The 72089-nt window shown below is 37.0% G+C and overlaps 2 protein-coding genes and 1 long non-coding RNA gene across 8 annotated transcripts; all 3 read left to right on the forward strand.

Moving 5' to 3' along the window:
- The first annotated feature begins 4727 nt into the window (after window positions 1–4727).
- LOC129536341 (NKG2-A/NKG2-B type II integral membrane protein-like) lies at window positions 4728–13040 on the forward strand. 6 transcript variants are annotated; one of them, XR_016037676.1, is made up of 7 exons: window positions 4728–5400; window positions 5924–6022; window positions 6510–6563; window positions 7223–7395; window positions 9019–9088; window positions 9396–9516; window positions 10542–13040. XR_016037676.1 is itself a non-coding variant. In XM_088837334.1 (7 exons), the coding sequence occupies exons 1-6, from the start codon at window positions 5193–5195 to the stop codon at window positions 9511–9513; spliced, it is 732 nt and encodes a 243-aa protein (XP_088693460.1). In that variant the 5' UTR covers window positions 4731–5192; the 3' UTR covers window positions 9514–9516; window positions 10542–13040. The 6 variants fall into 6 exon arrangements, 4 of the variants coding, with proteins under 4 accessions (XP_088693461.1, XP_088693462.1, XP_088693460.1 ...); XR_008681800.2 differs by having other exon boundaries at window positions 4731–5400; window positions 9019–9079; XM_088837334.1 differs by having other exon boundaries at window positions 4731–5400; window positions 7244–7395; window positions 8979–9079.
- Window positions 13041–19606: 6566 nt separating this feature from the next.
- LOC129536342 (NKG2-A/NKG2-B type II integral membrane protein-like) lies at window positions 19607–25019 on the forward strand. Its single transcript, XM_055395188.2, has 6 exons — window positions 19607–19717; window positions 20225–20323; window positions 20848–20901; window positions 21428–21579; window positions 23731–23831; window positions 24153–25019. Exons 1-6 carry the CDS (start codon window positions 19648–19650, stop codon window positions 24268–24270), a joined length of 594 nt encoding a protein of 197 aa, XP_055251163.2. The 5' UTR covers window positions 19607–19647; the 3' UTR covers window positions 24271–25019.
- Window positions 25020–38183: 13164 nt separating this feature from the next.
- Window positions 38184–41490, forward strand: LOC148777705 (uncharacterized). Its single transcript, XR_016037528.1, has 3 exons — window positions 38184–38418; window positions 40488–40605; window positions 41253–41490. It is a non-coding gene; the product is annotated as an uncharacterized LOC148777705 (long non-coding RNA).
- The last annotated feature ends 30599 nt before the right edge of the window (window positions 41491–72089 follow it).

The following is a 72089-nucleotide window of genomic DNA, read 5'->3' on the forward strand; positions in this document are numbered from 1 at the left end:
TGATGTCCATTGACTTTGGAATAAAATAGATTTAAGTTCATGTTGTGAAAAAAAAAAAAAAATTCAAGCTCTCTTTTCTTCTTGATGAGCTTGGCTTGATTTTCTTTACAATCTCAAAAAATTTTTTTTTCTTTATTTCCTCTATTGTTTTTAATCTCTTATTTATTTCCTCTCTGATCTTTGTTATTTCCTTCCTTCTGATGACTTATGGGTTTATTTGTTCCTCTTTTTCTAATTTTTTTAAGTGGTAGGTTAGGTTGTATATTTGAGATTTTCTTCTTTGAGAAAGCCCTGTATCCTTCTGACCTTCCATTTTAGAACTGCTTTTGCTCAGTCCCATAGGTTTTATAAGGTTGTCTTTTCATCATCATTTGTCTCTAGGTAGTTTCTGATTTTTCTCTTTCATTTCATTGCTGACCCATTGGGTTTTAGTATTGTGTTTTTAGTTTCCATGTAATCACTCTTTGCTAATTTTATTTTATTTCTTATTTTATTTCTATTTACATAGAGTTGTGGTCAGAAAAGATGTGTGAAATAATTTCTACCTCTTACAATTCATAAGGCATATTTTGTGTTCTAGTATGTGGTCTATCCTTGAGAATGTTCCATGTTCACTTAAAAGGATATTCTGGGGGTTTTATATGTAATGTCCTATAGATACCAATTAAATTCATCAGTTCTATTGTGTCACTTAGATTCTCTGCTGCCTTATTGATTTTATGTACAGAAGATCTGTCCAGTGATGTCAGTTCAGTTCAATCGCTCAGTTGTGTCCAACTCTTTGCGACCCCATGAATCACAGCACGCCAGGCCCCCCTGTCCATCACCAACTCCTTGAGTTCACTCAGACTCATGTCCATCGAGTCAGTGATGCCATCCAGCCATCTCATTCTCTGTCATCCCCTTCTCCTCCTGCCCCCAATCTCTCCCAGCATCAGAGTCTTTTCCAGTGAGTCAACTCGTCGCATGAGGTGGCCAAAGTATTGGAGTTTCAGCTTTAGCATCAGTCCTTCCAATGAACATCCAGGACTGATCTCCTTTGGGATGGACTGGTTGGATCTCCTTGCAGTCCAAGGGACTCTCAAGAGTCTTCTCCAGCACCACAGTTCAAAAGCATCAATTCTTCGGCGATCAGCTTTCTTCACAGTCCAACTCTCACATCCATACATGACTACGGGAAAAACCATAGCCTTGACTAGACGGACCTTGGTTGGCAAAGTAATGTCTCTGCTTTTTAATATGCTATCAAGGTTGGTCATAACTTTCCTTCCAAGCAGTAAGCGTCTTTTAATTTCCTGGCTGCAATCAGCATCTGCAGTGATTTTGGAGCCCCCAAAAATAAAGTCTGACACTATTTCCACTGTTTCTCCATCTATTTGCCATGAAGTGATGGGACCAGATGCCATGATCTTAGTTTTCTGCATGTTGAGCTTCAAGCCAACTTTTTCACTCTCCTCTTTCACTTTCATCAAGAGGCTTTTGAGTTCCTCTTCACTTTCTGCCATAATTGTTTTGTTAAATATGTTTAAAAATTACCTTTTCTTGAACTGCAAAGTTTGACTTGGGTTTATATTGTGATATAAGTATTCCTAGTAAAATATATCTTTCCTTTTCTCCTTTGCTTTTCACTTCTCTTCTTTTCACAGCTATTTGTAAGGCCTCCTCAGACAGCCATTTTGCTTTTTTGCATTTCTTTTCCATGGGGATGGTCTTGGTCCCTGTCTCCTGTACAATGTCACGAACCTCCATCCATAGTTCATCAGGCACTCTATCTATCAGTAAAATATAGGCAACTAGGCGTGATTGAGGATTGGAGGATGAATCCATGACTGATTTGATGTGTGTGTTAGTTGCTCAGTTGTGTCTGACTCTGTGACCCTGTGGACTGTAGCCCACCAGGCTCCTTTGTCCATGGAATTCTCCAGGCAAGGGAGTGAGTTTCCATTTCCTACTCTGACAGCATATTGGACATCTCTTGACATTGCCAGTAGTATTCTTCCAATCTTAGTCACATCACAAACCTCTATGACCCTGCCTCAATTTCATCCTAGGTTTTTGGTTTGAGCACTCAGGAAAATGCTGGATTGCAAGTAGTCTGAAAACGGTTCAGTTTGGGGGTAAGAACTGACACTTTTCATGTTGTGAAGGACTAACAAAGTGAATCCTAAGGAGAAAACAGAAGTGGGAAGAAACTAGGAAAGTAAAACAAACTGATGGTGATCAACAGTGGACAGGCCTGTGCTGACTCATTTGATCTCGAAAGGTAGGAATGGGTGGACAGAAATTAAAAATACTAATACTTCTTTCATTATAACAAAAAGCGAAGGGAAGAAAGAATGTAAAGTTTAAAGGTGGGTAGCTGGGAAGTGATGAGTTATCTGATATGATGAGTAGTTATTTAATATCTCAACCTATGTCATTTAATATTGTTTATATTTATCCTTTCAAGGGGCTTACCTGGGCTCAGAGCGTAAAGCGTCTGCCTGCAATGCGGGAGACCTGAGTTTGATCCCTGGGTTGGGAAGATCCCCTGGAGAAGGAAATGGCAACCCACTCCAGTATTCTTGCCTGGAAAATCCCATGGACGGAAAAGCCTGGTAGGCTACAGTCCATGGGGTCTCAAAGAGTCGGACACAACTGAGCGACTTCACTTTCACTTTTCAAGGGGACTTTATTTTTATCAGAGGAAATTTATATGTTAAAATATTTATTTCATAAGATTAAAGATGAATGTAAGAACTAAGGCAGAGAAAGAGAGATGGTATTTAGAAAGTGATGGACTCTGTGGCAGGTACATTATGGTTGGCAATGCAGTAATTTCTCAGGATACTTAGGGACAAATATCTTTAAATATTTATTGAAAATGGGATTATGATTCATAGAACTTTTTTAATGACAATGGAAATGAAGTAATGGATGTGAGGAAAAGGCATATGTACTGCCAAGATTTAGCAATCTAGTTTAAAAGAAAAACTTGAAGTATTCTAAGTTTGCACTATACATGATTGAGATGGAAGCAAGATAGCTGCATGGGTGGTTAAACCTCAGTCTCCTCAGATCTTGTAGAATATGGAAATAATCTCTCAGAGGCATTTGAAAATTGAAAATATAAATAGAACACTTAGAGGTCCATCTGTCCTTTCAACTGGAGTCCAAAGTTTCCTATTTTCTGGAGGTGTGTGATGAGCTACACTCTCTTCAAATAGCCCAAATGTGAGAATTTCCTGTTCAAACCTGAAGTGACACATTGATGACAAATCAACTTTTTCCACTCTCACTTCACTCTGAGCCTTCACAGGGCAGTATGTGAAGGTCACAGACATGGTTTATTCTTGTCCTGGATTTATGTTTTTAAATTTCTCCTTTTATTACCCAGCTATATCAGGCCTCTTATGAGAGTAATCTGACCTCCCCACTAAAGGATGCACGACTTTCTGGCCAACAGAAGGTATGTGTCCTTTCTCGCCTGTCTCTCTACTAGACCATCTCACTTAGTGGGAACTGGAAAATGTTAGATGTGAAGCAACTGAGGTATAGTTAATATACAACAAAATCAAAGTATAATATTAGTTTTTTTTAAAAAAATAACTCAGGGTAAAAAACAACCATAAAATATCAAATATGATGGAAGATTTCTCCAGCTATTCAAATTAATGTCTGTAGAATGCTAGTCAAGTGCATACTTGGATTTGTATATAATCTTGAGTGAAATCTGCAGGCATCTTGACAGAGAACAACTAGTTTGGGATTTTATAATCAGTAGTAGGTAGGTTTCCTGTATAATGTGTTAATATATATTTCTCTCAACTTCTATAAATAGATTCTTGGAAAAGAATTCATTGCATAAAAAGGCCAAACATAATTCTTTATATATGCACTTAGATTGAATAAAATCAATTTTATTTTTAATAAAAATCAAGATGAAGTAGCTCCCAAATGCTAATATAACCTTAACTGTAAGTAATGAAAAGATTTTTTAAAATATTGAACAAACATTTCAAAAAAGATGTACTCTACTAATTAAAGACACTCTTGTTTAATAAATTGCTTTCCAGGCGCTAACTGATATGAATCAGAAGTAGTAACACAGAAATTGCAACTTAAGCAGTAGTTTTAAAAACTAACATTTATAGAACATATAGGCACCAGATTGAGTGCTCAGTGTAACATGCATTATATATTACATATTATTTCCATGTTAGATCAATAATACAGGTTCCTAGACACTAAATAACTTTTAAAGAACACAGTTCTTTAAGTTTCAAATCCATAATTAATTTGCAGATCTTTCTGACTAATGCATCCATTGACTGAATTATTAAGCTATGTTTTCTGGATTTTATAAGCAATTATCGTCACTTAGACAAATAAAATGACCTTTACTAACTTTGACATCTATAAGATCCTTCTGGAAGTTTGAACCAACAGTGTTCCTACATGAATGACCTATATTTGTTTATCATTTTGTGGATTCAGACCTCAGCCACTAAATCAATTATCAGTTATGTTTGTAAAATAAATATTTTTAAGTCTTTTTCTATTGCTTTACTTTTAATATTGTTTAGGTTATATTTAGTTTGTCACATAATATTTTTCAATATATGAAGTAGTACCTCAATTTTTAAAGTTTTCTCAGAATTCCTCAACCATTCAAAATAAAGAGCATTTGGTACCCTTTTTAATAAATAAATGTAAGTCACCATATACTGTAATTTAGTGCAGGAAATGCCAACTTTATCCTCATCTTTAAAGTACTTAGTCTATAACCAGTGTTGGATTTCAAAATAATCAAAATTATAGTTGAATCTCTCTGTTGTAATACACAATATTTTCATTTTAATACAAGCACTGTAATGCTGTTAAAATATTTCTGTGGAATCTGACTTTAACTTAATGAGGATATTATTAGTCATGAACTTCTTTATTATTCCCTGATTTATTGCTTTTCATTGTTTAACCAATAATATATTGTCAAACATAAAATATCTTTTTTTAAAGAAAGTGTTCTATCATGAAATCCTTGTTTGAAGTTTCAAGGAATTTAGAACCAGGCTTTAAGTTTGTTCAGCTGCAAAGTGAACAGCAAGCTCTTTGCCCCGCCCGTGTTACTGCAGTAGGATTCTTGTCTCACATACACCACGCATTCCTCAGTTCACTTAGAGCACAGTCCTTGACATCACTCAACTTCAGAGATGAATAACCAAGGATTAATCTATGCAGAACTGAAGGGAGTCAAGAACTCAAAGAGACAGAGAATAAAACCCAAGGGCTCTAAAGGTCTCATTTCAATAGCTCAGCAGGAATTAACGTATGCAGAATTAAATCTTCAAAGTGCTTCTCAGAATCTCCGGAAGACTTCTCAGAATCTCCAAGAGAATGAGGAGAACTACCACTCCAAAGGTAAAACATTACCAGTCACTAGGTGGAACTGTTCTAGGATGTGCAGGTGGGGTGCAAAGGTGTAGAGGAGTAGGGGATAAGCTCACATATTTTTCATTTTGAGGAAGACAGCTTAAAACTGGGTATCGTATCTAATGTGAAATCAGAGAACTACTTTCATTCTGGCATTGCTGACATTTGTAGGCTTTATACTAATGCAGCATTAAATTTGTTGAAAATGCAATGGTATATTCTGAGAGAAAGACTACAGTGGGAGAAATTGAGTTTGGGGTCCAAGTTTATATACACAGCTCCCTGTTTACATGGGTTCTAGTGTATGCCTCGGAGAACGCAGTGGCAACCCACTCCAGTACTCTTACCTGGAGAATCCCAGGGATGGGGGAGCCTGGTGGGCTGCAGTCTATGGGGTCACACAAAGTCAGACACGACTGACGTGACTTAGCAGCAGTAGCAGTGTATGTCTACTCTCTAAACAATTGCCCCCATTACTCCTTTCTCAGTAGTTCCTTTTCTCTCCCTGCAGGTTCACCGTCACCTCCAGAGAAGCTCATTGCTGGGATCCTCGGAATCATCTGCCTTGTCCTGATGTCCACTGTGGTAACAATGATCATTATTACTCCCTGTAAGTACATTTTTTAAAACCTGTAAGGGAACTTTTCACTTTAATGATGGTCAGTCCTCTAAACATTTCACAATATTATAGAATGTGCCTATCATTAAAATATATGCATTTAGGCTAAATGTGTAATGGTAATTCTGAATATGTCAAAAATGTACAACACAGAATATTTACAGAGGGTATGTATTTGTATATTCTGATTTCATAACTCAAAAACATGTGTTAGGAGATTAAAAGAACTTATTGATAAACACAAATTAATTCTTAATATTGGTTAAAACAAATACTGTAAGAGGTGGTGGCATCTGTTCCTTTTGGTTTTCGAAATATTTTTTCTACCAAATCATCAATGCTTAATTAATTTGTCTTGGTAAAATCAGTTTTATTTTAGATTAATCCTAAACAATAAACCAAATTTTTTAACTCAGCTACTAAAATCATTATGATTTATTTAGAGCAATATTAACTTTTATAATGATTAATTTTGTAGCTACTCTAATACAGGAACAGAAAAACTCCTCTCGGATAACAAGGCTCCAGAAAGGTACATAATCATTTTAAAGCTCTGGCATATATACAGTTGGCATTTTGTCTCTATCTTAGGCTAATGAAAATAAGAATAGTTTATGGGGTAGAACATTAATTGCAAAATAGAGCAACAAATATTTATAACTAATGATTATAGGAGAATGCTTCCGCCTATACAACAATATGATCAACATGAACAATACAACAATTGTTGAAAATTAGTTCTAATTTCCTTCTGCTATAATATGATAAGAGACAACTAAGTTTATTATTCTAAAGCAGAGGTTTCATTTCTTGATTTTCAGGATGTATAAAGAGTGGGTATTTCTGTGTGCTTGCTTTATATGGAGACATAACTTGGGTTATGAGAGACTAACCCTTTCTGTGAATGTATGCGTTGGTTTGTTTAATATGTACCGGCCTTGAGGATGCATAGATACGTTGTATAAACATGTATATACATAAATATGTCTATATCTATGCATATATGTTGGAGAAAGCAATGGTAACCCACTCCAGTATTCTTGCCTGGAGAATCCCAAGGACGGGGAAGCCTGGTGGGCTGCCGTCTATGCGGTTGTACAGAGTCGGACACGACTGAAGCGACTTAGCAGCAGCAGCATGCATATATGTAAATTGACTTTTATTTTCTAAAATTCAATATTTTTTGGCTAGAAATTCACAATCTTTCTTCAGAATACCATTGTGGTCGCTGTCCAAAAGACTGGTTTACATATTCCAACAACTGCTATTATACTACTTTTGAAAAAAAAACGTGGAATGTGAGTTTGACAGCCTGTGCTTCTAGGAACTCTACTCTGCTTTATATAGATAATGAAGAGGAACTGGTAAGATATCAAATATTTCCAACACTTTGTTAAAGGCTTGATTCAGTCAATATTATATTTGTTAGAATTCACTTGTGTTTTTGTATGTATTTGTAGTTTGTTTAAGGCCTGTTATGTTATTAAATAATGGAATACAACTTTATATTTTATTAATATTTTATCCTATGAATGCATGCTTGATTATTTCCGTTCTTGCTTTTCACTGAAAACCATGCTTTTCCAAGTGCTATTATATTCTAAGATAAACTGTGCTATTTGATTTTAATATATATCAAGGAAAGTATACATATCACACATTTTCACATAGATCACAAAATAAATAGAACCATGTAATTACACATCAGATTGTGGATTAGAAGTTTCAACTTTCCAGCACCTCATCCTCTGTAACTTCTCATCACCTATGTGTCCTCCTTACTTACCCACCGTCATGGCGTTTGATGTTATAGAATCTCTTTGCATGCTTTTGCTCTTCATGTACATAGACTCAAACTGTATGCATTCTTTCAGTCTCTGCACACTCCTATGTACTAGTTTTGCAATTCATCCATATTCTTGCATTTACATGGGGTTTGTTAATGTCTGTTGCTCATTATGTAAATATAGCATTTAAAATCTATTCTATCCAATGTCTCTGAGTGGAGATGGAGTCTCATGCCTTCAGGGAAAAAAGGCTTCCTGGGTTCAGTACTTTTAGACATGAGATCCTCTTTGCTGGTCCCACCTGCATCTTGGCCTCGCAATTCTAGTTCTCTTTGTGAGGCAGGGGAACGTCCTCTAACTGCTCCTTGTTAGCAGGTGTCCTGATGGACACTTTGTAAGGCTCACGTGGTATTGTCAACAGGATTCCCCTCAACACACAGGAAGAATGGAATGGCTTATCTGTGCCCCCTCCTACAGCTTGCTGTTAAGTCTCCAACCACATCGCCCTTCTCTTTCCACCTTTCAGAGTCCTCTGTTCTTGTGTCTTTCATTAGTTATCATGTTTACAGTTGTACTTAGCACTGAGGAGCAGAGAGAAATGAGTCTCTGACCCTTTGTCTTGTCCACTGGATTCCAGCAATACAGAAAAAAGATTGATTTGGGGTTTATCTAGGCAAAGAATGATGTGCGTCCCAGAAAATCAAAGATTTGTCTTTCGTGTCACTTATTTTCTCAATTTCAATCCCTTAATTTCTTTCTAAAGCTGAAACTCTGAGAAAAATAGTAGCGCAATCCAGTGATATAATCACAGTATCTGGAAAAATGAAAGTCACAGAATCTCAAAACATTTAAAACCTTGCTATGTTTAATTTGACAACATGGGTAGCAATTAAATTGCATGAATCAGACTTCTTATTAACATAAGAAGAGCAATGACACTGATAAACATAAATGTTTGAGTTTATTTTTAATCAAAACTACAGACATTGGTTAATGCTTTGACAAATATTAAAACTTTCAACTTTGTATTTTTAGTGCTAGATTGGTTCGAACACTCATCTTGTTCAGAAAAGTCAGGATCCTATGAAAGAGCACACTATTTGCATTTTAAGACTTAATGAATTTTTTCATAGTGATTAAACAAAAATACTTCTGTGTAGAAATTTCTGAAGTCCCTATCAATTATGTCATGGATTTCAGTCTTTCGTGAAGGCCGTGATCACCCGTGGATATGGCAAAATGGCTCAACTTTCAAACAACAGTAAGTACAGTAAGTACAATACTATATAGAGAAGGAACATATTTAAAAAATATATTTTAAGAATATTATTAAAACATTTGCTTTGTTTGAATTATACAATGATGAAAAAAGATGTTGAAAGTTAATAAAATGTTGATAGAAATATTAAAAAATGGGATACTCAGTATTCCATTTTCCTAATAACAAACTCTGCCTGAAATTATGTTAAAAACACCACTTTCAAAATATCTTTTTATTACTGTTATACAGAAATGTTATAACTTCATGAGCTGTCCTCATATATCATAACAGAATTATGCAATGCTTTCCATTACAGGATATCAGACTCATCACCTGAGAAAAGAAACTGTGCAGTGTTATCCACAGGGGTCATAAAGTCAGATGATTGTGAATTCCCAAATATGTATACTTGCAAGCACAAGCTTGAGAATTAAAAAGTAAGTTTGGCTGCTGTTGGGTAACTTCATCTCTTATGAAATGGAAATAATAGTATGATTGCATAATTTCAAAATGCATTATATTCTTTTTTTGAATAATGGATTTTTTTTTCCAAAAACTATTGAAATTTAATATGCACACCAGAAAGTACAGATATCATTCCTTCGGTGTCTGAATTTTTTTGCTCAATAATATATTTATGGCAATCAAACTTTCTAAAGGATCGCATGGTATATAGGACCATTTGCAAGAAATATAAAAAATAAGAAAAGAGAGATCAGAAGCAGATTAGTGATGACCAAGAGCTGTGGGGAGGTGGGGATAGAAAATGACTGCTAACTGAACAGTGATGAATACTTTCTAGATTTTGATAGTGGTGATGGTTGCAAATTACAAATATATATAAAATAACTGATTATACACTGTAAATGTATGAATTTTATGCTATGTAAATCACACCTCAACAAAGCTGTTTTAAAAAACTGCTTGGGACTGCATTTAATCTTTAAAGTAAATTGTAAAGTCATCTTTGCAATATTGACTCTCCCAATAAGTACCATGCTTTATCTTTCCAATAATTTAGGTTTTCTCTTAATTTCTTTCTATTTTATTTATTTAATTATTTTTGGCCACTCCAGATGGCATGTGGGATCTTAGTTTCCCAGCCAGGAATCCAACTTGCACCCCCCCCATGCTGGGGAGCACAGAGTCCCATCCACTGACTGTCAAGGAAATTCACTTATCATCTTTTACATTTTTCAGCATTGAAATCTTAGAGAAATATGGGTATTTCATAGCTATTCTTTTGTAAATGTCATCTTTACTTTTTAAATTTTCAGTAATTTTTGCTGCTGCAGCAGAAATAAACAAACAAAAACAGGGGTTTACAGGCTGATCTTATGTTCAATGACCTCTCTGATTTTATGTATTAATTCTATTGTTTCAAATTTACATTCCTCTGGATTTTTAAAATAAAAACAGATATTGCAACTATAAATAATCACATTTTATTTCTTCTTTCCAGGTGCAATTGCCTTGTTTTTTTTTCTTGACTTATTTTTACACTGCAAGCTTTTATCTTCAGTGTCAAATAGAAGGTATTGTAAAGGTCCTACATGTATCATTCCCATATTATGGGAATATATTCCACTACTTTATCTTCAAGTATGAAGTTTAAGGATTTTTTGATCATACTTGTTTACTATGAAATCAATTCCATATTATTTATTTTTTCTTATAAATTTTGTAACCAATCAGTAGTGTTTCATTTTTATTTTTTATTCAATAGAATGAGAAATGCTTTTTTAAATAATGCTTATGTATGGCAAAAACTACCACAAAATTGTTATTAGCCTCCAATTAAAATAAATAAATTTAAAAATAAAATTTATAAAGTTTTTTCCTCCAAATATTCCTATTTACTTCAAATATTAACCAGTCAAGCATTCCTGAAATGAAACCACAGTGATCATTCTGTATTTTCTTTCTCTTAAAATCAGTGCATATATCATACTTAGGTTGAAATATTTTCTTCATCCATTTTCACAAAGAGACAGGACTGAATTCCTTAATATTATGTAAGCTGGCAAGTTTTGTTCTCAAGGCTCTATTGGAAAGCATTCCTTTTTTTTTAATATTACCTGGAGACTTTGTGAAAGACCTAGTATAATTTTAAGTGTTATTATTCATTACTGTTACCGTTAGAGTTTATAGAACTTTTTTTGTAGGAAGTTTATACAATGAAAGCCATATCTTTAACAGATGTTAAGCTTATTCAATAACCTCAGATATGCAGATGACACCACCCTTATATCAGAAAGTGAAGAGGAACTCAAAGGCCTCTTGATGAAAGTGAAAGAGGAGAGTGAAAAGTTTGGCTTGAAACTCAACATTCAGAAAACGAAAATCGTGGCATCTGGTCCCATCACTTCATGGGAAATAGATGGGGAAACAGTGGAAACAGTGTCAGACTTTATTTTTGGGGACTCCAAAATCACTGCAGATGCTGATTGCAGCCAGGAAATTAAAAGATGTTTACTCCTTGGAAGGAAAGTTATGACCAACCTAGATAGCATATTAAAAAGCAGAGACATTGCTTTGCCAACCAAGGTCTGTCTAGTCAAGGCTGTGGTTTTTCCCGTGGTCATGTATGGATGTGAGAGTTGGACTGTGAAGAAAGCTGATCACCGAAGAATTGATGCCTTTGAACTGTGGTGCTGGAGAAGACTCTTGAGAGTCCCTTGGACTGCAAGGAGATCCAACCAGTCCATTCTAAAGGAGATCAATCCTGGGTGTTCATTGGAGGGACTGATGCTAAAGCTGAAACTCCAATGCTTTGGCCACCTCATGCGATGAGTTGACTCACTGGAAAAGAGTCTGATGCTAGGAGGGATTGGGAGCGGGAGGAGAAGGGGACGACAGAGAAAGAGATGGCTGGATGGCATCACCGACTCGATGGATGTGAGTTTGAGTGAACTCCAGGAGTTGGTGATGGACAGGGAGGCCTGGTGTGCTGTGATTCTTGGGGTTGTAAAGAGTCGGACACGACTGAGCGACTGAACTAAACTGAACTGATGCATTTAAGGTAATCAATATTTCACAAGGCAGATTTTACTATTGCATTTTCCTTTTAAATCATATAAAAATTGAGACCTTTGTGGATTTTTCTTTAGTTCATATGTTATTTATAAATGTGTAACTGAACTTAAAACTAGATAAAGTTTTTCACATTTTTGGTTATTACCTTTTAGCTTAAATTGTAAAGAATTTCTATGAATCTGGAAGCAATCTATATCTCTATTATATGTGGCTGGTGTGAATGAGGAGGAAATCTTAAATTTTTATTTTTTAATAATTAATTAAAAATTAAATTTGAATACTCACATTTCAAGTGTCATCTGCCAAATTTGACTTAAGGCTGCTATAGTGACACTATAGTTCTATATATTTCATGTTAATGTAATCAGGATTATAAATATATAGTGAATTTTTGGACTATTTAGTGTAATTTAAAATGTGAGTATTCTATATGAGTATATAAGTGTGTGTGTGAACAAATGTGTTGGCTAATTGTCTAGTTTAGATCTGTCTGTAGCCTTACTGGTATATCTGCTTGCCCGATGAGCAGTGAGAGGTAATTGTTTAAATTTCCATTAATGATTATTTAATCTACATACTTTTCTCAAATCTTTGTTGAACTTGTACTATTAAGTACATGCAGTTTTTTTGTAATTGCTAATGGTTTGGATCCTCAGTATATTGTTATGAAACATGCTTCATCTTTTCAACAAGGTTATTCCCTTCTTTGTGACAGTATATTAACTTTAGTTCTATCATCTTGTGTTGCATCATACCATTTTTTCCTCTTTTTAAATTTCCTCTTTATTTTTTCATTAAAAAATTCTAACTAGAACAGCAGTTATTAAAATAACTCTTCTATATATATGGCTGTATTAAACAAAATGTTTTAAATTATGAACATTCTTAGAAGTGGGAGGTTATTTCATATATATTTAACCTAATTTTAAAATTATTGTAAACTTTATATATTTTATTTGTATGTAAGTATATATAATTAATTTTTAAGTATAATGTATTGTTTCTTTGAATTCTACTTTATCTTTTTCTTATTTTTCAAAATAAATATATTTTACACTCATCTGTAAGAATTTATTCATTTAATATGCCTTAGTTTAATTAGTGCCTTACATTTTGCAGATTGTATTCTTTACTCAATAAAGTCCAAATTAGTACTTTCAGCCACTTCTCAAACAATGAAAGGATATATTTATTCTTTACTTTTATTTACTACTCATGTTGTGTTTGCTCCCTTGAATTCTAATACAAATATATATTTACAATTTGAAATTTTATCATTAATATTTTACCTCTCAATATCTATTTGCATATAGTCACACAAGTTCTTTTCTTCAAATCTTTTCTTAGAAAATTTTACCAAGATTAAGAGTTTCTTCTTTAGAAGACCCTGAATATTTCCTTTATTTAGAGTCAGTTGGTAATTTCCCTCCATTTAAAAAACTTCTTTGAAAATGAATTGATCTTGTTATTAGGTTAAAAGCACATTTTCACTTGTTATTGAGTTCCAATTTATCTATCTCTCTTAGGTCATTAAGTATGGCCATTAATAGAAATAGACATAATTACAAATCAATATATTCATATCATAAAAAGTAAATTCAAACCACTTTTAGTGTTTTGAGTAATTTTATCTTTGCTGTATGTTGTCTGAACATAGATATTAAAGTTAAATGACAGAGAAAGTGAAAATGAAAATGTACTCACTCAGTTCTATCTGACTCTACAACCCCATTAACTGTAGCCTGTCAAACTCCTCTGTCCATGGAATTCTCCAGGCAAGATTAATGGAGTGGGTAGTCATTCCCTTCTCTAGGGGATCTTCCCAACTCAAGGATCGAACCCATGTCTCCTGCATGGAAGGCAGTTTCTTCAGATTAAACTCATATTTTGACATGTAACAAAGAACCTGACTTGTATAACAGTATTTAATTGAAAACAGCAAAGTGTATGACAGCAGTAGATACAACTACTTCAAATTTTAAAAGTAAACATTAGTATATTTTACATTGTGTGACATCTCTAATGAATGTTTCAATTGCTATAATTCTAGGATGTAATAGAGAAAATTATCAATTTAGTTTATGAAAATAAAATATGATTGATAGATGCAACCATATAGGTAGCCATTAGTCACTGTTTTAGAAGACTCAAGTATTAGCCTTCATTAGAAGGACATAACTGAGTTTACATTATATTTTTCTAGATTTCAGAAAGCTAAAAATAGTGTTTCCCTAAATTCAATGTTCTAGAAGTGATGCTGAAAGTGAATATCCTTAGTAATGGTAGATAAACATTTATCCTTTTCTTGATACAAGTGACAATTGATGAAAAAATGCATTTGAGGCAAATTTGATAGTTTATTTAATGTTTTACATTTTTGGATGTTCATGTGTGTTTTGCAAAAAGGTCAACATTTTCTGTCTTCTCCATTTTTTTGTGAAGTGAAAATTTAAAAGCTTATGTTTCCCCCCTATGGAAACTTGGGCTTTTGCTATTTACAACAAATATTCCAATTAAAAATATAGATAACAAGTTATGATTTAAGGATCATCAATGAATGATATAGTGAGTATTCAATATTTCAATCTCTGCCATGGTGATATAGCTTGATATTGTTTTATGCTTTGCCCTTCCCGAAAATATTTATTTTATCAGAGGAAACCTGAATAACTTGTTTAGGAATAATATAATTAGATGCAGCTATTTTAAGAACTAAGGCAGAAAAATAAAAAAGTAAGTTTAGACATTCATCCTTTTGTAACAGCTATTTTAATGCAGACAAGTAACACCCAAAAGAGATGTCCTTTTCATTACAGGGAACTGGAATTCAAAAGGAGAATGTCAAGAGATACCTAGAGTAATAGGCAGGTTTGGCCTTGGAGTACAAAATGAAGCATGGCAAAAGCTAACAGAGTTTTGTCAAGAGAACTCACTGGTCATAGCAAACACCCTCTTCCAACAACACAAGAGACAACTCTACACAGGGACATCACCAGATGCTCAATACCGAAATCAGATTGATTATATTCTTTGCAGCCAAAGATGGAGAAGCAAAACCATCATACAGAGGAAGTTGCAAATGGATCCAAGGCATTAAATCTGATAGCCACAGTGCTCGAAGAACTATGGACAGAGGTTCATGAAATGGTAGAGGAGGCAGTGATCAAGAACATTCCCAAGGGAAAAAAAAAATGCAAAATGGTTATCTGAGAAGGCTTTACAAATAGCTGAGAAAAGAAGAGAAGCTAAAGACAAAAGAGAAAACCATATACCCATTTGAAAACAAAGAATAGCAGGGAGAGAGAAGAAAGCCTTCCTCAGTGATCAATGCAAAGAAATAGGGAAAAACAATAGAATGGGAAAGACAAGAGATCTTTTCAAGAGAACTAGAGATACCAGCAGAGAAGGCAATGGCAACCCACTCCAGTACTCTTGCCTAGAAAATCCCATGGACAGAGGAGCGTGGTAGGCTGCAGTCCATGGGGTTGCTAAGAGTTGGGTATGACTGAGCGGCTTCACTTTCACTTTTCAGTTTCATGCATTGGAGAAGGAAATGGCAATCTACTCCATTGTTCTTGCCTGGAGAATCCCAGGGACAGGGGAGCCTGGTGGGCTGCCGTCTATGGGGTCACACAGAGTTGGACACGACTAAAGCGACTTAGCAGCAGCAGCAGAGATACCAAGGGAACATTTCATTCAAAGGTGGGCACAATAAACAACAGAAATGGTATGGACCTAACAGAAGCAGAAGATATTAAGAAGAGGTGGCCAAATACACAAAACAACTATACAGAAAAGATCTTCATGACCCAGATAACCACGATGGTTGATCACTCACCTAGAGCCAGACATCCTGGAATGCGAAGTCAAGTGGGCCTTAGGAAGCATCATTACAAACAAAGCTAGTGGAGGTGATGGAATTCCAGTTGAGCTATTTCAAATCCTGAACGATGATGCTGTGAAAGTACTGCACTCAAAATGCCAACAAATTTAGAAAACTCAGCAGTGGCCACAAGACTGGAAAATGTCAGGTTTCATTCCAATCCCAAAGAAAGGCAATGCCAAAGAATGTTCAAACAACTGCACAGTTGCACTCATCTCACATGCTAGCAAAGTAATAGTCAAAATTCTCCAAGCCAGGCTTCAACAGTACATGAACCATGAACTTCTAGATGTTCAAGCTGGATTTAGAAAAGGCAGAGGAACCAGAGGCCAAATTGCCAATTTCTGCTGTATCATCGAAAAGCAAGAGAGTTCCGTAAAACCATCTACTTCTGCTTTATTGACTATGCCAAAGCCTTTGACTGTGTGGATCACAGCAAATTGTGGAAACAGAGCATGAGATGGTTGGATGGCATCATTGACTCAGTGGGCATGAGTTTGAGCAAAGGTTGATAGTTAAGAACAGAGAAGCCTGGAATGCTGCAGTTCATGGGCAGGGGGGTGAATTATCGAACACGACTTAGCATCTGAGAAAACAACAATCATTAAATAACTACTGTTAATGTATTATGATTGCTTTCATTATAACCAAAAAGACATAATGCCAATATAAGGAAAAGAAATATGTAATGCCATGCATAAATCTTCTGAATTAGTGACGTGCTGTATGTGTGAAGTCGGTTTAGTCATGTCTGACTCTTTGCAACACTATAGGCTGTAGCCACCAGGTTCCTCTCTCCATAGGGATTCTCAGGCAAGAATAGTGAAGTGGATTGCCATGACCTGCTCCAGGGGATCTTCCCAGGGATTGAACCCACATCTCTTTTGTCTGCTGCATTGGCAGGAGGGTTCTTTACCACTAGCTTCACCTGGGAAGCCCTAGTGACAAATATTGTTAATAGAATTATGACTTATTCCACAACAGGAATAAAAACATGAGAGTATAAGAAAATGAAAACGTAATGCCAAGATTTAGCAACTTTACATAACAGTAGAACTTTGAAGACACCCTTAGCAAAGCCTAAGTTTGTAGTATGTGTGATTGAGATAAAAACAAGTTAACAGTATTGTAGTCATCTTTTCCCCAGTATATTTTAGAAAAAAAAAAAAACTTCTCAGAGGCACTTGCCAAAGGGCAAACTAAATGACACACTACATACCCAGAGTCTCCTATATTCTGGAGTTGCATCATGAGATAAACTGTATTCAAAATACTTAAGTGTAAGAATTTCCTGTTTAAACTTTGTGACATGTTGATGAGAAATCTACCTTTTCCACTATTGCTTCACTGTGGGCCTTCACAGGGCAGTCTGTGAAGACCACAGACACTGTTTACTATAGTAACTTGGTCACCCACAAGAGGAGGCAGGACTCTGGCCAGCAGAAGGTATGTGTCTCTCTCCTTTGTAATTCCACATCTCATTTGGTAGGAGGTTACCCGTGCCTAGATATGGTTCAATTTAGGGACAATTGATATGTAGCCAAATCAAGGATATAGTGGTAGATTTATTTGAATAATTCTGAGTCCCTTGGACTGCAAGGAGATCCAGCCAGTCCATTCTAAAGGAGATCAATCCTGGGTGTTCATTGGAAGGACTGATGCTAAAGCTGAAACTCCAATACTTTGGCCACCTCATGTGACGAGTTGACTCACTGGAAAAGACTCTGATGCTGGGAAAGGTTGGGGGCGGGAGGAGAAGGGGACGACCGAGAATGAGATGGCTGGATGGCATCACCGACTCTGTGGACATGAGTTTGAGTGAACTCCGGGATTTGGTGATAGACAGGGAGGCCTGGCGTGCTGTGATTCATGGGGTCGCAAAGAGTCGGACACGACTGAGCGACTGAACTGAACTGAAGAATTATGTAAGCATAAAATATGAAATATTATGGAAGATTTTGCAAAATATTCAAATTCTTGCCTGTTTATTAATCAAGTGCATATAAACACGTGTAAATAAGTTTCTAAATCAATGCAATTTAAAGTGAAATCTCATAAGCACCATGACAAGGAACAGTTACTGCTGTATTTTGTCATCAACAGAGATATATTTATATATGTCATTAAACATTTCACTCAGCTTTTAAGAATAGATTCTTAAAGGGGATTCATGAAATTGTGAAGGGCCAGTGTAATTCTTCATAGATCTAGATAGAATAAAAGCAGTTGAGTTTTAATAAAAATAAGACAGATGCAGCTTCAGTAAAATCCTAATTTAAATCCAATTATAAACAACCAAATGCTTTTTAAAACCTTGAACAGAACATTGAATAAAAAAGATAAATGAAAAAAAAAAAAGATAAATGACACAGATACAGAGATCTAACATAGGAAATTGTATTACATTTTTCTGACTGATATGAATGGCATTATGCCAATTATATTAAAATAATAAATGCAAAGTTTAATATGACTGTTATGTGATCTATATAACACATATTTTGTTAAAATTTTGGATTTGCAAACTAGTTTCTATATACTAAATAATTTTTAAAGGTCACACATTGTACATTTCAAAGCCAGAAATAATTCTAGTTCTCACTAACTACTGACTCCAGTGACAGAATTATTAATGTGCATTATCTGACATTTAATTGCTGATAGGCAACCCACTCCAGTATTCTTGCCTGGAGAATTCTGTGCACAGAGGAGCCTGGTAGGCTACAGTCCATGGGGTCACAAAGAGTAGGACACGACTGAGCAACTTCACTTCACTTCACAACTAAATCTACCCTCACTGATTTGACACCTATAGGATTTTTCTGGAAGTTTGTGTCAGTATCGCACTTCTATAAATGATCTACACTTTTATTTATCATTTTATGATTTCATATCTCAGTCATTATCAATTGCTAATTACTTTTGTAAAGTAAGTATTTATTTTAAAATCTTTTTAATATTATTTTCTTTTTATTGTTTACTAAAGCTTCGAATAGTTTAATATGCCATGTAACATTTTTAACATGCAAAATATTTCTCTAAATTTCTAATGATTTCGAAGAATTTGCAGGCAATCAAAATAAAATAAAAAAATATTTGATAGCAGTTCATTTTCTTTTAATAAATGATACCACTAATTAAAGTATTTTAGTGCAGGAAATATTTCATATGCCAATACTATTATTCTCTCTTCTTTAGAAGGCGCAATCCTCAAACATTAATGGGTTTTTAAGTTATCATAAAAACTGGTATATTGGTACATCTGTTTTTTCCAGTATGGCATTTTAATTTCAACACAGTTACTGTAACAGTTTTACAATGTTTCTTTGCAAATTAACTGTAAATTGATAAGGATATTATTTTTATGAGCTTTGTTTTTTACCAGTTTATTAATTTCATTGTTCCAATGATGAATAGCATTATTTCAAACATAGAATATTAATTTTAAAACTTAGTCTATCATGAAACACTTACTAACACACTGTGGAAATGAGAACCAAACATATAACTTGCTTAACTGCAAAATGAGTGCTGTCACTCATCTCACACACCACCCACTCTAGGCTTCTTGTGATTTTATACACCATTTATTAACTACATAGGTACAGTTTTCATAGAGCGCCATCCTTGACATTACACAGCTGCGGAGATGAACAATCTAATGAAAAACTACCCAGAACCAAATCTGGCTAAGGGCTCCAGGAAACAGCAAATTAGAGGTAAGAGCACGCAAAGGTCCATTTTAGTCACTGAGCCGGAGAAAACCTACATGGAATTAAAATTTAAAAATATTTCTCACTATCTTCAATGGAATGACAGGAGCTTCCAATGCAAGTGTGAGAATCTAATAGCTCATATACTTTTTATTTATGAGGATCAGAGCTTGAATTTGAAATACAGTACTCTAATATGAGCTTCCTGGTGGCTTCGTGATAAAGAACCCACCTGCCAATGCAGTAAACGTGGCTTGGATCCCTGGCAAATCCCATGGACAGAGGAGCCTATCTATTCCAGCATTGCTGTAATTTGCAGTCTTTGATCTACAACTTGTGAAGTGTTATATTTGCTGAAAATTTATATATTCTGAGAGGAGGATTACAGTGTTTCATATGGATTTGGGGCCCAAGTTGATGTCTATGAATTCTCACGGATGTGGGATCTTTTGTTCTTCTAAAACAACTGTCTCCATCGCTCCTTTCTCAGTGTTTCCTTTTCTCCCCCTGCAGGTTTACCGTCATTTCGAGAGAAGTTTGTTGCTGTGATCCTGGGAATCATCTGTTTTGTCTTGATGTATACTGTAGTGAGAGTGATAACTTTTATTCCATGTAAGTGTATTTTTGAAATTGTGATTGAACTTTTCACTTTAATGATCATCAGTGCCTCTCAAAAATCATATGATGAAATAAAACTCTTATTTTAATACATGCATTCAGCCTAAATGTGGAATAGCTATTCTCAGGTTGTCCAAAATACAAATAACACAATGATTCTATAGATTATTATATATATATGTATATATTTGTGTATAGGTTTACATGTATATATGTGTTTTCTGATTTCATAACTCAACAGAGGCTTTAGGAAGCTGAAAGACCTTATTGAGAAACAAAAATTGATTCTTGAGATTGGTTAAACCAAATACTGTAAGAGGTGGTGGCATCTGTTCCTCTTGTTTTTTGAAATTTTTTTTCCTTCTAATCTTCATTGTCTAATTGAATTTTCTTGGTAAAGTCAGTTTTAGTTTAGATTATTCTAATCTTAAACAATTAACCAAATTTTAGACTCAGAAACTAAAATCATTATGATTTATTTAGAGCAATATTAACTTTTATAATGATTAATTTTGTAGCTACTCTAATACAGGAACAGAATAACTCCTCTCGGATAACAAGGCTCCAGAAAGGTACATAATGATTTTAAAGCTCTGGCATATTTACAGTTGGTATTTTGTCTCTATCTTAGGCTAATGAAAATAAGAATAGACTATGAGGTAGAATATAAATTGTAAAATGGAGCAACAAATATTTATAAGTAATGATTACAGGAGAGTGCTTCTGTCTGTGCCACAATATGATCACCATATGCATTCTTGAAAATTGGTTCTAATTTCCTTCTGCTATAATATGATAAAAGACAAATAAGTTTGCTATTCTAAAACAGAGGTTTCATTTATTGATCCTCAGGATGTGTAAAGAGTGGCTATTTCTGTATGTTTGCTTTATATGGAGACATAAATAGGCTTATGAGAGATTGACCCTTTATGTGAATGTATGTGTTGGTTTGTTTAATATATACCAGCCTTGAGGGTGCATAGATATGTTGTATAAACATGTATATACATAGATATGTTTATATCCATGCATATATGTAGTTTCTTTTATTTTATAAAAGTCAATTTTTTTGGCGAGTAATTCACAATCTTTCCTCAGAAAGTCATTGTGGTCATTGTCCAAAAGACTGGTTTACATATTCCAACAACTGCTATTATATTACTTTTGAAGAAAAAACATGGAATGGGAGTTTGACAGCCTGTGCTTCTAGGAACTCTACTCTGCTTTATTTAGATGATGAAGAGGAACTGGTAAGATATCAAATGTTTCCAACACGTTGTTAAAGGCTTGATTCAGTCAATATTATATTTGTTACAATTCACTTGTGTTTTTGTTTGTATTTGCAGTTTGTTTAAGGCCTATTATTTCATAAACAATGGAATACACATTTATGATTTTTATTTATATTTTTGTCCTATTAATGCACGCGTAATTATTTCCATTTGCTTTTCACTGAAAACCATGCTTCTCCAAGTGCTATTATATTCTAAGATAAGCTGTGTTATTTAATTTTACCATATATCAAGGAAAGTATACATATCATACATTTTAATATAGATCACAAAATAAATAGAACCATGTAATTATACATCAGATCATGGATTAGAAGTTTTCACTTTCCAGCAGCCTATTCTCTGTAATTTCTCATCATTCTGTGTCCTCCTTATTTACCCACTGTCATGAATTTTTATGTTATAGAATCTCTTTGCATGTTTTGCTTTTCATGTACATAGAATCAAACTATATGCATTCTTCGTTCAGTCTGTGCACCCTCCATGTACTAGTTTTGTAATCCATCCATGTTCTTGCACTTTATTATTTTTTATTTTTATTGGAGGCTAATTATTTTACAACATTATATTGGTTGGTTTTGCCATACATTGACATGAATCCGCCCTGGGTGTACATGAGTTCCCCCTCCCAAACCCCCCTACCACCTCCCTCCTCATCTTATCCTCCCCCTGGGTCATCCCCGCATACCAGCCCCGAGCATCCTGTAACATGTATCGACCCTGAACTGGCGATTCTTTTCACATATGATAATATACATGTTTCAATGCCATTCTCCCCAACCATCCCACCCTCACCCTCTCCCACGAGTCCCAAAGGCTGTTCTATACATCTGTTTCTCTTTTGGTGTCTCGTATACAGGGTTATCATTTGCATCTTTCTAAATTCCATATATATGTGTTAGTATATTGTATTGGTGTTTTTCTTTCTGGCTTACTTCACTCTGTATAATAGGCTCCAGTTTCATCCACCTCATTAGAACTGGTTCAAATGCATTCTAAAATCCATTCTATCCAATGTCTCTGAGTGGAGATGGAGTCTTATGCCTTCAGGGAAAAGAGGCTTCCTAGGTTCAGAACTTTTAGTCATGGGATCCTCTTTGCTGGTCCCACCTCCATCCCTGCCTCCCAACTCTAGTTCTCTTGGTAGAGGCAGGAGAAGAACTTCCTCCAACTGCTCCTTGTTAGCAGGTGTCCTGATGGACACTTTGTAAGGCTCATGTGGTATTGCCGACAGGATTCCCCTCAACACACAGGAAGAATGGAATGGCTTAGCTGTGCTCCCTCCTACAGCTAGGCTGGGTGAGTCATTTAGGTCTAGGTCATTTTCTTCTTTGGGGGAAGATATAAGACGCCCTTAATTGTTGTTCCCTAACCTCTCGCCTTGTTCTCTCATCCTGGAGAAATGATGCGAGATTACAGAAGAGTCAAGCTGCTGTTAAGTCTCCAACCACATCACCCTTCTCTTTCCACCTTTCAGAGTTCTCTGTTCTTGTGGCTCTCATTAGTTCCTATATTTACAGTTCTGCTTAGCAGGGAGGAGCAGAGAGAAATGAGTCTCTGACACTCTATCTTATCTGCTGGATTCCAGCAATACAGAATAAGATTGATTTGGGGTTTATCTAGGCAAAGAATGGTGTGGGTCCCAGAAAATCAAACTTTGTCTTTCGTGTTACTTATGTTCTCAATTTCAATCCCTTAATTTCTTTCTAAAACTGAAACTCTGAGAAACATAGTAGTGAAATCCAGTGATATAATCACAGTATCTGGAAAAATGAAAGTCACAGAATCTGAAAACTTTTAAAAAATGTTCAATTTGGCAACATGGGTAGCAATTAAACTGCATGAATCAGACTTTTCCTTGTTAACATAAGAAAAGTAATGAAACTGATAAACATAAATGTTTGAGTTTATTCTTAATCAAAACTACAGACATTGGTTAATGCTTTGACAAATATTAAAACTTTCACCTTTATACTTTTAGTGTTAGATTAGATTCTAACAGTCTCATCTTGTTCAGAAAACTCAGGATCCTATGAAAGAGCACACTATTTGCATTTTAAGAATTAATAAATTCTTTCATAGTGATTAAATAAAAATACTTTTGTGTAGAAATTTCTGAAGTCCCTATCAGTTATGTCATGGATTCCAGTCTTTCGTGAAGACCGTGATCATCCGTGGATGTGGCAAAATGGCTCAACTTTCAAACTACAGTAAGTTTTTAAAAACACTACTATATAGAGGAGGAACATATTAAAAATAAATATTTTAAGAATATTATTAAAACATTTGTTTTGGTTGAATTAGACAATGATGAAGGAAGATGCTGAAAGTTAATAAAATGTTGATAGAAAATATTAAAAAATGGCCTCTCAGTAGCCCATTTTTCTAATAACAAACTCTTATAGCAATTATATTAAAACACCATTACCCACTTTCAAAATATCTTTCTATTACAGTTATACAGAAATGCTATAACTTCATGAGCTCTCCTTGTAAGTCATAACAGAATTACATAATGCTTTCCATTACAGGATATCAGACTCATCACCGGAGAAAAGAAACTGTGCAGTGTTATTACTGGAGGTCATAAAGTCAGATGATTGTGAATTCCCAAATCTGTATACTTGCAAGCACAAGCTTGAGAATTAAAAAGTAAGTTTGGCTGCTGTTGGGTAACTTCATCTCCTATTTAATGGAAATAATAGTATAATTGCATAAACTTCAAAATGAATTATATTCTTTTTCCTAAAAATGGAAGTTTTTTCAAAAATTATTGAAATTTAATATGCACACCAGAAAGTATAGATATCATTCCTTTGGTGTCTGGTTTTTTTAACTCAACTATATATTTACAGCAATCAAACTTTCTAAAGGATCACATGGTACATCATTTACATGAAATATCAGAAATAAGAAAACTAAGAAAAGAGAGACCATAGCAGATTAGTGAGGACCAAGAGCTGTGGAGAGGTGGGGATAGGAAATTATTGCTAACTGAACAGTGATGAATACTTTCTAGATTTTGATAGTGGTGATCATTGCAAATTAAAAATGTATCTAAAATCACTGATTATACACTTTAAATGGATGGATTTTAGGCTGTATAAGTTATACCTCAATAAAGCCGTTTTAAAAAACTGCTTGGGACTGCATTTAATCTTTAAAATAAATTGCAAAGAGAGTCATCTTTGCAATATTGACTCTTCCAATCAGTACTATGCTTTATCCTTCCAATAATTTAGGTTTTCTCTTCATTTCTTTCTATTTTTTTAAAAATTTGTTTAATTTTGGCCCTGCCAGGTGGCATGTGGAATCTTAGTTTCCCAACCAGGAATCCAACCTGCACCCTTCACACTGGGGAGCAGAGTCCCAACCACTGAACTGCCAAGGAAATCCACTTAGCATGCTTTACATTTTTCAATATTGAAATCTTAGAGAAACATGGGTATTTCATAGCCATGCTTTTGTAAATGTCATCTTCGTTTTTTAAATTTTTAGTAATTTTTGCTCTGCAGAAGAAATAAACAAAATAAAACTTCTCTCCAGGTGCAATTGCATTTTTTTTCATGACTTATTTTTACACTGCAGGCTTTTACTTTCAATGTTGAATCGAATATACAGTAAAGGTCTTATATGAATCATTTCTATATTATGGGAATATATATGAATACTTTTATCTTCAGTATGAGGTTTCAGGATTTTTTTCATCATACATTTTTACTATGAAAACAATTCCATATTATTCATATTTTTCTCATAGAGTTTGTAAGCAATCAGTAGTGTTGCATTTTTATTTTTTCTCCCAAAGAATGAGAAATATTTTTTAAAATAATGTTTCTGTATGGCAAAAACTACCACAATATTGTAAAGCAATTAACCTCCAATTAAAATAAACAAATTAATTAAAAATTATAAAGTTTTTCTTTCAAATGTTCCTATTTCCTTCAAATACTAACCAGTCAAGAATTCCTGAAATGAAACCACAATGATCCTTCTGTATTTTCTTTCTCTTAAAAATCACTGCATATATCATATTTAGATTAAAATATTTTCTTCATCCATTTTCACAAAGAGATAGGACAGAGTTCGTTAACATTATGTAAACTGACAAATTTTGTTATCAAGGCTCTATTGGGAAGCATTCATTTTTTTCATCTTACCTGGAGACTTTGTGAAAGACCTTGTGTATTTTTAAATGTTATTATTCACTAAGGAGCCTCTTGACAAAAGTGAAAGAGGAGAGTGAAAAAGTTGGCTTAAAACTCAACATTCAGAAAACTAAGATCATGGCATCTGGTCCCATCACTTCATGGCAAATGGATGGGGTAATAGTGGAAACAGTGACAAACTTCATTTTTGGGGGCTCCAAAATCACTGCAGATGGTGACTGTGGCCATGAAATTAAAAGACACTTGCTCATTGGAAGAAACGTTATGACAACCTAGACAGCACATTAAAAAGCAGAAAAATTACTTTGCCAACAAAAGTCCATCCAGTCAAAGCTATAGTTTTTCCAGTAGTTATGTATGGATGTGAGAGTTGGACTCTAGAGAAAGTTTAGTGCTGAAGAATCAATGCTTTTGAACTGTGGTTCTGGAGAAGACTCTTGAGAGTCCCTTGGACTGCAAGGAGATCCAACCAGTCCATCCCAAAGGAGATGAGTACTGAATATTCATTGGAAGGACAGATGCTGAAGCTGAAACACCAATACTCTGGCCACCTCATGCGAAGAACTGACTCATTTGAAAAGACCCTGATGCTGGAAAGATTGAAAGCGGGAGGAGAAGGGGACGACAGAGGATGAGATGGCTGGATGGCATCACCAACTCAATGGACATGAGTTTGAGTGAACTCCGGGAGTTGGTGATGGACAGGGAGGCCTGGCGGGCTACATTCCAAGGAGTCGGACACGACTGAGCAACTGAACTGAACTGAAGTGGTTCATTACTGCTACCATCAGAGCTTCTAGAACTCTTTCTGCAGGAAGTTTATACAATGAACTCCGTATCTTTAACACACGTTAAGTTTATTCAGGTTCCTAGTTATACTACATTGGGTAATTTGCACTTTCAGGCATTCTCTATTTCATATAGATAGTAAAATATATTCATAGTATGGCTTTATTTTCTGTTTAACAGCTATAAAAACCATAATGTTGTTGTCCCATTTAATATAGATGTAAAAGATTTATGTCTTCTCATTTTTTTCTTCAAATGTTTTTTATCAATTATATTGCCTTTCAAGTTAAAATGACATTCACCATTTTACTCTTTTCTAATGTAGTTGCTTTTTTTTGTCAAGGTCTTGCATCATTTATTTACCTTTTACTTCTTTATTTGGACTACTTAAATTTAATTTCATTTAAACCACTTTTTAATTTTTAGTTTCTTGTGACACCTCCTCAAATCTATTCTTTCTTATTTTTGGTTTTTGATGTATGCAATTAGGGCAATAAATATTTCACAAGACAGACTTTTGTTATTGCATTTTCCTTTTAAATCATATAAAAACTGAGAATTTTCACTGCGGATTTTTCTTGGGTTCGTATGTTATTTAGAAATGTGTAATTTAACTTAAAACCAGACAAAGGTTTTCACATTTTTGCTTATTGCCTTCTAGCTTAAATTGTAGAGATTTTCTATGAATCTGAAAGCAATCTATATCTCTATTATATGTGATATAATATATATATTGTCTGGTGTGAATGAGGAGGAAATCTTAAATTTTTATTTCTTTATAATTAATTAAACATTAAATTTGAATGATAATATCTCAAGTGTCCATCTGCCAAACTTGACTGAAGGCTACTATAGTAACACTACAGTTCTATATATTTCATATTAATATAATCAGGATTATGAATATATAGTGAATTTTTGGAAAATTTAAGTGCAATTAAATATATGAGTATTCTATGTGAGTATATAAGTGTGTGTGTTCATCTACGTGTTGGTTAATTGTCTAGTTTAGAAATGTTTATAGCCTTACTGGAATATCTGCTTCCCAGATAAGCAATGAGAGGTAATTGTTTAAATCACCAATATGATTGTTTAACCTACATACTTTTCTCAAATCTTTGTTGAACTTTTACTATTAAGTACATACAGTTTTTTTTTTTTTTGTAATTGTTAATGGTTTGGATGCTCAGTACATAGTTATAAAACATGCTTCATCTTTTCTAACATGGTTCTTGCCTTGTATTGTGATAGTATATTAACTTTCTCAGTTTTATCATCTTGTGTTGCATGATATCATTTTTCATCTTTTTAAGCTTCCTCTTTATTCATTTAAAAAAGTCCCACTAAGACAGCAGTTATTAAAATAACTCATATATATATAGCTGTATTAAACAAACTATTTTAAATTATAAATATTTTTAGAATTTAAGGGGAAGACTATTCCATACATATATATATATATACATACATATAACCTAATTTTAAAATTATTGTAAACTTTATATATCTTATTTGTATATCCAGTTCAGTTCAGTTACTCAATCATGTCCAACTCCTTGCGATCCCATGGACACAGCATGCCAGGCCTCCCTGTCCACCACCAACTCCCTGAGTTTACCCAAACTCATGTCTATTTAGTCAGTGATGCCATCCAACCATCTCATCAACCGTCATCTCCTTCTTCTCCCACCTTCAATCTTTCCCAGCATCAGGGTATTTTCAAATGAGTCAGTTCTTCGCATCAGATGGCCAAAGTATTGGAGTTTTAGCTTCAACATCAGTCCTTCCAATGAACACCCAAGACTGACCTCCTTTAGGATGGACTGGTTGAATCTCCTTGCAGTCCAAGGGACTCTCAAGAGTCTTCTCCGATACCACAGTTCAAAAGCATCAATTCTTCAGTGCTCAGCTTTCTTTATAGTCCAACTCTCACATTCATAAATGACTCCTGGAAAAACCATACCATGACTAGATGGACCTTTGTTGGCAAAGTAATGTTTCTGCTTTTTAATATGCAGTCTAGGTTGGTCATAGCTTTACTTCCAAGGAATAAACATCTTTTAATTTCATGGCTGCAGTCACCATCTGCAGTAATTCTGGAGCCCCCAAAAATGAAGTTTGTCACTGTTTCCACTGTTTCCCCATCTATTTTCCATGAAGTGATGGGACCAGATGCCATGATCTTAGTTTTCTGAATGTTGAGTTTTAAGCCAACTTTTTCACTCTCCTCTTTCACTTTTGTTAGGCTCTTTAGTTTTTCTTCACTTTCTGCAATAAGAGTGGTGTCATCTGCATATCCGAGGTCACTGATACATCTCCCAGCAATCTTGACTCCAGGTTGTATTTCATCCAGCCCAGTGTTTCACATGATGTAATCTGTACACAAGTTAAATAAGCAGGGTGACAATATACAGCCTTGACATACTCCTTTCCCGGTTTGGAAGCAGTCTGTTGTTCCATGACCGGCTGTAACTGTTGCTTTCTGACCTGAATACAGTTTACTCAGGAGGCAGGTCAGGTGGTGTGGCATTCCCATGTGTTGAAGAATTTCCCACAGTTTGTTGTGATCCACACAGTCAAAGGCTTTGGCATAGTCAATAAAGCAGAAGTAGATATTTTTCTGGAACTCTTGTTTTTTCTATGATCCAGCTGCTGCTAAATCGCTTCAGTCGTGTCCGACTCCGTGTGACCCCCTAGACGGCAGCCTACCAGGCTCCCCCGTCCCTGGGATTCTCCAGGCAAGAACACTGGAGTGGGTTGCCATTTCCTTCTCCAATGCATGAAAGGAAAAGTGAAAGTGAAGTCGCTCAGTCATGTCCGACTCTTAGCGAACCCATGGACTGCAGCCTACCAGGCTCCTCCATCCATGGGATTTTCCAGGCAAGAGTACTAGAGTGGGTTGCCATTGCCTTCTGCGCTATGATCCAGCAGACGTTGGCAATTTGATCTCTGGTTCCTTTGCCATTTCTAAAACCAGCTTGAACATCTGGAAGGTCACAGTTCACATATTGTTCAAGCCTGGTTTGGAGAATTTTGAGCATTACTTTGCTAGGGTGTGAGATGAGAGTAACTATGCAGTAGTTTGAGCATTCCTTAGCATTGCCTTTCTTTGGGACTGGAATGAGAACTGACCTTTTCCAGTACCGTGGCCACTGCTGAGATTTCCAAATTTGCTGGCATACTGAGTGCAGCACTTTCACAGCATCATCATTTAGGATTTGAAAGAGCTCAACTGGAATTCCATCACCTCCACTAGCTTTGTTCTTAATGATGTTTCCCTGTAGTCATGTATAGATGTGCGAGTTGGACTATGAAGAAAGCTGAGCACCAAAGAATTGATGCTTTTGAACTGTGGTGTTGGAGAAGACTTGAGAGTCCTTTGGACTACAAGGAGATCCAACCAGTCCATTCTAAAGGAGATCAGTCCTGGGTGTTCATTGGAAGGATGGATGCTAAAGCTGAAACTCCAATACTTTGGCCATCTCATGCGAAGAGCTGAATCATTGAAAAAGACTCTCATGCTGGGAGGGATTGGGGGCAGGAGAAGAAGGGGATAACAGTGGATGAGATGGCTGGATGGCATCACTGACTCGATGGACTTGAGTTTGAGTGAACTCCAGGAGTTGGTGATGGACAGGGAGGCCTGGCTTGCTGCGATTCATAGGGTTGCAAAGAGTCGGACATGACTGAGCAACTGAACTGAACTGAAGGCCCATTTGACTTCACATTCCAAGATCTCTGGTCTAGGTGCGTGATCACACCATCATGATTATCTTGGTCATGAAGATCTTTTTTGTACGGTTCTTCTGTGTATTCTTGCCACCTCCTCTTAATATCTTCTGCTTCTGTTAGTTCCATACAATTTCTGTCCTTTATGGAGCCCATCTTTGCATGAAATATTCCCTTGGTATCTCTAATTTTCTTGAAGAGATCTCTAGTCTTTCCTATTCTGTTGTTTCCCTCTATTTCTTTGCACTGATCACTGATGAGGGCTTTCTTATTTCTCCTAACTATTCTTTGGAACTCTGCATTCAAATGAGTATATCTTTCTATTTCTCCTTTGCTTTTCACTTATCTTCTTTTCACAGCTATTTGTAAGGCCTCCTCAGACAGTCATTTTGCTCTTTTGCATTTCTTTCTCTTGGGGATGATCTTGATCCCTGTGTTCTGTACAATGTCACGAACCTCTGTCCATACTTAATCAGGCACTCTGTATATCAGATCTGTTCCCTTAAATTTATTTGTCACTGCCACTGTATAATCGTAAGGGATTTGATTTAGGTCATACCTGAATGGTCCAGTGGTTTTCCATGTTTTTTTTTCAATTTAAGTTTGAATTTTGCAATAAGGAGTTCATGATCTGAGCCACGGTCATCTCCCGGTCTAGTTTGCTGACTGTATAGAGCGTCTCCATCTTTTGCTTCAAAGAAAATAATCAATCTGATTTCGGTGTTGGCCTTCTGGTGTTGTCCATGTATAGAATCTTCTCTTGTGTTGTTGGAAGAGGGTGTTTGCTATGACCAGTGAGTTCTCTTGGCAAAACTCTGTTAGCCTTTGCCCTGCTGCATTCTGTGCTCCAAGGCCAAATTGCGTGTTACTGCAGGTGTTTCTTTTCCTACTTTTGCATTCCAGTCCCCTATAATGAAAAGGACATCTTTTGGGTGTATTAGTTCTAAAAGGTCTTGTAGGTCTACACAGAACCATTCAACTTCAGCTTCTTCAGCATTACTGGTCAGGGCCTAGACTTGGATTACAGTAATATTGAATGGTTTGCCTTGGAAATGAACAGAGATCATTCTGTCGTTTTTGAGATTACATCCAAGTACTGCATTTCTGACTGTTTTGTTGGCTATGATGGCTACCCCATTTCTTCTAAGGGAATCCAGCCCACAATAGTAGACATAATGGTTATCTGAGTTAAATTCACCCATTCCAGTCCGCTGGAATTAGTTTGCTGATTCCTAAAATGTCGATGTTCACTCTTGCCATCACCTGTTTGACCACTTCCATTTTGCCTTGATTCATGGACCTAACATTCCAGGTTCCTATACAATGTTGCTCTTAACATTTGTATGTAAGTATATATAATTAATTTTAAGGATGGTATATTGTTCCTTTGCATTCTACTTTATCTTTTTCTTATCATTCACAATAATAGCTGCATTAAATAATATATTTTAAATTAAAACACTCTTGAAATTTAACTGGCAAGCTATTCCATATATATTTAACCTAATTTTAAAATTTTTGTAAACTTCATATATATTATATATATGCATTCTTATATAACCAATTTTGAGTATAATATATTGCTTCTTTGCATTCTATATTATCTTTTTCTTATCTTTCACAATAAATATTTTTTTTACTTTCCTCTAGAAGAACTCATTTATTTACTATGCCTTAGTTTTATTAGTGCCCTACATTTTACAGCTTGTACTCTCTACTCAACAAAGTCCAAGTCAGTACTTTCACCCATTCTCAAACAGTGAAAAAACATATTTATTCTCTAACTTTATTTACTGCTCATGCTGTATTCACTCCTTTGAATTCTATTACAAATATATTTTTACAATTTGAAATTTTGTCATTAATATTTTACCTCTCAATACTATTTGTATATAGTCACACTAGTTCTTTTTTCAAATTTTTTCTTATAAAATTTTACCTAGATTAAGAGTTTCTTCTTTAGATGAACATAATATTTCCTTTACTTAGAGTCATTTAGTAATTTCCCTACATTTTAAAACTTCCTTGAAAATGAATTGATCTTGTCATTATGTTAAAAGGACATTTTCACTTGTTATTGACTTTCAATTTAGCTATCTCACTAGGTATGGCCATTAATAGATATTGTCACAAATAGATATATTCAGATCATAAAAAGTAAATTTATATCCTAAAAAGTAAATTACTAATAGTAAAACTACTAATAGTATTTTGAATAATTTTATCTTTGCTCTATGTTGTCTGAATATAGATTTTATTAAAGTGAAATGCCAGAGAAAGTGAAAATGAAAGTGTAGTCACTCAGTCATATGTGACTCTTTGCAACCCCATAAACTGTAGCCTGCCAAGCTCCTCTGTCCATGGAATTCTCCAGGCAAGATTACTGGAGTGGGTAGTCATTCCCTTCTCTAGGGTATCTTCCCAACCCAAGGGTCAAACCCAGGTCTCCAGCATTTCAGGCAGATTCTTCAGAGTAAACCCATATTTTGACATATAAAAACGAGCATGACATGTATAACATTACTTAACTGAAAACAGCAAAGTGTATGACAGCAGTAGACATAAGTACTTCAAAGTTTAAAAGTCAGCACTAGTGCATTTTACATTGCTCTCTAATAAATGTTTCAATTGCTATAATCCTAGGATGTGCGTAACAGAGAAAATTATCAATTCAGTTTATGAAAATAAAATATGATTGATAGATGCAACCATAGAGGTAGCCATTAGTCAATGTTTTAGAAGACTCAAGTATTAGCCTTCATTACAAGGACATAACTGAGTTTACATTCCATTTTTCTGGATTTTAGAAAGCTAAAAAATAGTGTTTACTTGAATTCAATGGTCTAGAAGTTATGCTCAAAGTGAATATCCTTAGGAATGGTAGATAAACGTTTACCCTTTTCTTGATACAAGTGAAAATTGATGAAAAAAATGCATCTGAGGCCAATTTGATAGTTTATTTAATGTTTTACGTTTTTGGATGTTCATATGTGTTTCAGGGAAAGGTAAACTTTTTCTGCCTTACCCATTTTATTGTGAAGTGAAAATTTAAAAGCTTATTATCTCCCTGACAGAAACTTGGGCTTTTGTTATTTACAACAAATATTCCTGTTAAAATACAAATAACAAGTTATGATTTAAGGATCATCAATGAATGATATAGCGAGTATTCAGTATTTCAATGTCTGCCATGGTGATATAGCTTGATATTGTTTGATGTTTTACCCTTCCCAAAGACATTTATTTTTATCAGAGGAAACCTGAATAACTTATTTAAGAATAATAAAATTAGGTGTAGCTCTTTTAAGAACTAGGGTGAAATTGAAAAGTAAATTTAGGCATTCATCTCTTTGTAACAGTTATTTTAATGTAGACAAGGTAGTAAGTCTTCTGAAATAGTGACAAATGGTATGGAGTAGCCTTCATAGTCAACAAAAGAATTCGAAATGCAGTACTAGGGTTTAATCTCAAAAATGACAGAATGATCTCTGTTTGTTTCCTAGGCAAACCATACAATATCACTGTAATCCAAGTCTATATCCCAACAAGTAATGCTGAAGAAGCTGAAGTTGGACGAGTCTATGAAGACCTTCTCGGAGAAGGCAATGGCAAACCACTCCAGTACTCTTGCCTAGAAAATCCCATGGATGGAGGAGCCTGGTAGGCTGCAGTCCGTGGGGTCGCTAAGGGTCGGACACGACTGGGCGACTTCACTTTCACTTTTCACTTTCACACATCGGAGAAGGAAATGGCAGCCCACTCCAGTGTTCTTGCCTGGAAGACTCCAGGGACGGGGGAGCCTGATGGGCTCTAGAACTAAGACCTTCTAGAACTAACACCCAAAAAATGATGCCCTTTTCATCATAGGGGACTGGATGTCAAAGTAGGAAGTCAAGAAATACCTGGAGTAACAGGCAAAATTGACATCAGTTCAGTTCAGTCGCTCAGTTGTGTCTGACTCTTTGCGACCCCATGAATCACAGCACACCAGGCCTCCCTGTCCATCACCAACTCCCAGAGTTCACTCAAACTCATGTCCATCAAGTCGGTGATGCCATCCAGCCATCTCATTTTCTGTCATCCCCGTCTCCTCCCACCCCCAATCCTTCCCAGCATCAGAGTCTTTTCCAGTGAGTCAACTCGTCGCATGAGGTGGCCAAAGTATTGGAGTTTCAGCTTTAACATCAGTCCTTCCAATGAACACCCAGGATTGATCTCCTCTAGAATAGACTGGTTGGATTTCCTTGCAGTCCAAGGGACTCTCAGTTCAAAAGCATCAGTTCTTCAGCGATCAGCGTTCTTCACACTCCAACTCTCACATCCATACATTAGACAAAGGCTAACAGAGTTTTGCAAAGAGAATGTATTGGTCTAAAAAGCACTTTCTTCCAACAACACAAGAGATGAATCTAAACATGGACATCATCAGATGGTCAATACCAAAATCAGAATGATTATATTCTTTGTAGCCAAAGATGGAGAAGCTCTATACAGTCATCAAAACAAGACAGGAAGCGAAATGTGGCTCAGATCATGAACTGCTTATTGCAAAATACAGACTTAAATTGAAGAAAGTAGGGAAAACCACTAGACCATTTTGGTAAGGCCTAAATCAAATCCCTTACAATTTTACAGTGGAAGTGACAAATAGATTCAAGGGATTAGTCTGATAGACTGAGTGCCTGAAGAACTATGGATGGAGGTTCATGACATTGTACAGGAGACAGTGATCATGACCATCTCCAAGAAAAAGAAATACAAAAAGGCAAAATGATTGTCTGGGGAGGCCTTAGAAAAGTAGAGAATAAAAGGCAAAGGAGAAATAGAAAGATATACCCATTTGAAAGCAGAGTTCCAAAGAATATCAAGGAGAGATAGAAAGCCTTCCTTAGTGATCCATGAAAAGAAATAGAGGAAAGCAACAGGAAAGACTAGAGATCTCTTCAAGAGAACTAGAGATACCAAGGGAACACTTCATGAAAGGTGGGCTCAATAAAGGACAAAAATGGAATGGACCTAACAGAAGCAGAAGATCTTAAGAAGAGGTGGCAAGAATACACAGAAGAACTATACAAAAAAGATCTTCATGCCCCAGATAATCATGGTGGTTGATCACTCACCTATCCTGGAATGAGAAGTCAGGATGGGGCCTTAGGAAACATGACTATAAAAAAGATAGTGGAGGTGATGGGATTCCAGTTGAGTTCTTTCAAATCCTAAAAGATGATGCTGTGAAAGTGCTGCACTCAAAATGCCAGCAAATTTGGAAACTCAGCAGTAGTCACAGGATTAGAAAAGGTCAGTTTTCATTCGAATCCCAAAGAGAGATAATGCCAAAGAATGTTCAGACTCCTGCACAATTCCACTCATCTCACATACTAGCAAAGTAATGTTCAAAATTGTCCAAGCCAGGCTTCAACAGTACATTAATTGTGAACTTCCAGATGTTCAAGATAGATTTAGAACAGGCAGAGGAACCAGAAATAAAATTGCCAACATCCACTGGATCATTGAAAAAGCAAGAGAGCTCCAGATAAACATCTATTTCTGCTCCATTGATTATGACAAATCCTTTGACTGTGTGGATCACAACAAACTGTGGAAAATTCTTCAAGAGATGGGAATACTAGACCACCTTACCTGCCTCCTGAGTAATCTGTGTGCAGATCAAGAAGCAACAGTTAGAACCAGACATGGAACAAGTGACTGCTTCCAAATCAGGAAAGGAGTATGTGAAGGCTGTATACTGTCACCCTGCTTATTTAACTTGTGTGCAGATTGCATCATGTGAAATGCTGAGCTGGATGAAACACAACCTGAAGTCAAGATTGCTGGGAGAAGTATCAATAACCTTAGATATGCAGAAGACAACACCCTTTGGCAGAAATCAAAGAATAACTAAAAAGCCTCTCAATGAAAGTGAAAAAGGAGAGTGAAAACATTGGCTTAAAACTCTGTATTCAGAAAACTAAGATCATGGCAGTTAGTCCCATCACTTCATAGCAAACAGTTGAGGAAACAATGAAAACAGTGAGAGACTATGTTTTGGGGCTCCAAAATCACTGCAGGTGGTGACTACAGCCATGAAATTAAAAGACATGTGCTCCTTGGAAGAAAAGTTATGACCAACCTAGACAGCATATTAAAAAGCAGAGACATTACTTTGTCAACAAAGGTCCATCTAGTCAAGGCTATGGTTTTTCCAGTGGTCATGTATGGATGTAAGAGTTGGACCATAAGGAAAGCTGAGCACTGAAGAATTGATGCATTTGAACTGTGGTGTTGGAGAAGACTCTTGAGAGTCCTTGGATTGCAAGGAGATGAGATCAGTCAATCCTAAAGGAAATCAATCCCAAATATTCATTAGAATGACTGATGCTGAACCTGAAACTTCTTTACTTTGGCTACCTGATGAAAACTGACTCTTTGGAAAATACCCTAATGCTGGGAAAGATTGAAACCAGAAGGAGAAGGGGATGACAGAGGATGAGATGGTTGGATGGACATGAGTTTGAGTAAGCTCCAGAAGTTGGTGATGGACAGGGAAGCCTGGTGTGCTGCAATCCATGGGGTCACAAAGAGTGGACATGATGGAGTGACTGAATTGAACTGAACTGGTTTGGTCACTCAGCAAAATCCTGACATCCTGGAGTGTGAAGTCAAGTGGGCCTTAGGAAGCATCACTATGAGCAAAGCTATTGGAGGTGATGGAATTCCAGTTGAGCTCTTTCAAATCTTAAAAGATGATGGTGTGAAATTGCAGCACTCAACATGCCAGCAAAATGGAAAACTCAGCAGTGGCCACAGGACTGAGAAAGGTCAGTTTTCATTCCAATCTCAAATAAAGATATGCCAAAGAGTTTTCAAGCTACTGCACAGTTGCACTCATCTCACACACTAGTAAAGTAATGTTCAAAATTCTCCTAGCCAGGCTCCAACAGTACATGAACCGTGAACTTCCAGATGTTCAAACTGGATTTAGAAAAGGCAGAGAAACCAAAGATCAACATCTGCTGGATCACAGAAAAGCAAGAGAGTTCCGTAAAACATCTACTTCTGCTTTATTGACTATGCCAAAGCCTTTGACTGTGTGGATCACAACAAACTGTGGAAACAGAGCATGAGATGGTTGGATGGCATCACTGATTCAATGGGCATGAGTATGAGCAAAAGTTGATAGTGAAGGATAGTGAAGCGTGGGATGCTACAGTTCATAGAGTGTTGAATTATTGAACACGACTTAGTGACTGAAAAACTACAATCCTTAAATAACTATTGTTAATGTATTATGATTTTTTTCATTATAGCAGAAAAGACATAATAATAATATAAGGAAAAGAAATATGTAATGCCAAGTAGTAAATCTTCTGAATTAGTGACTTGTATGTACTATGTCACTTCAATCAAGTCTGACTCTTTGCAACACTATGGACTGTAGCCCACCATGTTCCTCTCTCCATAGGGATTCTAGCAGAGTGAATTGCCATGCTCTCCTCCAGGGGATCTTCTTGACCCAGGGACTGAACCCACATCTCTTGTCTCCTGCTTTGGCAGGAGGTTTCTTTATCACTAGCTTCACCTGGGAAGCCCTAGTGACAAATATTGCTAACAGAATTATGATTTTTTTCCACAACAGGAATGAAATCATGAGTATAATGAAATAAAAAATGTAATGCCAAGATTTAGCAACTTTATGTAAAAGTAAAACTTAAACATTGAAGGTACCCTTAACAAGGGCTTAGTTTGTAATATATGTGATTGAGATTAAAACAAGTTAACAGGATTGTTGTCATCTTTTTTCCCCCAATATATTTTAGAAAGTAAAAAAAAAAAAAACTTCTCAGAGGCACTTGCCAAAGAACAAACTAGATGACACACTACATACCCAAAGTCTCCTATATTCTGGAGCTGTGTCATGAGATGTTATCTTCAAAATACTCAAGTGTAAGAATTTCCTGTTTAAACTTTGTGACATGTTGATGAGAAATCTACCTTTTCTACTACTGCTTCACCATGGGCCTTCACAGGGTAGTCTGTGAAGACCACAGATACTGTTTATTACAGTAAATTGGTCACCCACAAGAGGAAGCAGGACTCTGGCCAGCAGAAGGTAGGTGTCTCCCTCTCCATCCTAATTCCTCATCTCATATGATAGGAGATTACACATGCTTTTGGTCGGAGATTACAGATTCCCTTGTAGCTCAGTCAGTAAAGAATCTACCTGCAGTGCAGGAGACTCCCAGGTTAGATCCTTGGGTTGGGAAGATCCCCTGGAGAAGGAAATGGCAACCCACTCCAGTATCCTTGCCTGGAAAATCTCATGGACAGAGGAGCCTGGTGGGCTGCAGTCCATGGTGTCGCAAAGAGTCGGGCACGACTGAGCAACTAACACTTAGCTACTTACTTACTTACACATGCCTAGATGTGATTCAATTTATGGACAATTGATATATAGCCAAATTAAGGATATATTGGTAGCTTTATTTGAATAATTCTGAGAATTATGTAAGCATAAAATATGAAATATTATGGAGGATTTCTAAAGCACTCAAATTCTTGCCTATTATTCAAGTTCATATACACATTTGTAAATGAGCTTGTAAATCAATGAAATAAGTGAAATCTCATAAGCATCATGACAAGGAACAATTACTGCTGTATTTTGTCAGCAATAGAGATATATTTATATATGTCATTAAACATTTCACTCAGCTTTTTTTTTTCTTTTTTTTTATTGGAGGCAAATTACTTTACATTAATATATTGGTTGGTTTTGCCATACATTGACTTGAATCTGCCCTGGGTGTACATGTGTTCCCCCTCTTGAATCCCCCTCCCACCTCCCTTCACTCAGCTTTTAAAAATAGATTCTCAAAGGGGATTCATGAAACTGGGAAGGGCCAATGTAATTTTTCATAGATTTAGATACAATAAAAGCAGTTTAGTTTTAATAAAAATAAGACTGATGTAGTTCAGTAAAGTGCTAATTTAAATGTAATTATAAACACTCATATGCTCTTTAAAAATGTGAACGAAACATTGAATAAAAAAGATAAATGACACAGATACAGAGATCCTGTCTAATAAATTATTACATTTTTTAACTGTTAGGAATGTCATTATGGCTATTATATTAAAATAATTTTTAAAATGTAAATTTTAATGTCAGATGTTTTATATGATTTATATAATGCATATTTTATTCTCATTTTAGATTAATAAGCTAGTTTGCTAGATACTAAATAATTTTTAAAGGTCACAAATTGTAAACTTCAAAGCCAGAATTATTTCTGGATCTCACTAACTACAGACTCCAGTGACAGAATTATCAATGTGCATTATCTGACATTTAATTGTTGATACAACTAAACCTACCCTCATTGATTTGACACCAATAGGCTCTTTCTGGAAGTTTGTATCAGAATTGCTCTTCCACAATTGACTGATACTTTTATTTATCATTTTATGATTTCATATCTCAGACATTATCAATTACTAATTACTTTTGTAAAGTGAGTATTTATTTTAAAATCTTTTTAATATTGTTTTCTTTTATTGTTTGTCAAATTTTGGATAGTCTAATGTTTCATGTAACATTTTTAACATGCAAAATATTTCTCTAAATTTCTAATGATTTTGAAGAACTTGCAGTCATAATAAAATTTAAAAAATTATTTGATAGCACTTCATTTTCTTTTAATAAATGATATAACTAATTAAAGTAGTTTAGTGCAGGAAATATTACATATGCCTCTACTATTCTCTCTTCTTTAGAAGCCTCAATCCTTAAACATTAATGGGCTTTAAAATTATCATAAAAATTGTTATATTTGTGCATCTACTTTTTCCAGTGTGGCATTTTAATTTCAACACAGTTGCTGTAACAGTTTTTAAATGTTTCTATGCAAATACACTCTAAATTAATAAGGATATTACTCTTTATGAACTTTATTTTTCACCAATTTATTAATTTCATTGTTCCAACAATGAATAACATTATTTCAAATGTAGAGTATTATTTTTAAAACTTAGTCTATCATGAAACACTTACTAAAGCTTTACAGAAAGGAAAATGAAACATGTACCTTGCTTAACTGCAAAATGAGTGCTGTCATTCATCTCACACACCACCCACTCCAGGTTTCTTGTGATTTTATACACAATTTATTAATTACATAGTTACAGTTTTCATAGAGCGCCATCCTTGACATTACACAGCTGAGGAGATGAACAATCAAACGAAAAACTACCCAGAACCAAATCTGGCTAAGGACACCAGGAAACAAGCAAATGAGAGGTAAGAGCAGACAAAGTTCCATTTGAGTTACTGAGCTGGAGAAAACCTGCTGCTGCTGCTAAGTCACTTCAGTCGTGTCCGACTCTGTGTGACCCCATAGACGGCAGCCCACCAGGCTCCCCCGTCCCTGGGATTCTCCAGGCAAGAACACTGGAGTGGGTTGCCATTTCCTTCTCCAGGAGAAAACCTACATGGAATTAAAATTTCAAAATGCCTCTCACTATCCTCAATGGAATGGCAGGAGCTACCAGTGCAAGTGTGAAATATTTAATAGCTCATATACTTTTTATTTATGAGGATCAGATTTGAGTTTAAACACAGTAGTCTAGTATGAGCTTCCTGGTGGCTTTGTGATAAAGAATTCACCTGCCAATGCAGGAGATGCAGCTTGGATCCCTGGCAAATCCCAAGGACAGAGGAGCCTATCTTTTCCAGCATTGTTGCAATTTGTAGTCTTTAATCTACAATTTATGAAGTGTTATATTTGCTGAAAATGTATATATTCTGAGAGGACAATTACAATGTTTCATATGGATTTGGAGTCCAAGTTGATGTCTTTGAATTCTCACGGATGTGGGATCTTTTGTTCTTCTAAAACAACTGTCTCCATCACTCCTTTCTCAGTGCTTCCTTTTCTCTCCCTGCAGATTTACCGTCACCTTGAGAGAAGCTCGTTGCCGTGATCCTGGGAATCATCTGCTTTGTCTTGATGTATACTCTAGTGAGAGTGATAATTTTTATTCCACGTAGTGTATTTTTGAAATTGTGATCGAACTTTTAACTTTAATGATCATCAGTGCCTTCTCAAAAATCATATGATGAAATAAAACTCATATTTTAATATGTGCATTCAGCCTAAATGTGGAATAGCTATTCTCAGATTGTCCAAAGTATAAATAAGAGAATGATTCTAGGGAATATTATATATATATATATATGTATATATATTGTACATATGTGTGCATATATATATATATATGTATTTTCTGATTTCATAACTCAAGCACAGGCTTTAGGAAGCTGAAAAACCTTATTGAGAAATACAAATTAATTCTTGAGATTGGTTAAACCAAATACTGTAAGAGGTGGAGAAGTCTATTGCTTTAGGCTTTTGTTAATATCCCCCCTCCCCAATTTTCATTACTTTATTAACTTTTCTTGTTAAAAGCAATTTTATTCCAGATAATTCTAATTCTAAAAACACCACATTTAAACTGAGAAACTAAAATTATTATGATTTTTTAGATCAGTGTTAATTTTTAAAAGATCATTTCAATGTTTTCTAGGTACTAAAATACCAGAGCAGAACAATTCCTGTATGATAACAAAGCTCCAAAAAGTTACATAATGATTTTCAAAGTTCTGATGTTAAATACACTTAGTTTTGTCTCTGTCTCAGGTTAGACAAAGATAATAATAGTCTTTGACAGGAAAGCATAAATTATAAAATCAAATGATGAACATTCATAAATGATCATAGAAGAGTGTTCCTTCTTAGACAACAATAATAGAAATATTCAGTTACAATCACCATACCTAGTGCTGCCAATTGGCTTAAATTTCCTCCTGTGATAATACAATATAACTAATTTCACGTTCTACAAAGGAAGCGTCATTGATTATCAGGTTATGTAGAGAGTACATATTTTGTTTGTCTGTTTGCTTCCTACGGGGACACTGGAGAATGAGAGGTTGACCTTTCTCTGTGAGTGTGTATGTACCAGCCTGTGAGAATGCATAACTATGTTATGTACATATATTTTATACTTAGAAAAATGTAAATGAATTTTAATTTCTTTAAGATTATTTTTTTGGATAATAATTCATCATCTTTCTTCAGAATGTCATTCTGGTTGTTGTCCAAAAGACTTGTTACATATTCCAACAACTGCTATTATATTACTTTTGGAAAAAAAACATGGAATAGGAGTTTGATAGCCTGTACTTCTAGGAACTCTGCTTTATATAGATAATGAAGAGGAAATGATAAGATATTAAATGTTTCCAACACTTTGCTAAAGGCATGATTCAGTCAATATTATATTTGTTAGAATTCACTTGTGCTTTTGTACATATTTGTAGTATGTTTAAGGCCTGTTATTTCACTAAACAATGGAATACACCTTACTGATATTTTATTTATATTTTTAGCTTATTAATACATGCTTTATAAGTTCCAGTTCCTGCTTTTTTGAAAACCATGCCTCTACAAATGCTATTAAATTCTAAAATAAACTGTGCTATTTAATTTTACCATATATGAAGGAAAGTATACATATCATAATTTTGCATGTTGATAAAAAATAGAACCTTGTAATTGCACATCAGACCATGGATTAGAAATTGTCAACTCCCAGCTGCCGTGAAAAGTGAAAGTGCTAGTCGATCAGTCGTGTGGGACTCTGCAATCCAATGGACCGCAGACCGCCAGGCTCCTCTATCAATGGAATTTCCCAGGCAAGGATACTGCAATGAGTAGCCATTCCCTTCTCCATGGGATCTCCCTGACCCGAGGATAGTACCCTGTTGCCTGCACTGTAGGCAGATTCTTTACCAGCTGAGTCACCAGAGAAGCCCAGCGGCCCCATCCTCCATAATTTCTCATCACGTCCATGTCCTCCTTATTGACCCACCGTCTCGACTTTTGATATTGCAGAATCTCTTTGCATGTTTTTGCACTTCATATACGTGGAATCATACAGTATGCATTTTTCTTTCTGTCTGCGCTCACTCCCATATGCTATTTTTAAAATCATCTCTATTCTTGCATTTACCTGAAGTTTGCTAGTTTCTACTGCTCATTATGTGAAATCCATTCCATGCAATGTCTCTGACTGGAGATGGAGTCTTATGCCTTCAGAGATAAAGAGGTTTCCTGGGTTCAGTATTTTAAGTCATGGAATCATCTTTGCTAATCCCATCCTTACCCCTGCGACCTAATTCTAGTGCCTCTTGGCAGAAAAAGGGCAAGCACTTCCTCTGACTGCTCCTTGTTAGCAGGTGTTCTGATGGGTCACCTCGTAAGGCTCACCAGGTGCTGCTCACAGGATTTCCCTCAACACGCAGGAGGAATGGCTTATCTGTGCCATCTTCTACAGCTAGGCTGGGTGTTGGGTATTGGGAACCAGCAGGCCTCCATCATTTTCTTCTGTTGGGGAGGGGATATAAAATGCCCCTAATTTTTCCGTCACCTCAGTGTCTCAAACCATTTCACTTTTCTCTTCCTACCCTTCAGCATTCCCCTTTCTTGTGTCTTTCATTAGTTCCCGTGTTTACAGTTGAACTTAGCAGGGAGGAACAGAGAGAAATGAATCTCTCATTCCTTGTCTGCTGCACTGGATTTCACCAATACAGAAACAGATTTCTTTGGGGTTTATCTAGTCAAAGAATGGTGTGGGACCCGGAAAACAAACCTTTGTCTTTCATGTCATTTATTTTCTCAATTTCATTCCCTTAATTTCTTTCTAAAACTGAAATTCTGAGAAACATAGTAGCAAATCCAGTGATATAATCACAGTATCTGGAAAAATGAATGTCACAGAATCTGAAAACATTTAAAACCTTGCTATATTCAATTTGACAACATGGGTAACAGTCAAACTACATGAATCAGACTTTTCCTTATTAACATAAGAAAAGCAATGAAACTGATAAACATAAATGTTTGAGTTTATTTTAAATCAAAAGTACAGACATTGGTTAATGCTTCGACAAATATTAACTTTCAACTTTGTATATATAGTGTTAGATTGAACTCTCATCTTGTTCGAAAACTAAGGATCCTTGATTTCTTTCATCAGTGTTTTATAGTTTTCTATATATAGAGCTTTTGTTTCCTTCGGTTCAGTTCAGTTTAGTTCAGTTGCTCAGTCGTGTCCGACTCTTTGTGACCCCATAAATCACAGCACACCAGGCTTCCCTGTCCATCACCAATTCCCAGAGTTCACACAAATTCATGTCCTTAGGTAGATTTATTCCCAAGTATTTTATTCTTTTCATTGCAATGGTGAATGGAATTGTTTCCTTAATTTTTCTTTCTGTTTTCTCATTGGTAGTGTATAGGAATGCAAGGGATTTCTGTGTATTAATTTTATATCCTGAAACTTTATTATATTCATTGATAAGCTCCAGTAATTTTCTGGTGGTGTCTTTATGGTTTTCTATGGAGAGGATCATGTCATCTGCAAACAGTGAGAGTTTTGCTTCTTCTTTTCCAATCTGGATTCCTTTTATTCTATTTCTTCTCTGATTGCTGTGGCTAAAACCTCCAAAACTATGTTGAATAGTAGTGGTGACAGTGAACACCCTTGTCTTGTTCCTGACTTTAGGGGAAATGCTTTCAAGTTTTCACCATTGAGGATAATGTTTGCAGTGGGTTCATCATTTATGGCTTTTATTATGTTGAGGTATATTCCTTCTATGCCTGCTTTCTGGAGGGTTTTTATCATAAATTGATGTTGAATTTCATCAAAGGCTTTCTCTACATCTATTGACATAATCATATGGTTTTTATCTTTCAATTTTTTAATGTGGTGTATCACATCCATTGAATTGTGAGTATTAAGAATCTTTGCATCCCTGGGATAAAGCCCACTTGGTCATGATGTATGATCTTTTTATTTTTTTTTAATTTATTTTATTGGAGGCAAATTACCTTACATTAATATATTGGTTGGTTTTGCCATACATTGACATGAATCCACCCCGGGTGTACATGTGTTCTCTTTCTTGAACCCCCCTCCTACCTCCGTCTTCCCCATATCCTCCCTCCATGTCATCCCCATGCACCAGCCCCAAGCATCCTGTATCATGCATCGAACCTGGACTGGTCACTTATGATAATATACATGCTACAATGACGTTCTCCCCAATCATCCCACCTTCACCCTCTCCCACAGAGTCCCAAAGACTGTTCTATATGCCTATGTCTCTTTTGCAGTCTTGTATACAGGGTTCAGGTTACCATCTTTCTAAATTCCATATATATGTGTTAGTATACTCTATTGATGTTTTTCTTTCTAGCTTACTTCACTCTGAATAATTGGCTCCAGTTTCATCCACCTCATTAAAACTGATTCAAATGCATTCTTTTTGATGGCTGAAAAATACTCCATTGTGTATATGTACCAAAGTTTTCTTATCCATTCATCTGCAGATGGACATCTAGGTTGCTTCCATGTCCTGGCTATTATAAACAGTGCTGCAATGAACATTGGAGTACATGTGTCTCTTTCAATTCTGGTTTCCTCGGTGTGTATGCCCAGGAGTGCGATTGCTGGATCATATGGCAGTTCTATATCCAGTTTTTTAAGGAATCTCCACACTGTTCTCCACAGTGGCTGTACTAGTTTGCATTCCCACCAACATAAGAGGGTTCCCTTTTCTCCACACCCTCTCCAACATTTATTGCTTGTAGACTTTTGGATAGCAGCCATTCTGACTGGCGTGAAATGGTACCTCATTGTGGTTTTGATTTGCATTTCTCTGATTATGAGGGATGTTGAGCATTTTTTCATGTTTGTTAGCCATCTTTATGTCTTCTTTGGAGAAATGTCTGTTTAGTTCTTTGGCCCATTTTTTGATTGGGTCACTTAGTTTTCTGGAATTGAGCTGCAGGAGCTGCTTGTATATTTTGGAGATTAATCCTATATCAGTTGCTTCATTTGCTATTATTTTCTCCCATTCTGAAGGCTGTCTTTTCACCTTGCTTAGAGTTTCTTTTGCTGTGCAGAAGCTTTTGATTTTAATTAGGTCCCATTTGTTTATTTTTGCTTTTATTTCCAATATTCTGGGAGGTGGGTCTTGGAGGATCCTGCTGTGATTTATGTCGGAGAGTGTTTTGCCTACGTTCTCCTCTAGGAGTTTTATAGTATCTGGTCTTACATTTAGCTCTCTAATCAATTTTGAGTTTATTTTGGTGTATGGTGTTAGGAAGTGTTCTAATTTCATTCTTTTGCAAGTGGCTGACCAGTTTTCCCAGCACCACTTGTTAAAGAGACTGTCTTTTCTCCATTTTATATTCTTGCCTCCTTTGTCGAAGATAAGATGTCCATAGGTGCGTGGGTTTATCTCTGGGCTTTCTATTTTGTTCCATTGATCTATATTTCTGTCTTTATGCCAGTACCATACTGTCTTGATGACTGTGGCTTTGTAGTAGAGCCTGAAGTCTGGCAGGTTAATTCCTCCAGTTCCATTTTTCTTCCTCAAGATTGCTTTGGCTATTGGAGGTTTTTTGTATTTCCATACAAATTGTGAGATTATTTGTTCTAGTTCTGTGAAAAATATCACTGGTAGCTTGATAGGGATTGCACTGATTGTATAAATTACTTTGGGTAGTATACTCATTTTCACAATATTTATTCTTCCAATCCACGAACACGGTATATTTCTCCATCTATTAGTGTCCTCTTTGATTACTTTCACTAGTGTTTTATAGTTTTCTACGTACAAGTCTTTTGTTTCCTTAGGTAGATATATTCCTAAGTATTTAATTCTTTTCATTGCAACAGTGAATGGAATAGTTTCCTTAATTTCTCTTTCTATTTTCTCATTATTAGTGTATAGGAATGCAAGGGATTTCTGTGTGTTGATTTTATATCCTGCAACATTACTGTATTCATTGATTAGCTCTAGTAGTTTTCTGGTAGAGTCTTTAGGGTTTTCTGTGTAGAGGATCATGTCATCAGCGAACAGTGAAAATTTTACTTCTTCTTTTCCAATTTGTATTCCTTTTATGTCTTTTTCTGCTCTGATTGCTGTAGCCAAAACTTCCAGAACTATGTTGAATAGTAGTGGTGAGAGTGGGCACCCTTGTCTTGTTCCTGACTTTAGGGGAAATGCTTTCAGTTTTTCACTGTTGAGGATGATGTTTGCTGTGGGTTTGTCATATATAGCTTTTATTATGTTGAGATATGTCCCTTCTATTCCCACTTTCTGGAGAGTTTTTATCATAAATGGATGTTGTATATTGTCAAAGGCTTTCTCTGCATCTATTGAGATAATCATATGATTTTTATTTTTCAGTTTGTTAATGTGGTGTATTACGTTGATTGATTTGCAGATATTGAAGAATCCTTGCATTCCTGGGATAAAGCCCACTTGGTCATGATGTATGATCTTCTTAATGTGTTCTTGGATTCTGATTGCTAGGATTTTGTTAAGGATTTTTGCATCTATGTTCATCAGTGATATTGGCCTGTAGTTTTCTTTTTTTGTGGGATCTTTACCAGGTTTTGGGATTAGGGTGATAGTGGCCTCATAGAATGAGTTTGGAAGTTTTCCTTCCTCAGCAATTTTCTGAAAGAGTTTGAGTAGAGTAGGTGTTAGCTCTTCACTAAATTTTTGGTAGAATTCAGCTGTGAAGCCGTCTGGACCTGGGCTTTTGTTTGCTGGAAGCTTTCCGATTACTTCCTCTATTTCCATGCTTGTTATGGGTCTGTTCAGATTTTCTATTTCTTCCTGGTTCAGTTTTGGCAAGGTGTACTTTTCTAGGAATTTGTACATTTCTTCCAAGTTATTCATTTTATTGCCATATAATTGCTGATAGTATTCTCTAATAATCCTTTGTATTTCAGTGTTGTCAGTTGTGATTTCTCCGTTTTCATTTCTAATTTTATTGATTTGGTTCTTCTCCCTTTCTTTCTTGATGAGTCTGGCTAGTGGTTTGTCAATTTTATTTACCTTCTCAAAGAACCAGCTTTTGGCTTTGTTGATCTTTGCTATGGTCTCTTTTGTTTCTTTTGCATTTATCTCTGCCCTAATTTTTATGATTTCTTTCCTTCTGCTAACCCTGTGGTTCTTCATTTCTTCCTTTTCTAGTTTCTTTAGATGTAGAGTTAGGTTATTTAGCTGACTTTTTTGTTGTTTCTTGAGGTGTGCCTGTATTGCTATGAACTTCCCCCTTAGCGCTGCTTTTACAGTGTCCCAGAGGTTTTGGGTTGTTGTGTTTTCATTTTCATTCATTTCTATGCATATTTTAATTTCTCTTTTGATTTCTTCTATGATTTGTTCATTATTCAGCAGCGTGTTGTTCAGCCTCCACATGTTGGCATTTTTAATAGTTTTTCTCCCGTAATTGAGATCTAATCTTACTGCATTGTGGTCAGAAAAGATGCTTGGAATGATTTCAATTTTTTTGAATTTACCAAGGCTAGATTTATGGCCCAGGATGTGATCTATCCTGGAAAAGGTTCTGTGTGCGCTTGAGAAAAAGGTGAAATTCATTGTTTTGGGGTGAAATGTCCTATAGATATCTATTAAGTCTAACTGGTCTATTGTATCATTTAAAGATTGTGTTTCCTTGTTAATTTTCTGTTTAGTTGATCTATCCATAGATGTAAGTGGGATATTAAAGTCTCCCACTATTATTGTGTTATTGTTAATTTCCCCTTTCATAATTGTTAGTAATTGTCTTACATATTGCAGTGCTCCTATGTTGGGTGCATAAATATTTATAATTGTTATATCTTCTTCTTGGATTGATCCTTTGATCATTATGTAGTTTCCTTCTTTGTCTCTTTTCACAGCCTTTGTTTTAAAATCAATTTTATCTGATATGAGTATTGCTACTCCTGCTTTCTTTTGGTCTCTATTTGCATGGAATATCTTTTTGCAGCCCTTCACTTTCAGTCTGTATGTGTCCCTCGATTTAAGGTGGGTCTCTTGTAGACAACTTATATGGGGGTCTTGTTTTTGTATCCATTCAGCCAGCCTTTGTCTTTTGGTTGGGGCATTCAACCCATTTACGTTTAAGGTGATTATTGATAAGTATGATCCCATTGCCATTTTCATTATTGTTTTGGGTTCAAGTTTATATACCCTTTCTGTGTTTCCAGTCTAGAGAAGATCCTTTAGTATTTGTTGGAGAGCTGGTTTGGTGATGCTGAATTCTCTCAGCTTTTGCTTGTCTGTAAAGCTTTTGATTTCTCCTTCATATTTGAATGAGATCCTTGCTGGGTACAGTAATCTGGGCTGTAGGTTATTTTCTTTCATCACTTTAAGTATGTCTTGCCAATCCCTCCTGGCCTGTAGAGTTTCTGCTGAAAGATCAGCTGTTATCCTTATGGGGATCCCCTTGTGTGTTATTTGTTGTTTTTCCCTTACTGCTTTTAATATTTGTTCTTTGTGTTTGATCTTTGTTAATTTGATTAATATGTGCCTTGGGTTATTTCGCCTTGGGTTTATCCTGTTAGGGACTCTCTGTGTTTCTTGGACTTGGGTGATTATTTCCTTCCCCATTTTAGGGAAATTTTCAACTATTATCTCCTCAAGTATTCTTTCATGGTCTTTCTTTTTGTCTTCTTCTTCTGGGACTCCTATGATTCGAATGTTGGGGCATTTAATATTGTCCCATATGTCTCTAATATTGTCCTCATTTTTTTTTTATTCTTTTTTCTTTTTCCGACTCTGTTTCATTTATTTCTACAATTCTATCTTCTAGCTCGCTTATCCTGTCTTCTGCCTCCGTTATTCTACTGTTTGTGCCCTCAAGAGTTTTGTGATCTCATCTATTGTATTATTCATTGTATATTGACTCTTTTTTATTTCCTCTAATTCCTTATTGAACATTTCTTGCATCTTCTCAATCCTTTTCTCCAGTTTATTTATCTGTAACTCCATTTTGCTTTCCAGATTTTGAATCATTTTCACAATTAAAATTCAAAATTCTTTATCAGGTAGGTTCCCTATATCTTCCTCTTTTGTTTGTGTTGGTGGGCATCTATCCTGTTCCTTTACTTGTTGGGTATTTCTCTGCCTCTTCATCTTGCTTATATTGCTGTGTTCGGGGTGGCCTTTCCGTCTTCTGACAGTCTATGGCGTTCTCTTTATTATGTAGTTACTTCGTTGTGTGTGGGGTTGAATGGGTGACTTGTCAAGGTTCCCTGGTTAGGGAAGCTTGAGTAGATGTTCTGGTGGGTGGAGCTGGATTTCTTCTCTCTGGAGTGCAATGAAGTGTCCACTAATGAGTTTGAGATGTCAGTGGGTTTGGGATGGTTTGGGCAGCCTGTATATTGAAGCTCAGTGCTATTCTCCTGTGTTGCTGGATAGCTTGCGTAGTATGTCTTTCACTGAAACTTGTTGACCCTTGGGTGGTGCCTGGTTTCAGTGTATGTATGGAGGCCTTTGATGAGTACCTATCAATTAATGTTCTCTGGAACTGGAGATCTCCGGTGTTCTCAGGATTTGGCCTTAAGCCTCTGCCTCTGGTTTTCAGTCTTATTCTTGCAGGAGGCTCAAGGCTTCTCCCTCTTCTGTTTTCTCGTCTCCTCAGTGTCTAATTCCTGTCCTGCCACCAGGATGCGGTGGTGGACACTTTTTTTTTTTTTCCCCCGGCTCTCCTATTCAGTCCTGCTATAGGGAGGGAGGAACAGCTAACAAATATCCCTGGCGTCTGTGGGGAGTGCTCGCTGTGTCTCAGCTACACTGGGAATGCTCCCGCTTGAGGCGTGTGTGCTTTCCCTGTTTATGCTGCTTAGGCTTCCCTGGTGGCTCAGAGGTTAAAGCATCTGCCTCCAATGCGGGAGACCCGGGTTCAATCCCTGGGTCAGGAAAATCCCCTGGAGAAGCAGATGGTAACCCACTCCAGTATTCTTGCCTGGAGAATCCCATGGATGGAGAAGCCTGGTAGGCTACAGTCCACTGGGTCGCAAGAGTCGGACACGACTGAGCGACGGAACGGAACGGAGGCTTTAGTTTGCTCTGCTGCAAGCTGTCCGCGGGTGGCGCTGGGTTGTATGCACTTCCCTGGTCTGAGCGGCTCAGGTTCAGGTCCTCGGGTACTCGACCAAGGCGCAGACTTGGCGGGGCCTGCGTTTTGTGCCTTCCCCGGTCCTAACAGCTCAGTTGACCAGGCGTTTGGAGAGCACGGACTCTGAGACTTATCGCCTTCCCGGTCCCTGCCACTCAGTTTTCTGGGAGTACAACCGGCGCAGTTTCTCAGGCGGATATCGACTGGCCCGAACCCAAGAAGTCCTGGCCAGCAAGGAAGCCTGCCTGCAGCTTGGCACGGGAAGCCTCTCTAGGGCCGCGGCTGCCCCCGCCCCAGCGCTGGCTCCCCTCCCCACCCGCGTCCGCAGGGGCTGGGGGAAGGGCTGCCCGCTGCCGGCTCGCTCCGCTCAGCGCCTGGTTCTGTGGGCAGGGCTGGCTTAGGGCTTTTTCACAGGCTTTTTCCAGCCCTCTCGCCCTTCAGCTGCAACCTCTGCTCTGGTATCTTAAGTTTGAGCCCTCAGTTTGCCCTGGGGCATTCAAGCCCGGTTCTCCCTCTAAGCGCAGCCACTGGTTCTCCCTCTAAGCGCCGCTGCTGGCGCCTCCCTGCCCAGCCCCAGCCAGCTAGTGAGGGGCATGGGCGTCTGTGTCCCTTCTCCGCTGAGAGTTTCCTCTGGGCACTTAGTCTGTGAGTTTTAATTATTTATGTCTTTTGTCTCCCAGTTATGCGGCCCTCTGAGGTTCCACTCGCCAGTGTTTCCAGGTGTTTGGAAACTTCTCTCTCTCTCTCTCTCTTTTTTTTTTTAAGCCTCCCTTCCTGGGAGGGAGCTCCGTCCCTCCCTCTTTTGTCTCTCTTTTTATCTTTTTATCTATTTCCTACCTCCTTTCAACGACTATGGGCTGCTTTTCTGAGTGCCTGATGTCCTCTGACGGTATTCAGAAGTTTTTTTGTGGGATTTACTCAGCGTTCAAATGTTCTTTTGTTGATTTTGTTGGGGGGAAAGTGGCCGCCCCGTCCTATTCCTCCGCCATCTTCCCATGCTCTTGATCTTTTTAATATATTGTTGGATTTTGTTTGCTAGAATTATGTTGAGGATTTTTGCAACTATGTTCATCAGAGATATTGGCCTGTAGTTTTCTTTTTTTGTGGCGTCTTTGTCTGGTTTTGGTATTAGGGTGATGGTGGCCTTATAGAATGAGTTTGGAAGTTTACCTTCCTCTGAAATTTTCTGGAAGAGTTTGAGTAGGATAGGTATTAAATATTCTTTAAATTTTTTGTAGAATTCACCTGTGAAGCCATCTGGTCCTGGGCTTTTGTTTGTTGGAAGATTTTTTTATTACAGTTTCAATTTCTGTGCACGTGATAGGTCTGTTAAGATTTTCTATTTTTTCCTGGTTCAGTTTTGGAAGGTTATACTTTTCTAAGAATTCATCCATTTCTTCCAAGTTGTCCATTTTATGTGAAATAAATCAAAGATGACACAAATAGATGGAAAAATATACTAAGTGCATGGTTGGAAGAATCAATATAGTGAAAATAAGTGTACTATGAAAGCAATCTATATATTCAATGCAATCCCTATTAAGCTACCAACAGCATTTTTCACAGAACTAGAACAAACAATTTCACAATATGTATAGAAATAAAAATAAAAAAAAGCTCGAATAGCCAAAGCAATTTTGAGAAAGAAGAATTGAACTGGAGGAATCAACCTGCTTGACTTCAGACTATACTAAAAAACTACAGTCATCAAGACAGTATGGTACTGGCATAAAGACAGAAATATAGATCAATGGAACAAAATAGAAAGCTCAGAGATAAATCCACATACCTATGAAAAACTTGTCTTTGACAAAGGAGGCAAGAATATACAATAGAGAGAAGACAGTCTCTTTAACAAGTGGTGCTGGGAAAACTGGTCAACCACCTGTAAAAGAGTGAAACTAGAACACTTTCTAACACCATAAACAAAAATAAACTCAAAATGAAATTAAAGATCTAAGTGTAAAACCAGAAGCTATAAAACTCCTAGAGGAAAACATAGGCAAAACACTCTCTGACATAAATCATAGCAGGATTCTCTATGACCCACCTCCCAGAGTAATGCAAATAAAAGCAAAAATAAATGGGACCTAATTAAACTGAAAAGCTTTTGCATAACAAAGGAAACTATAAGCAAGGTGAAAAGACAGCCTTCAAAATGGGAGAAAATTATAACAAATGCAGCAACTGACACAGAATTAATCTCAAAAATATGCAAGCAGCTCCTGCAACTCAATTCCAGAAAAATAAAGGACCCAATAAAAAAATGGACCAAAGAACTAAACAGACATTTCTCCAAAGAAGACATTCAGATGGCTAACAAACACATGAAAAGATGCTCAACATCACTCATTATCAGAGAAATGCAAATCAAAACCATAATGAGGTACCATTTCACAACAGCCAGAATGGCTGCTATCAAAAAGTCCTCAAACAATAAATGCTGGAGAGGGTGTGGAGAAAAGGGAACCCTCTTACACTGTTGGTGGGAATGAAAACTAGTACAGCTACTGTGGAGAAGAGTGTGGAGATTCCTTTAAAAAATGGAAATAGGAGGTGGTCCTAAGATGGCAGAGGAATAAGATGGGGAGACCAGTTTCTCCCCCCAAATTTCATTGAAATATCATTTGAACACTGAGCGAATTCCACAAAACAACTTCTGAAAGCTGGTGGAGGACACCAGGCACCCAGAAAGGCAGCCCATTGTCTGTGAAAGGAGGTAGGACAAAATATAAAAGATAAAAAGAGAGACAAGAGATTTAGGGATGGAGACCCATCCAGGGGAGGGAGTCGTGAAAGAGAAGTTTTCAAACAACAGGAAACCCTCTCACTGGCGGGTCTGTGGGGAATTTTGGAATCTCAGAGGGTAACATAACCAGGAGGAAAAAATAAATACACCTCACAGATTACGCGCCTAACCACAACTCCCAGCAGAGAAGTAGTCCAGATGCTCGCATCTGCCACCAGCAAGTAGGGACTGAACAGGGAGGCATGGACTGCAATGCTTAGGGTAAGGACTGGGCCTTCATGCCCTGAGGACAATGTGAGGGAGCCAACCTGAGATGGCAACCCAGACCGTGGGATCAGTTCAGTTCAGTTCAGTCGCTCTGTCATGTCCGACTGTGGAATAGCCAGAGACAAAAAAAAAAAGGGTGAGAGAGAAAGAGAAAGAGAAAACTTTCCTGTAAAAAGTTCTAACCTAAGGCACTGCCAAGCGCACACACAGAGCAAAGGACTGAGCGAGAACCAGAGTAGAGCTATCCAGGTGCTGACGAGCCCATCCTCCACTGGAGGCAGAGAAGCAGGCAGGTGACAGCCAGAGCTGGAAGGAAAGGGGCAATCCTGGCCCCAGAGACGGCATCACCCACAAAACTGAGCAGGCCCCCAGTTGCTAACCAAGTCTACCTGGGATCCTGGATGGCTGACATTCACCAGGAGGGTCGCCACCAGAGATCAGCTCCCCAGAGGAGACACAGGGCACACCTGAGATGGCGCTCTTGCTGAGCACCCAGGAAACCAAGCAGCTGGGACCAGGGAGGTGATACGACGCACCACCCGACCTGGGGAGAGTGTGCTCACCAAGCAACTGTTCACCTAATTTGCTCGGACCTGGGAAGAGCAAGAAACGCAGGCCCAACTGAGTCTGTGCCTTTGTGGAGTACAGAAGAACCTGAACCTGAGGCGGCTTAGACCTGGGAGGTGCACGCAACCCAGGGTCCGCTTCAGACAGATCCCCTGCAGAGCAACCTGGAGCCTGAGCAGTGTAGACTGGGATACTCTGTGAGCAGGGACAAACCCAGTGTGGCCTGGAGACCGTGAGCACTCCCCACACATGCCAGTGATATTTTTTTGCAGTGTTTCTCCCTCCCCACAGCACAACTGAACAAGTGAGCCTAAATAAGTGACCACCTCTGCCCTCTTGTGTCAGGGTGGAAATTAGACACTGAAGAGACTTGCAAACAGAAGAAGCCATAATAAACAAAGGGAACTGCTTTGGAAGTGGCAGGTACAACAGATTAAAACACTGTAGTTAGCACCAACTACATTTGAAGGGGCCTATAGACAGTGATAAGAAGTATAAACTGGAACAAGGAACTATCTGAAACTGACCTGACCCCACACACCCACACTGTCTGCAACAGCTCCAGAGAAATTTCTAGATATATTTAACTATTATCATTAAGAGTTTTTTTTATTTTAAGTCCTTTATTACGCCCTTAATCTTCATTTTTATAACCTCCTATTACTTTGCAAAAAAAAATACCCTATTTTTAAAGAAAACTTCATATATATTTTTAAATAATTTTTGTGATTTTGTTGTTGGTTTTTTAATATTGTATTTTGGGGAGTATAACCTCTACTCTAGATTTTTAATCTTTGCTTTTTGGTATTTGTTATTAATTTTGTACCATTAAGAATCCAAACTTCAGTACCCATTTTTACTTAGGAATGTGATTACTGGCTTGATTGCTCTCTCCCCCTTTTGCCTCTCCTTTTTCTCCCCCAGGTAGCCTCTTTCTCTTCCCTCCCCCTCTCTTCTCTACCCAACTCTGTGAATCTCTTTGGGTATTCCAGGTTGTGGAGAACACTTAGGGAACTGATTATTCGCTAGACCTCTCTCTCTCCTTCTGACTCCCTCTCTTCTCCTCCTGGTCACCTCTATCTCCTTACTTCATGCTCTCTTCTCTACATGACTCTGTGAACTCCTGTCAGTGTTCCAGGCTGTGGAAAGCACATAGGGAACTGATTACTAGCTAGATTGCTCTCTCCCCTTTTGATTCCCCCTTTTTTCCTCCTGGTCACCTCTATCTTCCTCCTCTCTCTTCTCTTCTTCATGTAAGTCTGTAAACCTCTCTGGATGTCCCTCACTGTGGAGAATCTTTTCTCTGGTAACCTAGATGTTTTATTATTGATCCAGTATGGATAGAGAAGTCTTGAGGCTACTGTAAGAATAAGACTGAAAACCAGAGGCAGGAGGCTTAAATTCAAAACTTGAGAACACCAGAAAAATCCCGACTCCAGGGAACACTAATCAACAAGAGCTCATCCAAAAGCCTTCATACCTACACTGAAACCAAGCTCCACCCAAGAGCCAACAAATTCCAGAGCAAGACATACCATACTAATTCTCCAGCAATGCAGGAACGTAGCCCTGAGCATTAATATACAGGCTGCCCAAAGTCACACGAAACCCATAGACACCTCAAACTCACTACTGGACATTTCATTGCACTCAAGAGAGAAGAGATCCAGCTCCAACCACCAGAACACCAAGGCAAGCTTCCCTAATCATGAAACCTTGACAAGCCACTTGTCCAACCCCACCCACAGGGATGAACCCCCACAATAAAGAGGAACCACAAACTTCCAGCATACAGAAAGGCCACTCCAAACACAGCAATCTAAACAAGATGAAAAGGCAGAGAAATATTCAGCAGGTAAAGGAATATGATAAATGCCCACCAAACCAAAGAGGAGGATATAGGGAGTCTACCTGAAAAAGAATTCAGAATAATGATAGTAAAAATGATCCAAAATCTTGAAAACAAAGTGGAGTTACAGATAGTATGGAGACAAGGATTGAGAAGAAGCAAGAAATGTTTAACAAGGACCTAGAATAAACAAAAAAGAGTCAGTCAATAATGAATAACGAAATAACTGAGATCAAAAACACTCTGGAAGAAACAACAGTAGAATAACGGAGGTAGAAGATAGGAAAAGTGAGGTAGAAGATAGAATGGTGGAAATAAATGAAGCAGAGAAGAAAAAAAGAATTAAAAGAAATGAGGACAACCTCAGAGACCTCTGGGACAATGTCAAATGCCCCAACATTCGAATTATAGGAGTCCCAGAAGAAGAAGACAAAAAGAAAGGCCATGAGAAAATACTTGAGATAATAGTTGTAAACTTCCCTAAAATGGGGATGGAAATAGCCACCCAAGTCCAAGAAACTCAGAGAGTCCCAAACAGGGTAAACCCAAGGCAAAACACGCCAAGGCACATATTAATCAGATTAGCAAAGATCAAACACAAAGAACAAATATTAAAAGCAGCAAGGGAAAAACAACAAATAACACACAAGGGGATTCCCATAAAGACAACAGCTGATCTTTGAATAGAAACTCTTCAGGTCAGGAGGGAATGGCAGCAAATACTTAAAGCCCAGATTACTGTACCCAGCAAGGATCTCATTCAAATATGAAGGAGAAATGAAAAACTTTACAGACAAGTAAAAGCTGAGAGAATTCAAACCACCAAACCAGCTCTTAAACAAATGCTAAAGGATTTTCTCTAGACAGGAAACACAGAAAAGGTTTATAAACTTGAAGCCAAAACAACAAAGTAAATGGCAACGGGATCATAATTATCAATAATTACCTTAAATGTAAATGGGTTGAATGCCCCAACCAAAAGACAAAGACTGGCTGAATGGATACAAAAACAAGACCCCTGTATATGCTGTCTACAAGAGACCCACCTCAAAACAAGGGACTCATACAGACTGGAAGTGAAGGGCTGGAAAAAGATATTTCACACAAATAGAGACCAAAAGAAAGCAGAAGTAACAATACTCAAATCAGATAAAATAGACTTTGAAATAAAGGCCGTGAAAAGAGACAAAGGACACTACATAATGATCAAAGGGTAAATCCAAGAAGAAGATAAAACAATTATAAATATATATGCACCCAACAGAGGAGCACCATAATATGTAAGGCAAATGCTAGCAAGTATGAAAGGGGAAATTAACAGTAGCACAATAATAGTGGGAGACTTTAATACCCCACTCACAACTATGGATAGATAAACTAAACAGAAAATTAACAAGGAAACACAAACTTTAAGTGATACAATAGACCAGTTAGACCTAACAGATATCTATAGAACATTTCACCCCGAAACAATGAGTTCCACCTTTTTCTCAAGTGCACATGGAATCTTCTCCAGGATAGATCACATCCTGGGCCATAAATCTAGCCTTGAAATTCAAAAAATTTGAAATCATTCCAAGCATCTTTTCTGATCACAATGCGTTAAGATTAGATGTCAACTACAAGAAGAAAACTATTAAAAATACAAACATCTGGAGGCTAAACAACATGCATATGAATAACCAACAAATCACAGTAGAAATCAAAAATGAAATCAAAATATGCATAGAAATGAATGAAAATGAAAACAACAACCCAAAACCTATGGGACTCAGTAAAAGCAGTGCTAAGGGGAAAGTCCATAGCAATACAAGCTTACCTCAAGAAACAAAATAAAAGTCAAATAAATAGCCTAACTCTACACCCAAAGCAACTAGAAAAGGAAGAAATGAAGATCCCCATGCTTAGTAGAAGGAAAGAAATCATAAAAATTAGGGCAGAAATAAATGAAAAAGACAAAGGAGATCATAGAAAAATCAACAAAGCTAAAACCTGTTTATTTGAGAAGATAAATCAAATAGACAAACCATTAGCCAGACTCATCAAGAAAAAAAGGGAGAAGAATCAAATCAACAAAATTAGAAATGAAAATGTAGAAATCACAATAGACAACACAGAAATAAAAAGGATCATAAGAGACTACTATCAGCAACTATATGCCAATAAAATGGACAACTTAGAAGAAATGGACAAATTCTTAGAAACGTGTAACTTTCCAAAACTGAACCAGGAAAAAATAGAAAATCTTAACAGACCCATCACAAGTACAGAAATCAAAATTGTAATCAGAAATCTTCCAGCAAGCAAAAGCCCAGGACCAGATGGCTTCACAGGTGAATTCTACAAAAAATTTAAAGAAGAGTTAACACCTATCCTACTCAAACTCTTCCAGAAAATTGCAGAGGAAGGTAAACTTCCAAACTCATTCTATGAGGCCACCAAAACCCTAACAAAACCAGATAAAGATGCAAAAAAAAAAAAAGAAAAGAAAAGAAAACTACAAGCCAATATCATTGATGAACATAGATGCAAAAATCATCAACAAAATTATAACAAACAAAATCCAACAATATGTTAAAAAGATCATGACCAAGTGGGCTTTATCCCAGGGATGCAAAGATTCTTAATACTCACAATTCGATGGATGTGATACACCACATTAAAAAATTGAAAGATAAGAACCACATGATTATGTCAATAGATGTAGGGAAAGCCTTTGATGAAATTCAACATCAATTTATGATAAAAACCCTCCAGAAAGCAGGCATAGAAGGAATATACCTCAACATAATAAAAGCCATAAATGATGAACCCACTGCAAACATTATCCTCAATGGTGAAAACTTGAAAGCATTTCCCCTAAAGTCAGGAACAAGACAAGGGTGTTCACTGTCACCACTACTATTCAACATAGTTTTGGAGGTTTTAGCCACAGCAATCAGAGAAGAAATAGAATAAAAGGAATCCAGATTGGAAAAGAAGAAGCAAAACTCTCACTGTTTGCAGATGACATGATCCTCTCCATAGAAAACCATAAAGACACCACCAGAAAATTACTGGAGCTTATCAATGAATATAATAAAGTTTCAGGATATAAAATTAATACACAGAAATCCCTTGCATTCCTATACACTACCAATGAGAAAACAGAAAGAAAAATTAAGGAAACAATTCCATTCACCATTGCAATGAAAAGAATAAAATACTTGGGAATAAATCTGCCTAAGGAAATAAAAGATCTATATATAGAAAACTATTAAACACTGATGAAATAAATCAAAGCTGACACAAATAGATGGAGAAATATACCATGTTCATGGATCTGAAGAATCACTATAGTGAAAATGAGTATCCTATTAAAAGCAATCTATAGATTCAGTGAAATCCCTATCAAGCTATCAATGGTATTTTTCAGAGAACTAAAACAAATAATTTCACAATTTGTACAGAAATTAAAAAAAAACCTCGAATAGTCAAAGCAATCTTGAGACAGAAGAATGGAACTGGAGGAATCAACCTGCCTGACTTCAGACTATATTACAAAGCTACAGTCATCAAGACAGTATAGTACTGGCACAAAGACAGAAATATAGATCAATGAAACAAAATAGAAAGCCCAGAGATAAATCCACGCACCTATGGACACCTTATCTTTGACAAATGAGGCAAGAATATACAATGGAGAAAAGACAATCTCTTTAACAACTGGTGCTGGGAAAACTGGTCAACCACCTTTAAAAGAATGAAACTAGAACATTTTCTAGCACCATACACAAAAATAAACACAAAATGGATTAAAGATCTAAACCTAAGACCAGAAACTATAAACCTCCTAGAGGAAAACATAGGCAAAACACTCTCTGACATAAATCATAGCGGATCCTCTATGACCCTCCTCCCAGAGTAATGTAAATAAAAGCAAAAATAAACAAATGGGACCTAATTAAACTTGAAAGTTTTTGCACAACGAAGAAAACTATAAGCAAGGTGAAAAGACAGCCTTCAGAATGGGAGAAAAAAATAGCAAACGAAGCAACTGACAAAGAATTAATCTCAAAAATAAACAAGCAGCTCATACAGCTCAATTACAGAAAAATAAATGGCCCAATCAAAAAATGGGCCAAAGAACTAAACAGACATTTCTCCAAAGAAGACATCAGTTCAGTTCAGTTCAGTCGCTCAGTCGTGTCCGACTCTCCGCGACCCCATGAATCACAGCACGCCAGGCCTCCCTGTCCATCACCAACTCCCGGAGTACACTCAAACTCATGTCCACAGAATCGGTGATGCCATCCAGCCATCTCATTCTCCGTCGTCCCCTTCTCCTCCCGCCCCCAACCTTTCCCAGCATCAGAGTCTTTTCCAGTGAGTCAACTCGTCTCATGAGGTGGCCAAAGTATTGGAGTTTCAGCTTTAGCATCAGTCCCTCCAATGAACATCCAGGATTGATCTCCTTTAGAATGGACTGGTTGGATCTCCTTGCAGTATAAGGGACTCTCAAGAGTCTTCTCCAACACCACAGTTCAAAAGCATCGATTCTTCGGCGATCAGCTTTCTTCACAGTCCAACTCTCACATCCATACATGACCACGGGAAAAACCATTGCCTTGACTAGACGGACCTTGGTCGGCAAAGTAATGTCTCTGCTTTTTAATATACTATCAAGGTTGGTCATAACTTTCCTTCCAAGGAGCAAGCGTCTTTTAATTTCATGGCTGCAATCAGCATCTGCAGTGATTTTGGAGCCCAAAAAAACAAAGTCTGACACTGTTTCCACTGTTTTTCCATCTATTTCCCATGAAGTGATGGGACCAGATGCCATGATCTTTGTTTTCTGAATGTTGAGCTTCAAGCCAACCTTTTCACTCTCCTCTTTCACTTTCATCAAGAGGCTTTTGAGTTCCTCTTCACTTTCTGCCATAAGGGTAGTGTCATCTGCATATCTGAGGTTATTGATATTTCTCCCAGCAATCTTGATTCCAGCTTGTGCTTCTTCCAGCCCAGCGTTCCTCATGATGTACTCTGCATATAAGTTAAATAAGCAAGGTGACAATATACAACCTTGACGTACACCTTTTCCTATTTGGAACCAGTCTGTTGTTCCATGACTGGTTCTAACTGTTGCTTCCTGACCTGCATACAGGTTTCTCAAGAGGCAGGTCAGGTGGTCTGGGATTCCCATCTCTTTCAGAATGTTCCACAGTTTATTGTGATCCACACAGTCAAAGGCTTTGGCATAGTCAATGAAGCAGAAATAGATGTTTTTCTGAAACTCTCTTGCTTTCTCCATGATCCAGCGGATATTGGCAATTTGATCTCTGCTGCCTCTGCCTTTTCTAAAACCTGCTTGAACATCTGGGAGTTCACGGTTTACATACTGCTGAAGCCTGGCTTGGAGAATTTTGAGCATGACTTTACTAGCGTGTGAGATGAGTGCAATTGTGCGGTAGTTTGAGCATTCTTTGGCATTCCCTTTCTTTGGGATTGGAATGAAGACTGACCTCTTCCAGTCCTGTGGCCACTGCTGAGTTTTCCAAATCTGCTGGCATATTGAGTGCAGCACTTTCACAGCATCATCTTTCAAGACTTGAAATAGCTCAACTGGAATTCCATCACCTCCACTAGCTTTGTTCCTAGTGATGCTTTCTAAGGCCCACTTGACTTCACATTCCAAGATGTCTGGCTCTAGGTCAGTGATCACATTATCGTGACTATCTTGGTCGTGAAGATCTTTTTTGTACAGTTCTTCTGTGTATTCCTGCCACCTCTTCTTAATATCTTCTGCTTCTGTTAGGTCCATACCATTTCTGTCCTTTATCGAGCCCATCTTTGCATGAAAAGTTCCCTTGGAATCTCTAATTTTCTTGAAGAGCTCTCTTGTTTTTCCTATTCTGTTGTTTTCCTCTATTTCTTTGCATTGATCACTGAGGAAGGCTTTCTTATCTCTCCTTGCTATTCTTTGGAACTCTGCATTCAGATACTTATATCTTTCCTTTTCTCCTTTGCTTTTCGCCTCTCTTCTTTTTACAGCTATTTGTAAGGCCTCCTCAGACAGCCATTTCGCTCTTTTGCATTTCTTTTCCATGGGGATGGTCTTGGTCCCTGTCTCCTGTACAATGTCACGAACCTCCGTCCAGAGTTCATCAGGCACTCTATCAATCAGATCTAGTCCCTTAAATGTATTTCTCACTTCCACTGCATAATCATAAGGGATTTGATTGAGGTCATATCTGAATGGTCTAGTGGTTTTCCCTACTTTCTTCAATTTAAGTCTGAACTTCGCAATAAGGAGTTCATGATCTGAGCCACAGTCAGCTCCTGGTCTTGTTTTCGCTAACTGTATACAGCTTCTCCATCTTTGGTTGCAAAGAATATAATCAATCTGATTTCGGTGTTGACCATCTGGTGATGTCCATGTGTAGAGTCTTCTCTTGTGTTGTTGGAAGAGGGTGTTTGCTATGACCAGTGCATTCTCTTGACAAAACTCTATTAGCCTTTGCCCTGCTTCATTCCGTGTTCCAAGGCCAAATTTGCCAGTTACTCCAGGTGTTTCTTGACTTCCTACTTTTGCATTCCAGTCCCCTAGAATGAAAAGGACATCTTTTTTGGGTGTTAGTTCTAAAAGGTCTTGTAGGTCTTCATAGAACTGATTAACTTCTTCAGCATTACTGGTTGGGGCATAGGCCTGGATTACTGTAATATTGAATGGTTTGCCTTGGAAACGAACAGAAATCATCCTGTCATTTTTAAGATTGCATCCAAGTACTGCATTTCGGACTCTTTTGTTGACCATGATGGCTACTCCATTTCTTCTAAGGGATTCCTGCCCACAGTAGTAGATATAATGGTCATCCGAGTTAAATTCACCCATTCCAGTCCATTTTAATTCACTGATTCCTAGAATGTCGACGTTCACTCTTGCCATCTCCTGTTTGACCACTTCCAATTTGCCTTGATTCATGGACCTAACATTCCAGGTTCCTATGCAATATTGCTCTTTACAGCACCGGACCTTGTTTCTATCATTGGTCACATCCACAACTGGGTATTGGTTTTGCTTTTGCTCCATCCCTTTATTCCTTCTATAGTTATTTCTCCACTGAGCTCCAGTAGCATACTGGGCACCTACCGACCTGGGGAATTCCTCATTTAGTATCCTATCATTTTGCCCTTTGTTACTGTTCATGGGGTTCTCAAGGCAAGTATACTGAAGTGGTTTGCCATTCCCTTCTCCAGGGGACCACATTCGGCTGTGGTCCATGTGATTAGATCAGCTAGTTTCCTGTGATTATGATTTCAGTTTGTCTGCCCTCTGGTGCCCCCTAGCAATACCTACCGTCTTATTTGGGTTTCTCTTACCTTGGTCGTGGAAAATCTCTTCACAGCCGCTCCAGCAAAGTGCAGCCGCTGTACCTTACCTTGGACGAGGGGTATCTCCTCAAGGCCGCCCCTCCTGACCTTGAACGCGGAGTAGCTCCTCTCGGCCCATACAGATGGCTAACAAACACATGAAAAGACGCTCAACATCACTCATTATCAGTGAAGTGCAAATCAAAACCACAATGAGGTACCATCTCACACCGGTCAGAATGACTGCTATCCAAAAGTCTACAAACAGTAAATGCTGGAGAGGGTGTGGAGAAAAAGGAACCCTCACATACTGTTGGTGGGAATGCAAACTAGTACAGCCACTATGGAAAACAGTGTGGAGATTCCTTAAAAACTGGAAATAGAACTGCCATATGACCCAGCAATCCCACTGCTGGGCATACACACTGAGGAAACCAGAATTGAAAGAGACATGTGTACCCCAATGTTCATCGCATCGCTATTTACAATAACCAGGACATGGAAGCAACCTAGTTGTCCATCAGCAGATGAATGGATAAGAAAGCTGTGGTACATACCCACATTGGAATATTACTCAGCCATTAAAAAGAATTTATTTGAATCAGTTTTAATGAGATGGCTGAAACTGGAGCCTATCATACAGAGTGAAGTAAGTCAGAAAGAAAAACAACAATACAGTATACTAACGCATGTATGTGGAATTTAGAAAGATAGTAATAATGACCCTATATGCGAGACAGCAAAAGAGACACAGATGTAAAAAACAGTCTTTTGAACTCTATGAGAGAAGGCGAGGGTGGGATGGTTTGAGAGGGTAGCGTTGAAACGTGTATTTTATCATATGTGAAGCTGATCGCTGGTCTTGGTTTGATGCATGAGACAGGGTGCTCACGGCTGGTGCACTAGAACGACCCTGGGGGATGGGATGGGGAGAGAGGTGGGAGAGGGATTCTGGATGGGTAACACATGTGCGCCCGTGGCTGATTCATGTAGACGTTTGGCAACACCACAATATTGTAAGTCAGAAAGAAAAACAGCAATGGAGTATATTAAGGCATACATATGGAATTTAGAAAGATGGTAATGATGACACTATATGTAAGACAGCAAAAGATACAGATATAAAGAACAGGCTTTTGGACTCTGCGGGAAAGAGCGGGGTTGGGATGATTTAAGACAATAGCATTGAAACATGTATATTACCATATGTGAAATAGATCACCAGTCCAAGTTCAATGCATGAAACAGGGTACACAAAGCCAGTGCACTAGGACAACCCTGAGGGATGGTATGGCAAAGGAGGTGGGAGAGGGGATCAGAATGGGGGACACATGTACACCTACAGCTGATTCATGTCAATGTATGGACAAAACCACTACAATATTGTAAAGTAATTCAGTTCAGTTCAGTCACTCAGTCGTGTCCTACTCTTTGCAAACCCATGAACCGCAGCATGCCAGGCCTCCCTGTCCATCACCAACTCCCGGAGTTCACTCAAACCCATGTCCATTGAGTCAGTGATGTCTTCTAACCATCTCATCCTCGGTTGTCCCCTTCTCCTCCTGCCTTCAATCTTTCCCAGCATCAGGGTCTTTTCAAATGAGTCAGCTCTTCACATCAGGTGGCCAAAATATTGGAGTTTCAGCTTCAACATCAGTCCTTTCAATGAATATTCAGGACTGATTTCGTTTAGGATGAACTGGTTGGATTTCCTTGCAGTCCAAGGGACTCTCAGTTTTCTCCAACACCACAGTTCAAAAGCATCAATTTTTCTGTACTCAGCTTTCTTTATAGTCCAACTCTCACATCCATACACGACCACTGGAAAAACCATAGCCTTGACTAGACAGACCTTTGTTGACAAAGTAATGTCTTTTCGTTTTAATATGCTGACCTGTTTGGTCATAACTTTCCTTCCAAGGAGTAAGCATCTTTTAATTTCATGGCTGCAGTCACCATCTGCAGTGATTTGGGGGCCAATAATAATAATAATAAAGTCAGCCACTCTTTCCACTGTTTCCCCTTCTAATTGCCATGAAATGATGGGACCAGATGCCATGATTGTTGTTTTCTGAATGTTGAGCTTTAAGCCAACTTTTTCACTCTCCTCTTTCACTTTCATCAAGAGGCTTTTGAGTTCCTCTTCACTTTCTGCCATAAGGGTGGTGTCACCTGAATATCAGAGGTTATTGATATTTCTCCCGACAATCTTGATTCCAGCTTGTGCTTCTTCCAGCCCAGCGTTCCTCATGAAGTACTCTGCACATAAGTTAAATAAGCAGGGTGACAATATACAGCCTTGATGTACTCCTTTTCTTATTTGGAACCAGTCTGTTGTTCCATGTCCAGTTCTAACTGTTGCTTCCTGACCTGCATATAGGTTTCTCAAGAGGCAGGTCAGGTGGTCTGGTATTCCCATCTCTTTCAGAATTTTCCAATTTGTTGTGATCCACAGTCATTGGTATAGTCAATAAAACAGAAATAGATGTTTTTCTGGAACTCTCTTGCTTTTTCCATGATCCAGCAGATGTTGGCAATTTGATCTCTGGTTCCTCTGCCTTTTATAAAACCAGTTTGAACATCTGGAAGTTCACGGTTCACGTATTGCTGAAGCCTGGCTTGGAGAATTTTGAGCATGACTTTACTAGCGTGTGAGATGAGTGCAATTGTGCGGTAGTTTGAACATTCTTTGGCATTTCCTTTCCTTGGGAATTGAAATGAAAGCTGACCTTTTCCAGTCCTGTGGCCACTGCTGAGTTTTCCAAATTTGCTGGCATATTGAGTGAAGCACTTTCACAGCATCATCTTTTAGGATTTGAAACAACTCAACTGGAGTTCTAGTTGTACTACATTTGGTAATTTTATTTTTTAGTCATTTTCTACTTCAAATAAATATTCAGATAAATTCATAGTATGGCCTTATTATCTATTTAACATCTGTACAAACCATAATGGTGCTGCCATATTTAGTGTAGTTGTAAAAGATTTATGTGTTCTCATTTTTTTCTTCAAATATCTTTTATCAATCATATTGCCTTTGAAATGAAAATGACTTTGGCCATTTTACTCTTTTCTAATTTAGTTGCTTTCTTTGGCATGATTTTGTATCTTTTATTTTCCTTTTACTACTTTATTTGGGCTACTTTAATTTAATTTTACCTAATCCCTTTTTCGGAGAAGGCAATGGCAAGCCACTCCAGTACTCTTGCCTAGAAAATCCCATGGATGGAGGAGCCTGGTAGGCTGCAGTCCATTGGGTCGCTACGAGTCAGACATGACCGAGTGACTTCACTTTCACTTTTCACTTTCACACATTGGAGAAGGAAATGGCAACCCACTCCAGTGTTCTTGCCTGCAGAATCCCAGAGACGGGGGAGCCTGGTGGGCTTCCGTCTATGGGGTCACACAGAGTCGGACACGACTGAAGTGACTTAGCAGCAGTAGCTGAAGCAATCCCTTTTTAGTTTTTGGTTTCTTGGAAAACCTCACCAAATTTATTATTTTTTATTTTTTGTTTCTGATGTATACATTTAAAGCAGTCGATATTTCACAAGACAGCCTTTTGGTATTATATTTTCCTTTTAAATCATATAAAAATTGAGAACTTTCACTGTGGATTTTTCTTGGATTCGTATGTTATTCAGAAATGTGTAACTGAACTTAAAAACAGATAAAGATTTTCACATTTTTGGTTATTGCTTCTAGTTTAAATTGTAGAGTATTTCTATGAATCTGGAAGAAATCTCTATCTCAATTATATGCAGCTGGTGTGAATGAGGAGGAATTATTAAATTTTTATTTCTCTATAATTAATTAAAAATTAAATTTGAATACTCACACTTTAAGTGTCCCTCTGCCAAACTTGACTGAAGGCTATAATAGTGACCTCCAGTTCTATATACTTCATATTAATGTAATCAGGGTTATGAATATATAGTGAATTTTTAGAAGATTTAAGTGTAATTAAAAATGTGAGTATTCTACACGAGTATATAAGTGTGAGCATGCACATATGTGTTGGTTAATTGTCTAGTTTAGATCTGTCTATAGCTTTACTGGTATATCTGCTTGCCAGATAAGCAGTGACTGGGAATTGTTTGAATCTCCATTTATGATTTTTTAAAAAATTTTTGAATTTATATTTATTTTTTTAATTGATTGATGATGGCTTTACAATATTGGTTTGATTTCTGCCATATATCAACATGAATTAGCCATACCTATACATATGTCCCCTCCCTCTTGAACTTCCCTCCCACCTCGCCCCCTTTCCCACCCTTGTAGGTAGTTACAGAGCCCTGGTTTGAGTTTAACTTACATACCTTTCTCAAATCTTTCTTGAAGTTGTACTATTAAGTACATGCAGATTTTTTTAAATTGCTAATGGTATGACCCTCAGTACATTGTTATGAAACATGCTTCATCTATTCTAACATGGTTCTTGCCTTATATTGTGACAGTTAATTTACTGACAGTACAGACAGTGCAGACCGTACTGACAGTACAGTTAATGTACTGACAGTTAACTTTAGCAGCTCTATCAGCTTGTGTTGCAAGATATTATTTTTCATCTTATTAAATTTCCTCTTTATTTTTTCATTTTAAAAAGTCTCATTAAGACAGCAGTTATTAAAATAATTCTTATATATATGTAGCTATATTTAATAAAATGTTTTCAATTATAAACATTCTTAGAATCTAAGTGGAATGCTATTCCATATATATTTAACCTAATTTTAAAATTATTGTATTCTTTATATATTTTATTTGTATGTAAGTGTATATAATTAATTTTTAAATATAATGTATTTTTTGCATTTTCCTTTATCTTTATCTTATCTTTCACAATAATAACTGTATTAAATATAATATTTTAAATTAAAACATTCTTAAAATTTAAATGGAAAGCTATTCCATATATATTTAACCTAATTTCAAAATTACTGTAAACTTTATAAATATTATTTGTAGATAAGCATATTATAATTAATTTTTAAGTATAATAATTGTTTCTTTGAATTATGCTTTGTCTTTTTCTTATCTTTCTTTTCTTTCCCCCACTCTGGAGTTTCTTTTTTTTTTTTTTTTTTTTGGAGGCAAATTACCTTACATTAATATATTGGTTGGTTTTGCCATACATTGACATGAATCCGCCCCAGGTGTACACGTGCTCCCCCTCCCGAACCCCCTTCCCATCTCCCTCTTCCTCATATCTTCCCTCCAGGTCATGTATTTTTTACTTTCCTCTACAGGAACTTAATCATTTAATATGCCTTAGTTTTATTAGTGCCCTACATTTTACAGCTTGTATTCTCTACTCAATAAAGAACAAGTTAGTGCTTTCACCTACTTCTCAAACACTGAATAAACATATTTATTCTCTACTTTTATTCACTGTTTATGCCATATTCGTTCCCTTTGATTCAAATACAAATGTATATTTACAATTTGAAATTTTATCATTAATATTTTACCTCTCAATATCTATTTGGATATAGTCACATAAGTTCCTTTCTTCAAATCTTCTTTTCTTACAAAATTTAACCTAAATTAAATTTCTTCCTTAGAAGACGCTAAATATTTCCTTTTCTTAGAGTTAGTTGGTAATTTCCCTCCACTTAAAAACTTCTTTGAAAATGAATTGACCTTATCATTATGTTAGAAGGACATTTTCACTTGTCATTAAATTCCAATTTATCTGTCTCTCTTAGATCACTAGGTATCGCCATTAATAGGCATAGTCATAAATAGATATTTTCATATCATAATCAGTAAGTTCAAGCTACTTTTAGCATTTTGAGTAATTTTATTTTTGCTTTATGTTATCCGAACATAGATTATATTAAAGTTAAATGTCAGAGAAAGTGAAAATGAAAGTGTAGTCACTCAGGCATATCTGACTCTTTGTGACCCCATCAATTGTAGCCCACCAAGCTCCTCTGTGGGCTTCCCTTGTGGCTCAGCTGGTTTACATGGTCCAACAACTGCTATTACATTCGTTTTGAAAAAAAACATGGAATGAGAGTTTAACGGCCTGTGCTTCTAAGAATTTTCCTCTGCTTTATATAAATAATGAAGAAGAAATGGTAAGACATTAAAGGTTTCTAACACTTTGCTAAAGCCTTGAATCAGCCAATGTTATTTCTGTGGGATTCATTCATGTTTCTGTACATAGTTGCAGTTTTTAGTCTGTTACTACTCCACTGTGTGACTTTATGTTTTATTTCCATATTTACAACTTTAATGCACATTTGATAATTTCCACTTCTTGCTTTTCATAGAAATAAAACCCTAATAAACACTTTTCTTCCTAAAATAAGCTGTTATTTCATTTTCCCATACATCAAGGAAACTAAATATATGAGTGAGCATATTGATCACAAAGTGCATAGAGTCATGTGTTTACATAACAGAGCATCAAATTGAAGTTTCCTGGCCCCAGCACCCAATTCTGTGTATTCTCCCATCACATCTCCTCCCTCCTTATCTAACTGCTGTCCTGAATTTATACTACAGAATCTATGCTTGTTTTTGAACTTCATATACATGGAATCATGGGCTTCCCCAGTGGCTCAGCAGTAAAACAATTCATCTGTAATGCAGGAAATGCTTAGGTGGAGGTTCTATTCCTGGGTAGGGAAGATGCCCTGGAGGAGGGCATGGTAACCCACTCTAGGATTCTTGCCTGGAGAATCCCATAGACTGAGGAGCCTGGCAGATTACAGTCCTTGGGGTCGCAGAGTCAGTCATGACTGAAGCAACTAAGAGTGCATGGACACATACAGGGAATCATATATCATGCAATTTTCTTTCTGTCTCTGCTCACTCTCATATGTTATTTTTGCAGTTCATCCATACTACTGAATATTTGCATAATCTATTATTTTCCACTGCTCATAGTGTAAATGTAACATTTAAGATCAATTCTATGCAATGTCTCTGGGTAAAAATGGAGTCTTATGCCCTCAGGGATAAAGAAGCTTCCTGGGTTCAGCACTTTTAGGCATGGGATTCCCTTTGCTGGTCCCATTCCCACCCCTACCACGCAATCCTAGTGTCTCTCAGTGGAGGAAGGAGAACTTCCTCTGACTGCTCCTTGTTAGCAGGTGTCCTGATGGATCACCTTGTAAGGCTCATCTGGTATTGCCTACAGGATTCACACAGCAGAGGAGTGGCTTACCTGTGCCACCTCCTACAGAAAAGCTGGTGATGGGTGTTGGGAAGCATCAGGCCCAGGTCATATTCTTCTTTTATTTTTTTTAAATTTATTTATTTTAACTGGAGGCTAATTACTTTACATTATTGTATTGGTTTTGCCATACATTGACATGAATCTGCCCTGGGTGTACATGTGTTCCCCATCTTGAACCCCCATATTCTTCTTTTGGGGGAAAATACAAAATGCCCCTAACTGTTGTTCCTTAACACAGGGTCTCCAGCCATTTCACCTTTCTGTTTCAGAGTTCTCCATTCTTGTGCCTTTCATTAATTCCAGTGTTTATAGTTGTACTTAGTAGGGATTTCTTTGCGACCCTGTGGACTGTAGCCTATGAGGCTCCTCCGTTCGTGGGATTCTCCAGGAAGAATACTGGAGTGGGTTGCCATTTCCTTCTTCAGGGATCTTCCCAACCCAGGGATCGAACCCTGGTCTCCCGCGTTGGAGGCAGATGCTTTAACCTCTGAGCCACCAGGGAAGCCCTAGTAGGGATTAGCAGAGAGAAATGAGTCTCTGACCCCTTGTCTGGTTCACTGGAATCCACCAATACAGAAACAGGTTGATTCAGGGTTTATTTAGTTAGCAAATGGTATAGAGTCCAGCAAACCAAAACTTTAGCTTTCATGTCACTTATTTTCTCAATTTCAACCCCTAAATTTCCTTCTAAAACTGAAACTCTGAAAAATATAGTAGAGAAATTCATGGATAGAGTCACAGTGTCTAGAGAAATAAAAAAGAC

This window comes from Moschus berezovskii, chromosome 6 (assembly GCF_049115385.1).
Source record: "Moschus berezovskii isolate FMDL1 chromosome 6, NW_MosBer_1.0, whole genome shotgun sequence".
Lineage (NCBI taxonomy): Eukaryota > Metazoa > Chordata > Mammalia > Artiodactyla > Moschidae > Moschus > Moschus berezovskii.

Bases quoted from the DNA above. Each gene is read 5' to 3' on its own strand.
- LOC129536342 (XM_055395188.2), top strand. From the start codon at position 19,648: ATGAACAATCTAATGAAAAACTACCCAGAACCAAATCTGGCTAAGGGC. The intron at 19,718-20,224 runs GTAAGAGCACGC...CTCCCCCTGCAG, and splicing joins CAGGAAACAGCAAATTAGAG to GTTTACCGTCATTTCGAGAG. The intron at 20,324-20,847 runs GTAAGTGTATTT...TTAATTTTGTAG, and splicing joins AGTGATAACTTTTATTCCAT to CTACTCTAATACAGGAACAG.
- LOC129536341 (XM_055395187.2), top strand. From the start codon at position 5,193: ATGAATAACCAAGGATTAATCTATGCAGAACTGAAGGGAGTCAAGAAC. The intron at 6,564-7,222 runs GTACATAATCAT...TTTTTTGGCTAG, and splicing joins GATAACAAGGCTCCAGAAAG to AAATTCACAATCTTTCTTCA. The intron at 9,080-9,395 runs GTAAGTACAGTA...TTTCCATTACAG, and splicing joins GGCTCAACTTTCAAACAACA to GATATCAGACTCATCACCTG.